Genomic DNA, 72,089 nt, shown 5'->3' with positions numbered 1-72,089 from the left:
GATTTGGTGCCCTAGTTTTTGCCCATCCCCCCCGTTTAAATTTTGACTGAAAGATCATCAAGTTAAACTTTTTGGTGGGGTTTATAAAGATGCATTTTTTTAAATGTGGCCTCGGGAGTGTTAACGAGCTGTTCTTTGATTTGCCCAGTGACAAATTTTTATCCCCATGAAACTATTTTTAAACTTGGCTAAGATTTTTTCAGTTTAAAAAATTTTGAAATTTTCTTTTGATTAAGAATGGTCATAAATTTGGCTTCTAGGGGTTTTTAAATAGTTTTTCCTTTGGTTTTGATAGTGCCCTTTTTTTGACCCTCAAAACCCCAGTTTAAAATTGGACCTTGAGTCATAAGATTAACATTCTGCATGAGATATAGCCTTAAATGTGCCTCTCCCTTTGTTAAAAAGTTTTCCCTTTGATTTGACTTGGTGCCCTATTTTTTGATAAAAGATAACCCAATATCAAATGTGTCCAAGTTTTTTTGGGGTAAAATTCTGCAAGTTTCAAAAATTTAGGTCAAATTGTGCCCTTTAGAGTGTTAAAAAAGTCAAATTGTTGCGGGACGGCGGACACAGGGGCGATCACAAAAGTCATTGAGCACTTTGTGCTCGGTGAGTAACGTAGAGGTGTCACAGGAGTGGACAAATTATATCTACAATAGGGCCCTTACACAGAACTAACCCAAATTCAAAGCAGCTTTTCTTGACTTGAAAATGCCCTCAAATTAAATTTCTATAGTTTATGATCCTCCAAAAAAGTGTTCTCAAGTTGTTGTATGGAAAAGGTTTAAATGTTCCGGGTTCCTGCCCTTTGGAAATCTAAATCAATTTACAGGTAATATGGTAAAGAAAAAACCTTGTACTAAATTTTGTTTTTCTCCCCCCAAAGCTCCTGAAGTTATTGCCCAAAAAAACGTTTTAAAGACAGTTATTTTTTTTGTTGACTTAACATACAGAAAGGTTGGTATATGGCGACTTTCCATTTTTTTATGGTGGGGAAGACCCCAGTCCCCTCCTTGCATCTTTTAAAAAAAAGGGGTCAGTGTGCCCTTGCCTGTGACCTATGACTCAAATCTTGGGGTCACCTGTGGTATAATCAACCTCCAAACAATTTTTTTCCCTGGCAACATTTCTAAGTTATAACTGAAAAACATTTCACTGTTTTGCCTTATTGTGCTTGACTATGACCCAAAAATTAAAAACTTGCCGTATTTCATAAATGTGACACCTGGGTCCCAAACTTTATATCCTAGGCTCAAGGTTAAAGTTATCATTCGGAAAGGCCCAACTGTTAAGGTCACTGTGCCCCTGCCTTTGATCTATTGACCTCAATTAAAAAAAAACCTGTATTTTATCATGTTCACCTGTGTTACAAAAGTATGATCCCGGCCAAAGCGTTTGCAAGTTTCTTGACCTTTGACCTACTGACACCAAAGTGACTTGAACGTAACTATGTACAAAAAAATATTTAAAGCGGAAAGTTTTATGAGTTTCCCCTGGAAAAGCCTGAAAACCTACTGAGAAAGAAACTTTACTACGGGGGGTAAAAAAGAACATTCTTTTTTAAAATTTCCAGAAAAATATGGAACTAGATACCCAGGGCAATTGTCAAGCCCGCCAGCTGTCAAAGGATGGGGTTGTGAGACACCCCTTGTTCTTGAGGCAAACTTTATCCAAAAAAAAGAGATTGCAAAAATTTAAATATGTTTTTTTTGTAAAACAAAGGAACTTTTAAATTTAAAAAAAATTTAAAAAAAAAAAATTTAAAAAAAAAAAATAAAAAAAAAAAAAAATTAATCCCAAAAAAACCCGCCAGCGGATAGGTCAAAATAACCTAAAAATTGGATGTTCTGCTGTTGTCTACAAAAAAGTGTTTTGATTTTTCCCTCCGCCGTAATAAAAAAGTTAAAATTTTAAGCTTTTATGTAACAACAAAGGGAAAGAAATTTAGGTCTTTTGCATAATTCCGTCGTGATGTGATCTTGTGCCAAAGTTACATAAAACCTTAGCATCAAAAGAAATGCCCCAGACAAAGTCTTTTTTGATTGATTTTTGACCCTAGTGTGACCTTCCCCTTAGCCCTTGGGACCTGGTTTTCCCTATGGACACTCCGTCACATGGTGGTGAACATTTGTCCCAATTTAAATTTCAAAGTCCCCATGCTGAAGAGAAATGCTCCAGACAAAGTTGTTTTTCTTGAATCCTTTGCTCTAATGTGCCCTTGCCTTGGGCCCCTGGGGGACCTGGTTCTTGCGCTTTTAACTCCCCATGATGGTAAACAATGTTTGCCAAGTTACATCAAAATCCCCCCCCATGATGAAGAAGAAATGCTCGGAAGTTTTTTGAATTTGACTTTGATGTTGTGGATCTTGCCCTTTGAGATGGGAAAACTGGGGCTTGCGATGCATTGTTCATGAGGTTATTTTCATACTATTAAAAAGATTGTCCATGATGTCCAAATTATGGTCGGACAAAAAAAATTGGGGGACGGACGCAGCACGACTTTTGCCAAATAGACATTTGGAAACTTGTCTTCGTTTCCGAAAGCGGGCTCGACAATAAAAAAACCCAAATGTGAAAATACATTATCTCTTAAAGTAACAAAGTTTTGTAAACCTGCTCTTTCAAAATAAATTTAGTTTCTAAAAAAATCCTAAATTCCTATCCTTAAAAGTTTTTTTTTTAAGTTCCTTGTTCTTCTGTTTTTTATTTTTTGGTGTTTTTTCTTGCTTTTAAAGTATACGGGATTTGTTGACTTCCCATTTTGTAGCTGCCTGCCTCGAAGTGAACTGTAAAACAAAAAAAATCAAAATATTGTAAATTGATAAAAAGAGCCCCTAACCAACTTTCATAAAGACCCCCTTGAAAAATGTGACTATAGAGTGGCCCAAAAGTTTATCAATGCACGGCGGAGACGGCGCCGCGTATCACAAAAGCTCCCTTGCCCTTTTGGGGACAGGGGGGCTAAAAATCAATATTGAAAACCACTTCCTTGGTCACAAATTAACCATTTGTGATGTGATTTTTGGGAAGGGGCCCTTTTTTTTGGGTTGTTGGGAAAAAAGAAATTTTTTTTGGGTTGGAAGGGGCCCCAAATACGGGCCCTTGATTAAGGTTAAAAGCCCTGCGGCTACAATTTCTGAAAGAAATCATTTCAAGTTTTTCTTTCCGGTCAGTTCTATAGGGAAATTTAAATTTTTGGGTTTTTTTAAAAAGGGGACCACCCAAAGATCATTTGTGAAGTTTGGTGTAATCTGCCCAGAGGTTCTGAAAAAGTTTTTTCAATTGTTGGACATGACGACTAAACTATGTTGTCACCTGTGACAGGTGATTGAGCTAATAATTGTTTTTTGTTTTCATGTATTAAATTTTATGGTTTTGTCCAGAAATGCTTTATCATCAAAAAAATAAAATGGGTCTTTACTAAGGTCAAAAAGAAATTTTTTTCCCGGTAACATGCAAAAATAAATTAGGGTAGGTAGGTCGGAAAACTTTTTTTTGGGTTTTTTGAATTATTTTTGGGGACCTTTTGGAAAATTTTTTTGTTTTCAAAAAATGAATACAATTTTGGGGGGTTAGCCTTAGGATCGTAAGTTGATTTTTCATCATGTCCTGTTTTTAAAACTTAAAAGTGAGTTTTGAACTTTTTTCAAAAAATTTTAAAAAATGTTCTCAAGACAAAGGCCGACGGACCCACCGTCCTTTAGGGCCCGGGCCCAAAAAATTTTTGGGGGTCGGTACAGGAAACGACAATTTTTTTTAGCCTAATGTTCCCTTTGGGATTTGATTTAGCCGATAATCGCAAAAATTTTTCAACAAATCTAAATTTTTTACAGTATATATACTTTTTGAATGATTGAAAAATGTTCCCCCGCTGCCCCAATATATATAAAGAAACAGAATGATAGAAAAACCCTTTTGAGCCGCAAACAAGTGGTTTCAGTTGCAAAAAAGCACTTTGGAGCAGTACAACAATACTCGTATAATAGCCAAGGTCCTGAAAAAAGTGAAAAGGGAGCAAATTAAGAAGAATGGAAACCCGCTGTTTTTAAATTTCAAAGGTTTTAAAGCTAATTCCTTTTTGCAGTTTTTCAAAATTTTATGCCAATAAATGACCCCAATTATTTCATTGGCTGGCGGGGGAAAAAAAATTTTTTTAAATAAAACTTTTTTTAAGAAAAAAAACGTGCAAATTTGTCAAAAAAATAATGAAACGAAAATAAAAGCGGTTTAAAAATTTCGTTTTGAAAAAAAAAAAGTCCTTAGGAGGGTTTTTTTACACGATGACCGCCAGAAAGCCAAATTACTTTTTCCCCGTGATTCCGGTACCTTTTGACTTTGGGGGTCTAGCTTTGCTTTGCTCGGTATCATTAAAAAAAAAAAAGACGGTAAAGCAGCTAGAAAAATCTGTTCTGCCTTCCTCATTTTTTTATGAACACAGCAGTGACAAAAGCTTATTGGGCTGATGGTCATGTTCATAAACGTATAACTTTAAACGTATTTGGTATGTGTGCAGTGTACAAAATTAGATTTCAACTAACCCTTTGGCAACCCGTAGAAAATTTTCCCGCCTGACACCCTTTCACTGCCGAATTAAGCTGAATTTTGAACTTTAAAACAACTGGTCTGCTCTTCCCCCAAAATATTCTCTATTTTGGGGACTGTCGATGGGGGGTTCCTTTGGGGAAAGGAAATGAATGCTTTGGGGCCAAAAAATAAAATTTGGGGCTTCAGTTTAAATTTTTTGGGCCCAAAATAAAAATTGTAGCATGTAGCTTTTTTTTTGTTTCTTGTTGAAATCTATTGCAAAATTTGACTTTCAATTTGAATTGAATATCCTAAAAAATCATGTTTTGAACTCAAAATTGTTTGCACGGTTTTCCCTTTGGGTCAATTTTGTTCATTATAACTCAAAATAAACCCTTTAAAAAAATCGGAAGCTCATGATGGGTACTTAACTACTGATGAAAACGGCAAGGCAAATTTTGTACTAAAAATTTTAAATAGGATTTAACTGTATACATGTACGAATTTTTGTGCCTGCATTCTGATTTAATTATAGATTGACCTTACTTTTTTTATAAATCGTAATCCCTTCAAAAAAATTTTTAACCAAAAAAAATGTTGTGTTTTCTGTTATCCCCAAAAGAAAGCGAATCACAAACATTAAAAAAAAACGAAAAAATTTTGATAAATGTTTGTATTTGCAAAATAAATTGTGTGAAAATTTGATCTTAACTTGCATTTCCCTGAAATTGACTTGCATTTAGCGGCCAAATTTGACCCTGTGATTTGTGAAAAATAATTACATCTTTGCATGTTATGGTTTGACTAAAATTTAAACTTTGATTATGGAAAGTTGAATTCTTTCCCCCATAATTCTGACCAAATTATCGAGCATGCTTCAGAACTCCAGATTAGGGCTGTATTTTGTAATTAACAAAATTGTTAGGGTCAGATAGACTTTATTTTAAAATGTGGTGTATCAATAAGAAAAATTTTTTTAAAAAGTGGTTTTTAGTGGACAGTAAAAAGTATTACATATATTAAAGAAAAGACCCAGGGAAATTTCATTCTGCGCCAAGTTTTGCTTATCAAAAGCTATCCGACTGTGACAATTTGCAGGTGTCAAAGGTATGGGAAAAAACGAAACAAACGCCATAGCTAATGTAAAACATTTAAAACATAATTTTTTTTTGGGTTCAAAAATTAGCGTCTAAAAATTGAAAAGGGGAAATATTTTACCAAAAATTAAGGCACCAAGTTTTTTTATTTCAATTTGTGTCTTTGAACAGATGAACCAAGTTTGAAGAAAAAATCTTTACTTTTTCAAAAAAAGTTAGTTTTTGGGTTTTTTCCCCCTTAAATCTACCCCTGTAAAAGGAGGTAATCCCAATGCAAAAAAAGTATGTTTTTTTCCCAAAGTTTAATTTAAAATTCCCAAATGATTATAAATTTTTTGGGGTTTTGTGTTTTTAAAATAGTTTTTCGTTTGTATGTATTTTGGTAAAAAAATTTTAAATTTTGTTGAAATTACTGAAATGTAATTTTTTAATATTTCACAAAAAAACAATTTTTTATGTTTTGGTAAATTTTCAAATTTTCCCAATTAAGCAATTTTCGGGCTTTTCCCCAAATTTCCCTTTGGGTTTTGGGGGTTCCCAAAATTTATGAAAAAAAGGCCCTGGTTTTTTTGTCGGCCCCTGGGCAAAGTTTTAAGCTGTTTAAAAATTTTATTTTTTTTTTATAAGCCGATCCCCTTCCCAATATTTAGGCCCCACAGTTTCGGGAGAATATAAATCAACTTAAACACTGTGTCAGTGTTCGAAAATTGCGGTAGTCGGACAGCTGTGGCTACCCAAAATTTTAACTCGGGCTACCGATTTTTTCCCAGGTCAATCCCCAACCAGGTAATAAAATTTTTATAAATTTATTTTAAAATCATTTCTAATTTAAAAAAATCGTAAAATGGTGATTTATATGTCTCATTTAAAAACACTAAAAAGGATCACGATGTCCGACTGAGGAATGCTTATTTAATTGTTGTGGTTTTTTTTTCACTCTCCCTGTTGACAATAAAAAAGAAGTGTCAAAAATGTAACCACACGCTAAATTGGTGAATACAAACACCTTACAAGTCCTGCAGTGGGGAGACTTAAATTATGCTACAGTGTGTGGGTAAATGTGTATTCAGCACTCGTATTTATCTTGCAAATTGTCCAAATCTGAGTGCATAATTTGAAGTGCCCATCCAAAAAACGGGCGTTATGTTAAAATGTTTTATGGTGCAAAAATTTAAATTTTTTATTTTAAAGGGGTTTTAAAGTTCGGGGTGGAAATTGTGTCGGGTGTCAAAATTGACTAAGAGTTGAATTGTTATATTTTTTTGACTTGTCGATATCCGCTCCTCTAGGTAGACAAGTAAAATATAAAATGAAAATCGGTCTACTCGAGGGGTTCTTTTTAGGGGCTATTGTCGGGCTTGGAAAAAATTTCCCATCGTAGCCAAAAAGGGCTACGGATTTAAAAAATTGAAATTTTGCAAGCTGGTTAAAACTGTGAGCCTTAAAAATAAAAATGTAAAAGGCCATTTCAAAAAGATGATTTAAATAAAAAGTAAAAAATAAGGAATTTCTTTCTTTTAGGGTGGGGTGTTTTTTTAATTTTTTTTTACAAGGAAGTTGTTATCACGTTTCTAAAATTGTCAAAGGCCCAACCATGCCTCTGTACTGGAGTGCCGTCCTTTAAAAATAAATAATTCCATTTAAACAGTCATGCCTGCCAAGTAAAAACACGGTTTTTAATTTTAAAAATTCAATTGGGTTGTAACAGAGAAGTTTAAAAAAAACTAAAAACGGAAAGGAATTAAAAACGTCTGAAAGCGACACAAAGGTGAAATTTTTTTCTCATTCCCCGGGAAAGAAATCGTTGGAGAATGTCTTTGTTTCCTCAAAATTTTAAAATGTCGGCGCAGGTTTAAGTGTATCATTCCTCTAAAAAAAAAATGTTCAAAATGTCGCCCTTTTAAAATGTCTCAGTTGGAATTTAAGCATGTTTGTACACAAAATTTTATCAGTGTAGTCACGTTCCCGGGATTGCTTTGGCAACAAAATTTTCAGTTACTTTGAATTTCTTTCGGGGGGAGCATCTTATTGTGCGGATATTGCGTTCGCCTACTGATCTGACGGGGCTTTTTTACATTTAAAGAAAGCTGATATCCCGAAATTTTCGGGGTGTCGCAGCCCCTGGTCTAAACCGGAACTCCATATTTTTTTTTTTGGATAGTATGTGTTGTTTGGATACCCTCGTATGTTACCGTAGTGGGATTCGATCCCGATTTTCGTCGCTTCGCGACGAAAATCGGTAAGATCGATTCCCTATTAAAAGAAATAAATCAAATGTGTATCCGACAAAGTACAGCTAAACCTCTTCTATCATAAAGCAAACTAAGGCTGCTGATACTAGTGATAGTTTTCTACATACGGCAGTCTACTGACTAAATGAGCCGTGCCATGAGAAATCCAACATAGTGGGTTTGCGACCAGCATGGATCCAGAACAGCCTGCGCATCCGCGCAGTCTGGTCAGGATCCATGCTGTTCGATTTCAAAGACTATTGTTATTAGAGAAACCATTAGCGACCAGCATGGATCCTGACCAGACTGTGCGGATGCGCAGGCTGATCTGGATCCATGCTGGTCGCAAACCCACTATGTTGGTTTTCTCATGGCATGGCTCAAATGAGTGCAGTTGTAGATTATAGTTCTAAAATGGCACAAACTCAAAACATTCTTTGTATTTCATTTACTAAAAGAAAGCTTTTCACTAAATTTTGAAGAATGACATAAATCTGGAGGCATCCAGCTTGAAAACATATTAAATTTCTTGCAAATTTACCAGCACGCATATCATTCTTGTAATGTAAAAGCTTAGCCACTTTACTGATAATAAAGAGTTTGTCATAAAATTTAGGCTTTTGTACTTTTTAGATTTTATTTTCTGTAATAGTGACAAATGCCAGTCTATTTTAAATACTTATTATAATATTATCATAATATTGGGAATAGGATATAGACTGGCTACATTCACAATTGAAAAAAAAAACATAGTGTAGGAGCTAGTCTATCAGAAACTGTATGATTTGTTGAAGTTTATAACACTACACGTTAAATAGGTTTTCTTCAGAATTATGAAATGTGACTGTAATGTTTAAGAAATGAAATGATTTTTCTTTTGGTGTTTTTTAAATATAATTTACAAATACAAGGGTGTCTGATGAAGAAAAGAAGTTGATGGGTGCCACAATTAGAAATGCCATTAATGGAGGAGATCAGCTGGCACTGCCAGCCCCTCAGACAAGACTACCATTAATGCCAGGGCCATCTCAGTATGGGAATACACTTGAGTTGCCAGGCCCTCAAGCACAACTATCACATGCAGCAACAGGTCTATTTAGAGATATGATGCCATTGCAAGCCCCCCATGCACGCCTAGCACCAACAACACCATATCACGGTGAATATTTTACTATGGACTGATCTGTATAGTTTTTTTTACCTTATTAGAATATTAATCCTCTGCTTAAATATTCAAACTTAACATCTGAAATACATGTACTCCGGTACAATGAGTGTACTTTAAAAAACAAATGACCAATTTTCAGTACTGTATTGTCATTTTTCTTCATTTAAACTACCACTTATAAATATAATACATTTTTTACTATTATAGTTTTCATTTAATAGGAGCCCATCAAATCCAACATCCACTAGTGGCAACGGCACTTGAGGGAGTAAGGAATACAGCGACACCATCACCTTATGTGGCCAGACCATCACTTTATGCACCTACCCAAGGACCATCAAATAGTAATGTATTTTTAGTAATTAAAAATTCAAATACGTAATATTTAAATATAAATATAAATAAAAATTTAGCAGAAAAATACCTTGGTGCTATGTTTTAGGGTTACCGGACGTACTGTAGCTAATTATAGATTAATCACCTAAACCTGTGAAGGCTTTTTTTTCATCTTGATTTTTTTTTGATAATTTATTTTTTCATTTAAGTTTAAAAATGATTTTTAAGCATAAGCGTTCTATAATCTATTTAACAAATAATCAAGGGCTTCGAGTGGTTTATCATCTGATTTACCACGGTTCAGTGTTCAGATGCGTTGTAAATGAACCACGAGGACGTTAGCACGAGCGGTTCAATACTGAAGCATAGGTCTGAACGATGAACCGTGGTAAATTAGATGATAAATCACAAGAAGGCCTCGACTATTTTCATTCTGACATGCTCATTGATGTATTTTAATAAATATTAAGATGGATTTCATTTACGCGAGGAGTAATGTCTCGCACGTCAGGGAACAATTTGATGAGATCATTCACTCTTACCGGTCCATGCGTCAACCATTGTTTATTGCAGAATATACAGAGCTTGACTTTCTTTTTGTTTAACTACAAATCAAACCGAGCCATGTTAGAATGTTTTATAAAATTATAAAAAAGCAGCTTACAAGTCAAGTTTATTCAATCTAATAAATAAATTATTCCCTCTAATTTACAGACACAGGAGCTTCTAGATCAAATGAAGATTTACCTATGAACCAGTCAAGAGCCATCAGCACCATCCAGTCAAAATGTGAGTGAAAACTTTTAACACGAATTGAGAATGTTTCAATGTCTTCAATGAATATTATTATAATATTGATAAATTTACACGAAATTTACAGTAAATTACACTATTTTTAGATGACGACACTACCTGTAAACACTAGTTTTAAGGTAGCAGACTTAGGATTATTGGCAATTGTTTTTTCCGTATATATATCAAAATCATTTCAGCTTCCTGAATCGTCAACAGAGGCAATGGCAAAGGAAATTGAAAATTGTTAAGCTGTGACTGTTGATCAAACAGTAATATATGAAAATTTAGAATGACCCAAAGCTATTTACAAAGATTTTGCACAATTTTCATAACACAAAACAATTTCTAAGAAGCTGTACTTATATATGATTTTTTTCAGAGATATATCACGGTGCTGGCCATTGAATAAAAAAAAATACCAGTACAGTATTACAATATTCTAAAATTAATTTTTGATGTACTGTAGATGTATTTAACTTGCTGCATATTTTTATCAGCAAATAACTTTTCAAATTACAGCAAACCAGGACGATTCAGATTTGCCTTCAGATATTGTCGACATGCTGTTTGACAACTTCGACAATCTGCCATCATCTGGCCAAGTCAACACAACATCAAACTTGACGTCCATGACTAGAAACCATGCACCAAGTTTTAACAACTGTGTTTTCAATGGACTCACCATCAACTTCAATTTAAATTGAAAAACAAATGAAGGATGCCATCAGGCACAAGTTTGCTAATTAACTTTAGTATAAAACATGAAAAAAACATACATACACTTCTACAATAGGTTATTGCCATGATAATCTGTGTGGTCCAGAACTGTTCTGAAGTTGTTCCTTTTGTGTTGTCGTTTTTCGTTTCTTTACCAGTTTACATATTGAAAAAATTTGTTGTTTTTCTCGTCCACCATAGGCCCAGTTATGATGGACTATTCGTTCGCTTGAAATGTTCTCATAAGTTAATATTTTGATATCACAATAGAATGTTTTGTCACAGATAAATGTAGGCTAGCCTGCATATAGGATATGCAGTTATTGTTGCTACACGTGACCTGTTCCATGTTTGTCAGTTTACACGACTCTATTTTCCTCTTAGGTAGCCGATAGTAAACTTTGTCATTGACTTCTTCGTTTCTTTTCGTTAGTTTAATCCACAATGATACAAACTAAGCACAAATTAACTGATCCTATTCTTTAAAATGTGAACTTTTTCCAAGTTTAATGAAAGTTCTTTAGTTCTAGTACATCCAGACATTTTAGATACTGTAATAAAATCATATTTTTTTAAAACAGGTTCACTAATATAACTAATATATATTATTAGTTATAAAGGTTTTTGACGGGATATACGGTGGGCATATAGCCTGACTGTGATTCATATAACCCGAGGCTATATGCCCACCGTATATCCCGTCAAAAACCTTTATAACTAATAATATATATTAGTTATATTTGTGAACCTGTTTTAAAAAAATATGATTTTATTACAGTATCTAAAATGTCTGGATGGCGAGGCTATATGCCCACCGTATATCCCGTCAAAAACCTTTATAACGAATTTGTAATACTGCAAATCCACGTATTTTCTATTATTAACTCAAAAAAGGTTATTTCGATTTTTTTTTTTAAATCACATTCCCCATTTGGTGCCTCAACGTGCACCTTGTGTTTCGCCATTTTCCGTAACAAGTACGGAAACGTACGAAGTTCCGACGTGTAGATTACATTTCGGTCACGAAAGAACTTTCATTAAACTTGGAAAAAGTTCACATTTTAAAGAATAGGATCAGTTAATTTGTGCTTAGTTTGTATCATTGTGGATTAAACTAACGAAAAGAAACGAAGAAGTCAATGACAAAGTTTAGATATGGCACAAAATGTGCACCTCTGCACAAGTGTGTCCATTTGTAACCTACTATATACATTTGGTTACTGGGGTTACTTACTATATTGCTTTGGTTACTCTTCTAAATGTGTGGCAATACACATAACCAATGACTTTTGTGGGATTTTGTTGAGAAAAAATCATGTCTCTTTTCTGGTTACCGGGTTACCCTTCTTTTCTTTGGTTACTCCTGGTTACTTTTGGTTACTAGAGTATATACTTATGAAACATGTATTGAAAATAATTTCAGAAAAATACATGTCTCTTTTTCTGGTTACTGGGTTACCCTTCTTTTCTTTGGTTACTTCTGGTTACTTGCGGTTACCAAAGCATTATACTTATGAAACATGTATTGAAAATAATTTCAGAAAAAAACGTGTCTCTTTTTCTGGTTACTGGGTTACCCTTCTTTTCTTTGGTTACTTCTGGTTACTTTTGGTTACTAGAGCATATACCTATGAAACATGTATTGAAAATAATTTCAGAAAAAACATGTCTTTTTTTCTGGTTACTGGGTTACCTTCTTTTCTTTGGTTACTCCTGGTTATTTTTGGGTTTACTAGAGTATATACTTATGAAACATGAATTGAAATAATTTCAGAAAAATACATGTCTCTTTTTCTGGTTACTGGGTTACCCTTCTTTTCTTTGGTTACTTCTGGTTACTTGCGGTTACTAGGGCATTATACTTATGAAACATGTATTGAAAATAATTTCAGAAAAAAACATGTCTCTTTTTCTGGTTACTGGGTTACCCTTCTTTTCTTTGGTTACTCCTGGTTACTTGCGGTTACCAAAGCATTATACTTATGAAACATGTATTGAAAATAATTTCAGAAAAAAACATGTCTCTTTTTCTGGTTACTGGGTTACCCTTCTTTTCTTTGGTTACTCCTGGTTACTTAATTTAATTTTGGTTACCAAAGCATTATACTTATGAAACATGTATTGAAAATAATTTCAGAAAAAAACATGTCTCTTTTTCTGGTTACTGGGTTACCCTTCTTTTCTTTGGTTACTCCTGGTTACTTTTGGTTACTAGAGTATATACTTATGAAACATGTATTGAAAATAATTTCAGAAAAATACATGTCTCTTTTTCTGGTTACTGGGTTACCCTTCTTTTCTTTGGTTACTTGCGGTTACCAAAGCATTATACTTATGAAACATGTATTGAAAATAATTTCAGAAAAAAACGTGTCTCTTTTTCTGGTTACTGGGTTACCCTTCTTTTCTTTGGTTACTTCTGGTTACTTTTGGTTACTAGAGCATATACCTATGAAACATGTATTGAAAATAATTTCAGAAAAAAACATGTCTTTTTTTCTGGTTACTGGGTTACCCTTCTTTTCTTTGGTTACTCCTGGTTACTTTTGGTTACTAGAGTATATACTTATGAAACATGAATTGAAAATAATTTCAGAAAAATACATGTCTCTTTTTCTGGTTACTAGGTTACCCTTCTTTTCTTTGGTTACTTCTGGTTACTTGCGGTTACTAGGGCATTATACTTATGAAACATGTATTGAAAATAATTTCAGAAAAAAACATGTCTCTTTTTCTGGTTACTGGGTTACCCTTCTTTTCTTTGGTTACTCCTGGTTACTTTTGGTTACCAAACCATTATACTTATGAAACATGTATTGAAAATAATTTCAGAAAAAAACATGTCTCTTTTTCTGGTTACTGGGTTACCCTTCTTTTCTTTGGTTACTCCTGGTTACTTAATTTAATTTTGGTTACCAAAGCATTATACTTATGAAACATGTATTGAAAATAATTTCAGAAAAAAACATGTCTCTTTTTCTGGTTACTGGGTTACCCTTCTTTTCTTTGGTTACTCCTGGTTACTTTTGGTTACTAGAGTATATACTTATGAAACATGTATTGAAAATAATTTCAGAAAAAAAAACATGTCTCTTTTTCTGGTTACTGGGTTACCCTTCTTTTCTTTGGTTACTCCTGGTTACTTTTGGTTACCAAAGCATTATACTGATGAAACATGTATTGAAAATAATTTGAGAAAAAAAAACATGTCTCTTTTTCTGGTTACTGGGTTACCCTTCTTTTCTTTGGTTACTCCTGGTTACTTTTGGTTACCAAAGCATTATACTTATGAAACATGTATTGAAAATAATTTCAGAAAAAAACATGTCTCTTTTTCTGGTAACTGGGTTACCCTTCTTTCCTTTGGTTACTTTTGGTTACTTGCGGTTATCAAAGCATTAGACTTATGAAACATGTATTGAAAATAATTTCAGAAAAAAACATGTCTCTTTTTCTGGTTACTGGGTTACCCTTCTTTTCTTTGGTTACTCCTGGTTACTTTTGGTTACCAAAGCATTATACTTATGAAACATGTATTGAAAATAATTTCTGAAAAAAACGTGTCTCTTTTTCTGGTTACTGGGTTACCCTTCTTTTCTTTGGTTACTCCTGGTTACTTTTGGTTACCAAAGCATTATACCTATGAAACATGTATTGAAAATAATTTCAGAAAAAAACGTGTCTCTTTTTCTGGTTACTGGGTTACCCTTCTTTTCTTTGGTTACTTTTGGTTACTTTTGGTTACTAGAGTATATACTTATGAAACATGTATTGAAAATAATTTCTGAAAAAAACGTGTCTCTTTTTCTGGTTACTGGGTTACCCTTCTTTTCTTTGGTTACTCCTGGTTACTTTTGGTTACCAAAGCATTATACCTATGAAACATGTATTAAAAATAATTTCAGAAAAAAACGTGTCTCTTTTTCTGGTTACTGGGTTACCCTTCTTTTCTTTGGTTACTTTTGGTTACTTGCGGTTACTAGGGCATTATACTTATGAAACATGTATTGAAAATAATTTCAGAAAAAAAACATGTCTCTTTTTCTGGTTACTGGGTTACCCTTCTTTTCTTTGGTTACTCCTGGTTACTTTTGGTTACTAGAGTATATACTTAGGGAAACATGTATTGAAAATAATTTTCAGAAAAAAACATGTCTCATTTTCTGGTTACTGGGTTACCCTTCTTTTCTTTGGTTACTCCTGGTTACTTTTGGTTACCGAAGCATTATACTTGTGAAACATGTATTGAAAATAATTTCAGAAAAAAACATGTCTCTTTTTCTTGTTACTGGGTTACCCTTCTTTTCTTTGGTTACTCCTGGTTACTTTTGGTTACCAATGCATTAGACTTATGAAACATGCATTGAAAATAATTTCAGAAAAAAACATCTCTTTTTCTGGTTACTGGGTTACCCTTCTTTTCTTTGGTTACTTTTGGTTACTTGCGGTTACTAGAGCATAAACCTATGTACTGAAAGTAATTTCAGAAAAAAAACATGTCTCTTTTTCTAGTTACTGGGTTACATTTTCTTTTCTTTGGTAACTCTGGTTACTTGCATTTACTCCAGGTTATGTTCAGTTACTAGAGCAAATACTCTATATTTTGATGAAAATGAACAGTATTTATTATGGTGAATGTGTTACACTTCTGTATTACTTTGGTAAGCATGTGTACTTGGTAAATTACTTGTATTACATTCATTTACATTTATTATTACAAGAAAAAAATGGTCATCATTTCTGTTTATAAATTCTTTAGCATACTCACTATAACTTGTGATAATCCAACCCTATATATATTTTTGTATAAGATTATAAGTGTTTTGCAAAAGACAAGAACATGTCTGCATCCTAATCTAGTTATATTTAAGGAAACAGTGCAGTGGTCATCTGAACTTAGATTAAAGTAATATGGGGAAATCATACTCAGTGGTTCTTTATATTGGATGTACAAAATGAGGAGGATACTGGTGTTTTTAAGAAATGAAACATCTTTCATTTTTGGTGTCCATGGGAAATGAACGGCAGAATAGAATCGGCAAACCGTGAATCACGCTAATAATTTTTGTATAATGTGTCAATCCTATTCTGTTGTTCATTTTGCATGGGCATCCAAAAAACTTTCATTTCATTTATTGACATTTCATTTCCTCTCCATTTGTAAACAAGATTATATTTTAAATTTTGTTGCTAGAAAAGCTGCCAGGGCGTAGACGGGTTTATACGCAAATATGCGTAAACGTATAAATAAAATAGCCCCAAAATGCAATAAATATTGATGCCTATACTGGATTAGGCACAAAAAACTAGAAACGCTGCAAATCAAAAAGTTAAAGAATGAGTTTTTATTAAAAAAAAACCTCTTGTTACTTCTTGTATTAACCTGAATAAAATGTTTTCTATTATTCACTTGGTATAAACTATACAGTACAGTGAGAAACAATTATTGCATGACAGTTTTTGTTTTATCATTGTTTTCAATAAGTATCTGAATGATGATTTACAACCGGGAAACTTCAAAGATGTCTTTGACGGCACGTCAGACAAGTAAACGTCAAGTAATAAGCTTCAGATGTTAAAACTGTTACAAGGAGTGTACAGGTTTCCTTCTAGGTATACATGCAGTAAAGCTATGATTTAAGGGTCTGACCAAATATTGTGAATTTCATCAGGAAATATATCATACTTTTAATGTAGACCTACACCATGTTTTATTTCAGAAATATTTCAAAGTTAACTTAATATGTGTAACAAAAACCTTGAAACTTGTTCAAAATTATTTAGTTAAAATTTTGTCTCAAAGTGCTCCAGAATGCACCTAATTTGATCCAGAATTCATAAAGTTTTTGGGGGAGCAAGCCCGGACTCCCCACCTCCTAGAAATATACAGAATTCTCATGTGCGAAAGGTGATTTTCAGGCCAGCTACGCCTCTGGCTGCGAACATTCTTCCTGAATATACAACATCATCAAAACACGGGCCCAAATTTAAATAAGTATCATTGACGTAACTTTCCTTCTCAGGGTGATAGGAATTAGGGGAAGGGTTGGGGGGGGGCATAAACCCCCATCCCCACCCCCAATAATTTGACCGATTAAGGTAATTATCATATGGAAATTTCTGAGTCAGTTTTAGCTGTGCTGTGCCCTGCAGTTCTGTAATTATTGTTTTTGATGGGCTAAGCACGCACAACAAAATGCTTCCTACCTGCCTACTGCCAATAAAAAAGAATAGGGCAATTGAAAATATACTGAAAGTAAAATGAACTTGTGTAAGAAGCAAAACCAGGTCACAGAATTAAGTGGTCTTTTACCATTTTTTAATTGTATTCAATACATGACACCAAATTATTCTCTTCATTTTGTTTCATTAAGTATTTTGGTTGTATGTAAACAATTCAAACATTGTACCTTTCAAAAACGTATATGCATTTATGTATCTTGGTATTTTCCCCCTCTCCTACATTCTATTCAAAATGTCTGAATAACCAAGCACACAAAACCAATCAGATTATAGTATTACTGACAATTTTTAAGTGACAAAAACAAATGAAATAATCTTTATTTCAGTTTATTACGTTAGAATTTTATAAATTACGTTATATATTACAAACAACATAGAAAACAATAGCTGTCGTAGGACAGCAACGCTTGATTATTCAATAGCTTTTTCAATTATATAAATACAAATATCGAAAATGGGGGCTAATTTGTAAAGTTGCAAAAGAGGAACCTGTAAATGCATATTTGTACATGAAAATGAATAACTGTGTCAATTTTCAATCCATTTTCATTAGTGGTTACTGAGATACCAGTTTACATACAAAATCTTAACTAGAATTTGCTAAGTCAAGAAAGGGACATAATTTTGTAAAAATGCAAACCTGTGCACTGCATGTCAAATCATTGCAGTGCACAAGTGTGTGAAGTTTCAATGCATTCCCATTACCAAGTACTAAGGTACCAGCTTAACCAAAAACTGCTAGGCATAATTTGTTATGGAACAGTGAACAAGTGCCATTACCTTTCATGGGTACTAAGATACCACCTGTAACATACAAAAGCTTAACCAAAAACTGTCAAGTCAAAAAAGGTGCATACAATCTTTTAAGTTGTTCAGTTGTACATCCTGCTATTAAGTTAGGCAGTGCATCAAAATAAGTAAAAAAATGTATAAATTTCTTTTAAAGAAATTGTTGGCTTTTTAGCCAAAGGTGTTTATTGGCCTCAATGATTATACCTCAATATACACAAAAAATTTAAATATATGTATTAAAATGTAAAGGATATATATATACATATATACAGCAATGAGAAATTACAAATAAAAATTAAAGTGGTTTTACATAAGGCTTGAAAAAATTCTTTGTTTCCGGCAAAATGCTCAAGGGTAGGTAGGTTGGAAAATTTTTTGGGGGAATTTTTTTTTCTGAAGTTGAACCGAGACATTTTATTATTGTGTCAAGCTGAACACATATATGGGGGTTATGCCTTTAGAGCATTAGGAAGTTGATTTCTAACATCACTGACCATTTTAACAGCATAAAAAGTGCAGTTTGGCAACTTGTCAAAAAGTTGAAAAAAATATTCTCCAAGGCCAACATTTAGGGTCGGGCCTAAAAATTTAAGGTAGGTCGGGATACCAGAAACAAACAATTTTTTATGCCTAATAATAGGTAGACTGTATTCTGAAAGTGTTTCTTATGTTTTACTCATTATGAAGCTCTTCCCTAACTGTTCAGGAGTACCTTACTGTAAATAATGAAACACAGTCATTGTTATCAAATGTAATTACAACATTTTAAAGGTATAAGTAATTGGCTTTCTGCAATTTCCATGTAATCATGTATTTGGGAGCAATTTAACATTCTCTGGATTGAACTATCACAATCATTGCTTTCTATGAAAAATTAATAAATACTTAACGTAACTAATAACTTAGCATGTTATTTCATGATTTCTAAACACTACCGCAAACTAACTATAAGATGTTTTATTTATTGTGGTAAACAAAGTAAATGGGTATTACTCCCCACTTGGTATTCAAACAACAGCATGTTTATGTTATTGTTTAATTGTCATGGTCCTCATGCTCCAAAAAATTGTCAGTAATATTATACAAAAATGTTTAGGTATTGAAATGTTTAAATGATGAAAAATCATAATTAGTAATTGGGTGGGGTTTATAACTTCAGATATATATAAACTGTTTTTTGTTTGGCCTTCTCATTTACAATTATCACCTAAATTGAGTGAAAATATTGATGGTAAAATTTTAAAGGAGTTAGTTTAAAATTTCTTTCATGTCAAGAAAGTTCAGTATAGCCTCTTTCAAAATGTTGACAGTATAAAAAGATATACAATATTGTATTGAATTTATTAAGCTGTGGAAATGTTTGAATCATAAACTATCATTGGGGAATTCCTAAAATCATTGAAACACTGTCAATAAAAGAGTTGTCCATTTTGCTTTCAGATATTTTGAAAAGGTCATTTTTTTGTATACCAAATATTTCAATTTTTATTCATATATAGAAGATTAATCAGCAATATATTCAGTAAACTGGTGCAAAATTTGCAATGATCAGAGAACCTAACACTGAACTATTTATAACAGTATCAACAACATTCCCAAGTCGTTTCGTTCCTTTGAATTTTCATGTACTGTGTCCTTCCTATCTCCATGCATGTTGCATGATACCACTGTTCACATATCTCGCACTCAACCCACCGCATGCCACTTCTCCCTCGCTTAAAGCACTTTTTACATAATTCGTCGGCCGACACTTCAGTGGGCAGCAATAACATGTCTAATTTTCCCTTTTCCCTTAACCAGCTGCACTGGGGCTTTATTTGAGTGAGTGCTGACTGTCTGTAATGGAGTTGCAGCTGGTGGTGTATGTCTTTGATCAGTCAGTTAGTGGATACAGGTGCTTCTTGAGTTTCAGATGTAGATCTAGGTGTATGTGAGGTTGTCTTGATTTCAGGAGTTGTTGGTGTAGATGTTGTTGCAGATGTGGTAGGTGGTGAATCTTGAGGTTCAGAGGTAGATCTAGGTGTATGTGAGGTTGTCTTGACTTCAGGAGTTGTTCTTGTAGATGTTGTTGCAGATGTGGTAGGTGGTGAATCTTGAGGTTCAGAGGTAGATCTAGGTGTATGTGAGGTTGTCAGGATTTCAGGAGTTGTTCTTGTAGATGTTGTTGCAGATGCGGTAGGAGTTGAAGGTGCTGTAGTTTCAGTGGGTCCCAGGCATTTCTCTACCTCTGAAATAACAAAAGATCATTTTTGTCATTGTAAACCTATGTTAAAGAGAATGATTTTGCTGTCAACTTGCTAGACATTACAGATCATCATTAAATAACCATTTTTTCATACAGTTATTTTTTTATTCAATGAAAATTTACCAATTAAACATGGTGTATACATTTCATAACTAACATACTTCTCATTGCAATACACTAAAACTGGCAAAAAGCAATGCCCTTTAAACTGTAAATGTGCATGAAGTGTCTCATTAAAGTCAAACTCAGCAACCACCTATTTTTAGCAGCCATTTGCCTTAATCGGCCATTCTGCTTACTTTCACTGTTATTAAAAGAGATAATGACCTAAGGCCTGCAGTATTGTCTTTAAAACTTAGTAAAGTATGAGTTCTTTAAGGTAATGAATTTTGATTATTACCTCTGACAAGGTCTGGATGAAGGTTCCTGGTAGGGATATGTACCATTTTTCTGGTCCTTCCAATAATCTTTGTTGGCTTGTTTCGGACTGCCCATAGTTGCCGATGGTATCGATCTCCCTTATTATAGACTGATCCACTGCCAGAACAGATCCACCTTTGATGATTGTAGCTGTGTTTGTGGTGATTTTCTATTTAGAGAAATAACAACCATTATTATCATAAAATTCCTTCAATATTCAACTTTAGTCTATATGCTGTGAAATCGCATGAGAAAATTAAAGTTTTGTTTATTCCTTTTTTTTTCAGTAAACTTCAGATTTATCTCAGTAACACTAAACTTCAGATTCATCTATATGTAACATGTTTAACAAGTAATCCTTCATAGTGGCATAGTTTCCAGATATTGCTGGAAAGTTATAATTCAGGTTTGCTTCCCAAACCAGCATCTTTTCTTTTGTTGATTTGACACTTTGAGATAGCTATTATTAGAAACCAAAAATTGAACTCTAATTTTCATAATATAAACTTCAGCTTTAAAGAGAAGTCATTTTAGTCAAAATTAAGAGATCAGTGCATTTAACCTTTAGCCTGCTGGCGGCAACTGAATCTGCCTTTGCAACCAGTGCAGGCTGATCATGGTCTGCACTGTTCGCTATTCAGAAATTTAGCAGGCGAACAAACTATTTTACTTTCACTAAACATTTTAACATTTAAATTTCTGTTGGATAAATATATGAATAATTTTTATTCATATGTTTAGGCAAATTTGTATTGATTACATACCTCTACATAAATCACAGACTGCACATCATTGTTTGTTGGGGCTTGTACATTTGGCTCTCTCGGTAGTGTGGCACTAGACAACTGGCGTTTGTAATATGGAATCATCATTTCATGAACGTACTCATTCACCAACTTCAAATAACCATACCGCCCAGCAAGGTTTAAGATCTAGAATAAAGGGTACTTGTAATATGTCATCAAAGAAAAAATAAATAATATTGTCTGTCTTTACTCATTAGAACTTTTTGAAGAAGAGTCAGTATTTATCTTCATTGGAAATGAATACTTGGATTTACTAATAATAATTGGAAGTTTTGCTAGCGGAAAGATGTCTGTAAATAACCATAAACAAGAGGGTCATGATGAACCTGGATCGCTCACCTGAGTAATATGAGCTACATGTTTCAAATGTAAAACTGATGATTTTTAGAAATTGTTTGGAAGATTTTCCAATGTACAATCAAGTAATCCCTGGGGCAGGGCCAATTTTACCCCGGGTTAATGATTTGAACAAAGTTTGTAGAAGTCTACTAGGCAATGTTTCATATCAAATATCTAAGATCTCATCCTTCTGGTTTATTTATAGCAAATTTATGAAGATTTCCTTATGTACTATCAAGTAACCCCTGGGGCTGGGTCAATTTGACCCTGGAGGGTCAAGATGTGAACAAATTTTGTAGAGGTCCACTAGGCAATGCTACATGTCAAATATCTAAACTCTAGGCCTTCTGGTTCATTTTTAGAAAATTTTGAAGATTTTTCTATGTATAATCAAGTAACCCCATGGAGCGGGGTCAATTTGAACCCGGGGGTCATGATTTTAAGAAATTTTGTAGAAGTCTACTAGGCAATGCTACATGTCAAATATCTAAGACCTAGGCCTTCTGGTTTTACGGCAACCTTTGTTTTTGTGTCATATCTTTATTTTTATTACTTATATATCTTACTGTATAGTTTACATAAACATTGTCTAGCATAAAAAGAAAGTATGTGCAGGGCTGGGCCCATTATAACAAAGGTCAAGGTCACCAAGATACTTAGGTTATTTTTAAGTTTAAAGTTTTTCGACAACTTTTGTTTTTCTGTCATATCTTTGTTACTATTGCTTATATCTTACTGTAAGTTTGTATAAACATTGTCCAGCATACAAACAAAATATGTGCAGGAGCAGGTCAGAAAATTGCTATACTTGGAATTAATTTCAAGTTAAAGTTTTTGGAAGCTTTGATTATTGACATATCTTTGGTTCTTTAAAAGATACTGACCTGAAATTAAAACTATTTCTTTATAACATATGTGTTACAATTCCCATCACTCTAATTGCTTTTTTGAAAGAATTATGCCCTATTCATACTTCAATTTTTTGAGCAATCTTCGTTTTCTTGATGTTACTTTAGTACAATATAAGATAAAGACTTGAAACTAAAAATGTATCTTTATCATCATCATCTGCAGGAGTGGTGTTAATCCCCATAACTCTGATTTTTCTTGCATATACCAGACGGGGATTTCTCGTATATTTACCAGTGCTGGAAAAATGCTGTAAATGACGTATAACGAACTACATATATGTAGAAGATTTATGTAGTAATTTATGTTTTATTTTAAAAATGGAATAAAAATTCAATACCTTGACATTTCCTATTGGTTCCTGATAGTATATTTCTCGGTTCAAATCACGTTATTTTATCAAAAATTCATAACGTTACGCTGTAACTGATAAAACAAAAGCGGAACTAAACATTGTTGTTTGTTTCGAAGCGTCATGATGTCTTTCCTGTATACGGACGTTGGTTCCCCGTGCTTTGTTTAAATACACTGCCATAAGAAATAGTTCTAAAACAAAAGCCGTTCGATTGATTTTACTTTTTATTAATATTTCTTGAAATCGGTATGCAAAAAAAAGATTCTTTCACTAGTTATAGGTGCAGATGGAAATATCCGGCTCTCGGGTAACTGTTTAGGCGGTAACTCGGCTGGGAACATCGTTACCGCCTAAACAGTTACCCTCGAGGCCGGATATTCCCACCTGCACCTAGAACCAGTGAAAGAATCTTATAGTATTTATGACCAAATTATGACCCTTTAATATTTAATTTTTTTGTGGATATAACTTTGATACTATATAAGGTTATGACTTGAAACTCAAAATATATATTTTACCATCATCATCTGCATGTGTATGGTAACAATCCCAATAACTCTAGTTTGTGTTATTGACAGAATTATGTCCCTTGGTGTATCTTCCTTTTAAAGTAGAGGTCTCTTATTGAGACTTATATCCATTTTACTGTCAAACTGCCGAATAGTGGAGCACGCTGTCTTACGGACAGCTCTTGTTTAATACCAAGTTGATCATAACTGGAGATTGCTTGTCATGAAAAATGCTAGAAGTGCACAAAATGTTCTCACGTCCAGGCTAACAATATATTAAATTTAGTATAGGAATTTATTTGGTATCAGAACTAAACATAACTTTTACAGTATGGGTGAGTGTATGAAATCAAGGCTAAGTTCAATAACCAGTCAGTTCGGATCAGTATCTTTAGAGTTATGGCCCTTGAACTGGTCAAATTTGTCCAGGTTGACAGTATCCCCTTGATAACTATTGCAATTTTTGTATAAGAGCTAAACATAACTTGTAAGTTATCATCTGTAAGTTATAACAAATGTGTAACTGTTTAAAATCTAGGCAAATTTCAATTACATGCCAGTTCTTGCCTGAGTATCTCCAGAGTTATGGCTCTTAAATTGGTCAAGTTTGCAAAAACTGACATTTCCTGCTCCAAACATTTTTCTGACTATTTTTTTTAGAAACCTTATTTTTATTTGAAACAAATATTAGCCTATGCAGCAACGACTAAGAGTATCATGACTTATAGGCAAACTCAAGTATAGGTCAAGGCATCACTTAGGTCATATATACCTTATATAAGGTCATATAAGATCTTTAGCAATAAGTTTAACATACACTTTACAGCAACAAGACACAGATAAATGTGAAATAAAGATTTTTTTTACAATTACATCCCTTTTTGTTTCTATAAATAGCTTTTATTGTATTTTTTTTTTATTTCTGGCCGAAGGGAACAATCAATACCAGTTTTCTGTGGTACATCATGCATGTCACATTCAATTTTTAGCTCAGCTTAGCTCGGCTATTCAAAGAATAGTCTAGCTATTCTGCTCACCCTGGCGTTGGCGTCACACCTTGGTTAAGTTTTTGCATACAAAGACACACATCTATCATTCAAAGGCATATAGCTTTGAAACTTATTTTTCTTTTTCTAGGTCAATTACCAGCCTCACTGGGTAAAGTCCCATAACTCTGACATGTATTTTTGAGCAAGTTATGCCCCCTTTTGGACTTACAAAATTCTGCTTAAAGTTAAAATTACATGCAAGTTAATATCCCCAAAATTAGTCCCCCCTAGAAATATTCTGGACACCATAACTAAAATCTTCACGTCTGAACACCCCAAGTTTACTCTACTTTAATATTCTTCATAAAACATTAATTCTATCAATTTTAAATTCTGTATTGTTTTTGACCACTTAAATTAATATCTACACATCTATTTAAGTAAATATTTTAGGTTGTCTTTTTATACTTTTCTTTTATCTGTTTCTGATAAATTTGGCACAAGTTTTTTTGTTGTTTTTTTTCAATATGTCATTTTTTTCTTATTATTTTCTACAAAAGTTTTATCTTTTCATAAAAATTTCACCAACAATTCATTACTCATGTGTCTATCATATTGTACCTAATTTTGAAGTTAAAAAAGTTTCAGCTACAAAAAATGTGCAAAAATATTAATTTTCCTACCAGAATATGAATTTTTCATAAAATATATTTAACTTTTATTTTGTTTGTGTTTGACCATTCAAATCAATGTCTGTACACCCATGTAAAAGAATATAATCATAGAGCATATTTAATTGTAATCTATGTTTTGAATGCTAACATTTTGCCAAAATTCTATATAGCGTTACTTTCTTGAAAGCAAAGAGCTATAAAAATAAATGTATTTTATACTTCTTTGTTGAAAGTTGACTTGTTATCTAAAAGTCATAAGGAACAAAATTAATACTTTATTTTGATTGGCTGATAACCAATCAGTCATAAAGCACCAAGCACCAAATTTAAGTCTGCCCCAAGGCAGTGCAACAGCTGCTGCAGATCAAAGATCCATAAATCTCAATGTTCTGATTGATAAGGGCAATATGACATAAGATTATGTAATTACTTAGGATCTACTCATTAGTTAGTATACAAAAGCACATGTTCAAAAGAAATTTCTTATTTGATTTTAAGGCTATCAGTCTTTGAAGAATTTAATTAATGAATATACATTCGCAACGACTTTTCAGGCAATATAACTAACTTATATATAAAAAATTTACATATATTTTTTTAATTTAACAGAATTAAATAATGAAACAGCCTGTCAGTTAGAATTTGATGATTTAAGATAAAGTAGCACAGAATCAGACAGCAAACTAAGATATATTTATTTAATTTCTTATAGTCTTATAACTGAAAGTATCACCAATACGGCATAATTATAATTTGTAGATTATCAAGTCGTATAATAATGATGTCTTCTATTCCACAAAAATGCTTTGGCAAAATAATACAGAGTAAGAGCAGACCTAATATATACAGCTTGTTATAAAAATAAAAACAGGATGTCATTGATGACATTAGTACATATAGGAGTCTAGGTCAGATGTGAAGCACCGTAGGTTCACACATTAGGGCATTCATCTACTAAACTAATACTAAAACTAGCACTTGTTTTCATATTTTTGTAAATATCGTATTATTAACAAATTGATTGTGTTCATAATTCTTCTTTACGTAATTTAAACATATCAACTTTTCTGGATTTGTAGTGATTAAAGTCAGTTCCATAATTTGCCTAAAGTGTTTGTAAAATCATACTTACATTTACATCAACTTGTTGTTAATAACATGCCAAAATTTCAGAACACACAAAGATGTATTAAATTGGATTCCTTTAACTATGAAATCTTGCAAAAATCCTCATAAAAGTGTTTTTCAAAGAAAATGGATGAATACAATCAATAAGAATAGATGTGTAGATTTTGATAATTTACTAGAAACAGGTTAAACGTTATATGATATTAATTAAATTAAATAATAATGTCAACTCATTGTCTGATTTTGTCAAAAATTTGAAACCATATTGTGTTCTCAATTACAAAAAAAACACTATCTGTAATTTTTAAGGTATTATCAAAATTATAAATGGCAGGTTAGCTTGTTTTTCAGTATAGTAGTAGTTACTTTAAACCTAAAAATAATCTAAAACATTATAATATTTATAATAGATTCAATTAAATGTTGTCATGAAATCCATTAATACGCACTCTAAATGTATCATAATTAAATGTCTAGAAAGATGCCAGACCAATATAATAATCAGGAAATGTGTAATAGTGATGCTCCTCACCCTTAAAAAATACACATTAAAGATACTTTAATTAATACAAATTCATCATTATCTACCCAATAGAGTATCCTGTTATACTTTTAATATTCCTATTTGAATAATCAGATGATGACCGAATGGTTATCACAAATTAATTAATGGTAACATGTACATACCTTGAAAGATGTTGACTGTATATTTCTAACTCATGCCAGTAAAACTCACACTTGTTACCCAGTTCTTAAAATATAAGTTTAAAACAAGCAAAAGAAAAACAGTTCTGACTGAAACAGTAAATTATCATTTAATGATAAGATGCAGTTATCTCACATAAATTTTGATGCTGTAGTCTATTTTGATTGGCTGTTAGCTAGGACCAATCAGTCATAAAGCACCAAAGTCCGCCCTTAGGCAGTGCAGCTGCAGATCAAAGATCCATAAATCACAATGTTCTGACTGATAAGGGCAATATGACATAAGATTATGTAATTACTTAAGTAATTAATTAGGATCTACTAATTAGTTAGTATACAAAAGCACAGGTTCAAAAGAAATTTCTATTTGGAGAAAATTACAAGTCTTTGAAGAATTCCTATATATAAATTCACTCAGGCAATGTCAATTGATTCTTAGTTTTCAGTCATGATATTAGGGAAGCAAGAAAAGTATAACAGAAAGCCACTCACCTTACTAAGACTCTTTTAAACTAGTGAAATATGCACCAAAGAAAACGTCCAAGCAGTGTAAATGCGGCAAAAATACAACGACGGTTGGGGGGCGGGGGGGGGTGTAAAAGTCAAGACATTCAGTGGAGTCTTTAGCAATAATAATTATTAATTAATTAATACCTTTAACAACTAAATTAAATTTTCAGTGACAACACCTCAACTTCCTCGAAAACTTCATCCGCATGTTTATGCAACAACATCTTGAATAAGAATGCCGCGCGAGTAAAGCATAAAATAAGAATGCCATGTGATCAAGCATAAAATAGTTGTATAAACTCATTCCTCCTAAATGAAAAAAGGACAAAATCATTCTTCAATACTGCAGAAACCAAATACTGCAGTAACCAAAGTCATAGAGTAAGTTAGTTCTATAAATAAACGCCGGACTTCAATATTTTACGATTTTGACATTTCACATAGTCCGACGTTTTATCGAAAGTGTGAAATTCAAGGTAGAGGCTTCCGCAAAAAATTTTGCGGAAGGTTATTCAAGTATATGGTAAAAGATATAGAACAAAATTTTGTATCAATGAATAATATGTCAAGAAACAACCTTTACCTATCAACTTATTATGTTAACTTCCTGCTGACCGTGAAAATTAATCTACACTTTCTCCATTATTTACACATCCAGTCACTTCCGAAGGAAACACAAAACGAAATTAAGGTTGCAGTAAAACTATAATGGAATTTAAACGAAATATTACTTACCTTTCGGATTTTACACAAAATGCGGCTCAGTAAATTCCGGTGGAGATGTAGTCAGGAAAGAACAATGTGGAGCCACTCACGAGTGCAGGTAAGTATACACAGTTCATTAACATCATGTTATGTAATTCCCTTACATTACAATAGTAAAATATTACTCGCAAATTGGTTAAAACTTTCTTCACATGCGTAGCAGACAGGACTCACTTGTCTCGGGGTAAAATGTCTCCATCTGGATTAGCATAAAGCTATCGGTAAGTATTTACATTAAAAAAACAGCATGTATTGTACATTAACATGTATGCGGTACGGCCTGTTCACACGCGCATTACTTAGCCAAGATTTAATGCATATACACAACGCTGTACTTTGGTGTGATGGTTAATCCTTCATTATCTTCATATGAAGTAATTGGCTTACTCTACTAAACCGATTTGGTTAAAACTTTGTACACATGCATAGCAGGTATGACTGACTCAACCTGGAGTAAAAGTATCTGTATGTGCAGCTAGACTGGCATTATCGGTGAGTATTTACACTGGAGAACATGCACCATGTATAGTACATTAAGATGCCGGCTTTGTAAGCTGTACGGCCTGTCCACACGCGCATTACTTGGCCGACATCCAACGGATACACAACGCTGTAGTCTGGTATGGTGATTCCTTATGGTACCAGTGCAGTTAAGTTTCTACCATGGCCCATGTAGTCAAAGTTCTCTTTGTACTTTGTTTTAAAAACCGGTTAATAGGTACTTGGAGTTTACTTGTTGTACTTGATGGCCAATAACAACTTCAAGCCTTCCGTGCAGGGTTGTCTGGTCAACAGCGATTTGAGGAAGTGATTTCCAAAGAATGAAAGTAGCGGGATAGAGTGAAAGTAGCGGGATAGAAGCTACGCTGGTAGGTCAGATATGCGAGGTTGGCTTTGGCAACGACGTTGGTTGTGCCCTCTGGTGGATCTAGCACTGAAATTTTCTTTTGAATGTTTTCTGCATAATGTTTTTTTCCAGGTTGAATTAAGCTTTAAACTAAACTCTGCATGTTTCTAGTACTGGAAATGAAATCTCATTACTTAACTGTCTGTTTATTTAGTCCAAACAGAATTAACAGTCGCTAAACAAGTTCACAAAGAATGTTCCTGTATAGTTTATATGCTGAAAAGGTGCACTATATAAAATTTGAATGATGTATACGCCGCTTTTCATTGAATTAAACGCTAGTGTACCATTGAAAGTTCCATGTACATCGCCGTATGAATACATCTGCGAATATTTCTATATTATTTGTACTTGTACCATGTGTAAATGTTGAGGTTTGCTGAACCGTCAAGCCGGAATTTCCACTATCGTCCATGAAGATGCTCAATCAAACCGAGCCTGCAACATTTTCCTTTTTGTCATATTCAGCGACCTGTGGAGTTCCATTTTTTTTCTCGATTTTTAATATATTTGTATGTTTCATAAGTTGTAAAAATATCATTCATTCAAAACTACACGTTTTTGTCTGTCCAGCCGTTTTGATAGTTGCCTCATTTTTGCAGCAAATTTTTGTGCGTTTTTTGGAGTTTGTGAAAATTTAAACTTAGGAAACGACTTATGGTTTCTTGACCCATTCCCTTCAAAGAGACGTTTTCCACGTAAGAAATGCACAAGACATTTTATATTTGGATCCCGATTGACAGATCTTCGCCTGTGTCTATATATTTCATTTTCAGCAATCCTTGAATCAAACATTTCGTCAAGTGCCTCTCCAAAAGGGCCAATAATTTGGCTACATCTTTGAATCGTGAGACCTGTATACCTTCCTTTTGCTGCCTCAAGAAGATCTTTAAATAGGCGATTGAACACTTCATTCATGAAGTCCATTGGAAGGTTTCTTCCAGTACCACCACCATAATTGACTGTCCTGTTATGAAGTAAGTCCTGCTGAAGTCTTTCTGGCAGCCAACCGCCAACAGATGCAAGTAAACGATGTGCCAATATCACATACTTTGGGTGTTTTTGGGCAAAGAAATGGACGAGGTCCAACTTCCAAAAAGAAAGCATTGCTTGCCCGTCTGCCTCTCTAACTGCATCTCTCCTGCATAACAAATTCATGCCACACCATGTCATAGCTCTACTATAACTTGCTATGCTGTCGTTGACATTGTCTTTACCATGAGCAGTTAATTGTCGGTATGTTTGAAGGCACCTGTCTGAACAAAACCATTCTCCTTTTGGTGGGCGTTTGGGATTTATGCCTAGACAAGACATATGGTACCACTCAAAGCTATGGCATTGTCCCTCCAAACTACAACCTATCATTGGAACGGTGTCACCCAAATCTGTTCTACATGTACAAAACTGATAAGGTTGCTCTTTGCATTTTACTGAACAAAACCAAGGTTCAGATGGAGGGTTTTCTTTCTCGAGCCCAACACAGATGTAATGGAAAATTTCACCGTTAATGCAACTTGATCGGGATTCACATCGTATGGTTTCATCATCTATGTCCTGGCCGCAGCAAACCATATTTGTATCTTCTACGTCTTTTGAGTGAAGATCATCGGTTTCTAATTTGTGCCATATTAACTCCACAATGTTTTTACATAATCCATCAAGATATTTCTTCTTCTCTTCCTGTGACATCTCTGTTACTTTTATATGTAAATTTGGTTGGTCATCTACTTTCTTCAGCGACATCAGCTGCATGGCAATCATACAGACAAAGCCTTCGGTAGTTGTACACATTAATTCCCACGCGTGGTTGAAATTATCTGATATGTCAGACTTGACTTGCCGGTAGTTGAGTAAATGTTTGATTTGGCAGAGGGTGCCTTGTTCTGAAGCACTGGAGCCTTTAAAAAATATATCATAATAGTCTTGTAGAAGTATCATTTCCTTATGAAACTCTTGAACACCAGGCTGCAGTCCTTCTAGCCTTTCATTTGGAGTGAGTCCATTTGATCTTGCTTTGTGGGCGTCGTTTCCTCTTTCACATGACAGACCATCACCATATACAATTGATGTTAACAATTCTTTACCCATTGTTGGAACATACTTTTGTAACTTTTCGTAAATACCAATTGCCCCCTTTGTAGACGAAGGATCTTCCTTAAATACTCCCAAGTTAATAAGAATACTGCGGCGGGAAGATTCTGCAGTGTGACGATGCAAAATATGAGGAACTGTTAGGTCATGGAAATTGTCGGAAAAAAATGGCATATGATGACACAAAATTCTTCCAACAATAATTTCCATTCTGTGACGTAAACATTCAAAGTCTCTGTCACTTGGAATAAATGTTTGTGGAGGTAAATCCTCTGCTAATTTACATTCCTTGTTGTCAAACTAGGTTGTACAAACCCTATTTATTGCTATGTAACCTAGAGCCATATTTATATATTTATTCCTACACTCTGATGTTGGATGGCGGCTTATTACTTTTTTTCCTACATTATCCCAGCAGAATGTCATTCCAGTATGCGTTACATCATTTATAGTGTCTTCAAGATATGCCTGAAATAAAAAAACAACATTTCCTTGCTAAAGTTAAATGTATTCCTTACGAAAATGTTGCATCTACTAGAGGCATAAGTTTATTATGTGGCATGCTTATTATTACTCCCTAACAACTGACGGAGACATATTGTTTTGGCCCTGTCCGTTTGTCAGGCCTTTCGTCCATTCGTAATAATTCACTTCAAATAACTTGACAACAATTAAACATATAATGTTCAAACTTCATACGGTGGCAGGGATTTACAGTACACAACCCCTACTGCTTTTGGGATTACTATATAAAAGGTCAAGGTAAACTGGGCTTGAATATGGGAATAAATTTCAGATCAATGACTTGACAACGACAATATCCATATTGTTAAACTTGATACGATTATTTGACATGCAGGGTAAATGGCCACTATTGACTTTGGGGCCATTGCATGAAAAGTAAAAGGTAACAAGGGTCTGAGCATGGAAATAACGTTTTACAATCACTAACTTGAGAAAAACTTTACTTAGAATAAAGAAAATTTACAAATTAAATGCACATGCAAAGTACATGACCAATATTGATTTTGAGGTCAACATATTTAATGTCAAGGTAACAGGGCCCACAACATGGAAATCCATTTTCATTCAGTAACTTGAAAACCATTTTACTTTAAACATTTATACTTTATAGGGTGATACGGCTTAATGAGTACATGACCTCTTTTATTGTTGGGGTTAATATTTCAATGGAATAGGTCAAAGGGACATGAACACGGAAAATAATTTCTGATCAATAATTTGAAAAATACTAAACTTTACCCAATTTTTAACTTTATAACATGACTGGACGTGTAGAGTATATACTCTTTATTCACTGTTGGGTCATTTGATTAACGGTGAAGGTCACAACAGAGAGGATATTGAAAACGGTTTCTAATTAATAAATTTAACAATTTTACCCAGATTCTTCAAGAATCGCGTAATGATAGGACTTACATAGTACATAACCATTATCATTTTGGGGGATCAATCTAAGAATGATAAAGATCACAGAGACCTGAACATGGTAAAAGCTTTCTCATCAATAACTTGATAATCTCTTGATGCACAATGCTGAAACTTCATAGGATGATTGAACATGCAATGTAAATGAGCTCTATTGATTTTGGCTCATAATGTTGAAACTTCCGGGGTTTAATAGACATGCCAAGTAGATGATCTCTATTGCAGCCAAACCTCACTGTCTCTGATATTCGCTCCAGTTCCCTATTTATTTCCTCCTTATTGCTTCTATGCATTGGGGGATATGCGTTTTTGTATAAAAGCATCTATTATTGTTTTTATTTCCTTACCACCATGTCGCTCTTTGGTTCTACAAATATAACTTTTTATGTAAAAGTATTTTGTAACATGTTCAGTAAAAAGAAAAGGTGTACAAATTTGTAAAGCAGACTCAGGTTTTCTGTATTTTTCATATATACTAAGTTTATGCCAAAAAAGAAAAGAAAAGACATATATACTTTTTTGTCAAAACGCTTTTAACTTAAGCATAGATTTGTTACCTTTTCAATGAAGTCTTCGGAGATATGCTCCTCATGTGATGACTCAATTACAACATCTTCGTTGTCATCAGCAGCATCAGTTTGCGGTTCTTCAACATCTCCATCATCAGGATCGAAATCATCGGCATCATCAGGACCATCATCCTCACTGACGCTTGAGTAATTAATGTCTACATTTTCACTGTCTTCTTCTTCAGTAGAATCAAGGCTATGTTTGGAAGGACCTATATTGCCAATAAAACTTATGTCCATGTCACTGAACAATACGGTGTCTTCTTGGTCAGAGGGACAGTTCACTTCTTCTTCTATGTTTTTTGAAAGTTCTGCAAGGTCTGACGAAATGTCTGTCATACATTCTTGCCTTTGATCGGTGTTTGTTTTGTTAGTGCTTGCAAAAACGTGTTCCAGATTCTGCTTTGCAACAATAGCTGCTTCATCAAAATCAACCCTGATATTGTCTATAGCAGATAAAATGGTGTCATACCCAACAGTAATGCCTGTTTTGGAAAGTTGCTTGATAGTCTCTCGTTTGAGGCGTCCGCGCCATAGTTGAACACCAAGTACTGTAGGTATGAAGCTTGCTTTCTTCGGTGCACGAGCATGAAGGAGTATTGAAAGTGCCATCCCAACTTAAGGTTTCAGATTTACTGACTTACCCCTTATCATTGTGTCTTCGTTGTAACGTGTTGTTACACAAGCGCGCAACACGTTAAACACCATAGGACAATCGTGCTTCAGCTGAGTTAAGGTTTTATCCCAAGAAAAGTTATGAATGCTGGGAATATCAAAACCTGCCATTAGTGGAAATTTATTTCCAGTCGTCATCAACGCTCTTATTTCTTTCCTAACTGTTTTTGATATGAAACACAAGAATTGCCTGTGTGACGCTTGTGAGGCATTAAAAATACCCTTAATAGCCCTCCTATATTGTCTCGCTCGTATGGCAGTCACAATTGAATCCCACTTCGTAGGAGTTGCAGACTGTCTTGAAGATCGCTTTATTCCTGATTTTCCCTGAAATTTAATATAGAAACAATCAGAATCTGTATGCATATTCAGTGAAACCTGTGTATAAATACCACCCTTGAGAGAACCAAAATGAGATCTTTATAGGGAGTTAACTTTTATTCACATGTCAAAGTACACTGTAAATGTTAAAAAAACGCATGTCTCCCTCAAAGTGCAAAGTCCTATAGGCAAGAAGTCAGTAGGGGTCAGGAGCGAAAGTCAAAGAGACACTGATTGTTGGCTGCAATAGGGATCATCTATTTGGTAGTCATCCTGCTAAATTTCAACACTCTTGGCCTAGTGGTTTTCAAGTCACTGTTCAGGCTCCTGTGACCTTGACCTTTCATCAAGTGACCTAAAAATAATTAGGGGTCATCTACTCTGCATGTCCACTCATCCTATTAAGTTTCAACATTCTAGGTCAAGTGGTTCTCAAGTTATTTTCAAAAATGTTTTTTACATGACCAGACCCGTGTGACCTTGACCTTTAATAGACTGACCCCCAAAATCAGTAGGGTCATGTGCTTTGCATGTTCAATCATCCTATGAAGTTTCAACATTCTGGGTCAAGTGGTTCTCAAGTTATTGATCGGAACGGGTTATAAATGTTCAGGCCCCTGTGACCTTGACCTTTAACAGAGTGACCACAAAATCGTTAGGGGTCATCTACAATCATCCTACTAAGTTTCAACATTCTGGGTCAAGTGGTTCTCAAATTACTGACCGGAAACGGTTTTCAATGTTCAGACCCCTGTGACCTTGACCGGACGGAGTGACCCCAAAATCGATAGGGGTCATTTACTCTGCATGACCAATCATCGTATGAAGTTTCAATATTCTGGGTCAAGTGGTTCTTTAGTTATTGATCAGAACTGGTTTTCAATGTTCAGGCCCCTGTGACCTTGACCTTTGACGGAGTGACCCCAAAATCGTTAGGGGTCATCTACTCTGCATGACCAAACATCCTATTAAGTTTCAACATTCTGGATCAAATGGTTCTCAAGTTACTGACCGGAAATGGTTTTCAATGTTCAGGCCCCTGTGACCTTGACCTTTAATGGAGTGACCCCAAAATCGATAGGGGTCATCTATTTTGCATGTACAATCATCCTATGAAGTTTCAACATTCTGGGTCAAGTGGTTCTCTAGTTATTGATCGGAAATGGTTTTCCATGTTTAGGCCCCTGTGACCTTGACCTTTGATGGAGTGACCCCAAAATCAATAAGGGTCGTCTACTCTTTATGACCAATCATCCTATGAAGTATCAAAATTCTGGGTCAAGTGGTTCTCTAGTTATTGATCGGAACTGGTTTTCAATGTTCAGGCCCCTGTGACCTTGACCTTTGAATGAGTGACCCCAAAATCAATAGGGGTCATCTACTCTTCATGATCAATCATTATATGAAGTTTCAACATTCTGGGTCAAGTGGTTCTCTAGTTATTGATTGGAAATGGTTTTCGATGTTCAGGCCCCTGTGACCTTGACCTTTGGCAGAGTGACCCCAAAATCAGTAGGGGTCATCTACTCTTCATGACCAATCATCCTATGAAGTTTCAACATTCTGGATCAAGTGATTCTCTAGTTATTGATCGGAAATTGTTTTCAATGTTCAGACCCCTGTGACCTTGAACTTTGACGGAGTGACCCCAAAAACAATAGGGGTCGTCTACTCCAGCAGCCCTACAACCCTGTGAAGTTTGAAGGTTCTAGGTTAAATGGTTCTCCAGTTATTGCTCGGAAATGAAGTGTGACGTACGGACGGACGGACGGACGGACGGACAGGGCAAAAACAATATGTCTCCTGGGGGAGACATAATTAAAGAGTACGTAATAAATGTATGATACTTTGATCCTGACTAAAGAATTTATTTTGAATGGGATATGCTTACTGTAATAAGCTTAGCTTTTAAAATTAAATGCAGTTAATTGAAATGTGAACTTGAAGTTTAACTGGCATGAAATATTGTCTTTGAGTAGTTTGGGACCAGGTGCTCGTGTTTCACATGTACAATTGAACTACAGGCTAGCCTACATTTATCTGTGACAAAACATTCTATTGTGATATCAAAATATTAACTTATGAGAACATTTCAAGCGAACGAATAGTCCATCAATGTGTAAACTGGTAAAGAAACGAAAAACGACAACACAAAAGGAACAACTTCAGAACAGTTCTGGACCACACAGATTATCATGGCAATAAACTATTGTAGAAGTGTATGTATGTTTTTTTCATGTTTTATACTAAAGTTAATTAGCAAACTTGTGCCTGATGGCATCCTTCATTTGTTTTTCAATTTAAATTGAAGTTGATGGTGAGTCCATTGAAAACACAGTTGTTAAAACTTGGTGCATGGTTTCTAGTCATGGACGTCAAGTTTGATGTTGTGTTGACTTGGCCAGATGATGGCAGATTGTCGAAGTTGTCAAACAGCATGTCGACAATATCTGCAGGCAAATCTGAATCGTCCTGGTTTGCTGTAATTTGAAAAGTTATTTGCTGATAAAAATATGCAGCAAGTTAAATACATCTACAGTAGTAGTACAGTACATCAAAAATTAATTTTAGAATATTGTAATACTGTACTGGTATTTTTTTTTATTCAATGGCCAGCACCGTGATATATCTCTGAAAAAAATCATATATAAGTACAGCTTCTTAGAAATTGTTTTGTGTTATGAAAATTGTGCAAAATCTTTGTAAATAGCTTTGGGTCATTCTAAATTTTCATATATTACTGTTTGATCAACAGTCACAGCTTAACAATTTTCAATTTCCTTTGCCATTGCCTCTGTTGACGATTCAGGAAGCTGAAATGATTTTGATATATATACGGAAAAAACAATTGCCAATAATCCTAAGTCTGCTACCTTAAAACTAAGTGTTTACAGTAGTGTCGTCATCTAAAAATAGTGTAATTTACTGTAAATTTCGTGTAAATTTATCAATATTATAATAATATTCATTGAAGACATTGAAACATTCTCAATTCGTGTTAAAAGTTTTCACTCACATTTTGACTGGATGGTGCTGATGGCTCTTGACTGGTTCATAGGTAAATCTTCATTTGATCTAGAAGCTCCTGTGTCTGTAATTAGAGGGAATAATTTATTTATTACATTGAATAAAACTTGACTTGTAAGCTGCTTTTTTATAATTTTATAAAACATTCTAACATGGCTCGGTTTGATTTGTAGTTAAACAAAAAAGAAAGTCAAGCTCTGTATATTCTGCAATAAACAATGGTTGACGCATGGACCGGTAAGAGTGAATGATCTCATCAATTGTTCCCTGACGTGCGAGACATTACTCCTCGCGTAAATGAAATCCATCTTAATATTTATTAAAATACATCAATGAGCATGTCAGAATGAAAATAGTCGAGGCCTTCTTGTGATTTATCATCTAATTTACCACGGTTCATCGTTCAGACCTATGCTTCAGTATTGAACCGCTCGTGCTAACGTCCTCGTGGTTCATTTACAACGCATCTGAACACTGAACCGTGGTAAATCAGATGATAAACCACTCGAAGCCCTTGATTATTTGTTAAATAGATTATAGAACGCTTATGCTTAAAAATCATTTTTAACTTAAATGAAAAAATAAATTATCAAAAAAAAAATCAAGATGAAAAAAAAGCCTTCACAGGTTTAGGTGATTAATCTATAATTAGCTACAGGACGTCCGGTAACCCTAAAACATAGCACCAAGGTATTTTTCTGCTAAATATTTTTATTTATATTTATATTTAAATATTACGTATTTGAATTTTTAATTACTAAAAATACATTACTATTTGATGGTCCTTGGGTAGGTGCATAAAGTGATGGTCTGGCCACATAAGGTGATGGTGTCGCGTATTCCTTACTCCCTCAAGTGCCGTTGCCACTAGTGGATTTTGGGATTTGATGGGCTCCTATTAAATGAAACTATAAATAGTAAAAAATGTATTATATTTATAAGTGGTAGTTTAAATGAAGAAAAATGACAATACAGTACTGAAATTGGTCCATTTGTTTTTTAAAGTACACTCATTGTACCGGAGTACATGTATTTCAGATGTTAAGTTTGAATATTTAAGCAGAGGATTAATATTCTAATAAGGTAAAAAAAACTATACAGATCAGTCCATAGTAAAATATTCACCGTGATATGGTGTTGTTGGTGCTAGGCGTGCATGAGGGGCTTGCAATGGCATCATATCTCTAAATAGACCTGTTGCTGCATGTGATAGTTGTGCTTGAGGGCCTGGCAACTCAAGGTATTCCATACTGAGATGGCCCTGGCATTAATGGTAGTCTTGTCTGAGGGGCTGGCAGTGCCAGCTGATCTCCTCCATTAATGGCATTTCTAATTGTGGCACCCATCAACTTCTTTTCTTCATCAGACACCCTTGTATTTGTAAATTATATTTAAAAAAACACCAAAAGAAAAATCATTTCATTTCTTAAACATTACAGTCACATTTCATGATTCTGAAGAAAACCTATTTAACGTGTAGTGTTATAAACTTCAACAAATCATACAGTTTCTGATAGACTAGCTCCTACACTATGTTTGTTTTTTCAATTGTGAATGTAGCCAGTCTATATCCTATTCCCAATATTATGATAATATTATAATAAGTATTTAAAATAGACTGGCATTTGTCACTATTACAGAAAATAAAATCTAAAAAGTACAAAAGCCTAAATTTTATGACAAACTCTTTATTATCAGTAAAGTGGCTAAGCTTTTACATTACAAGAATGATATGCGTGCTGGTAAATTTGCAAAAAATTTTAAAATATGTTTTCAAGCTGGATGCCTCCAGATTTATGTCATTCTTCAAAATTTAGTGAAAAGCTTTCTTTTAGTAAATGAAATACAAAGAATGTTTTGAGTTTGTGCCATTTTAGAACTATAATCTACAACTGCACTCATTTGAGCCGTGCCATGAGAAAACCAACATAGTGGGTTTGCGACCAGCATGGATCCAGATCAGCCTGCGCATCCGCGCAATCTGGTCAGGATCCATGCTGGTCGCTAATGGTTTCTCTAATAACAATAGTCTTTGAAATCGAACAGCATGGATCCTGACCAGACTGCGCGGATGCGCAGGCTGTTCTGGATCCATGCTGGTCGCAAACCCACTATGTTGGTTTTCTCATGACACGGCTCATTTAGTCAGTAGACTGCCGTATGTAGAAAACTATCACTAGTATCAGCAGCCTTAGTTTGCTTTATGATAGAAGAGGTTTAGCTGTACTTTGTCGGATACACATTTGATTTATTTCTTTTAATATTAAATCAAATGCTTTCTGAAATTTATATTTTGATCTGGAGGCATGTCTCTTTAACAGGAAAAATGTACATTTTTTAAATGTTACTTTTATTATTATTCTCTGTAATTGCAGGAATACCTTTGGTAGATAGCCAGTGATGAGGAAGCCTTATGACCAGTCACCGCCATAATCTGTGGTGCAGAATAACCCTTTCCTAGGATTGTAGCACCAGTCACACGTACAGAGTGGTTGGTGTATAGTGCAGATAGTGGAACAGCTTTGCTAAGCTTCTGCATGAATTCACTTAAGACATTTCGGCCAATTGGACGATTCTGGTACCAGACATCATCAGATTCCAAGAATACTTCTCTAGGGTACTGCCACAGCCTATCAGTATTGGGATTCAATTTACCGACATATTTCAGGAAATTGTTCACTGGACAGTTGTCAGTATTTACATTGTCTGCCGGCATGTGCCCTGTTACAAGGGTCTTATCATTCTCTTTGTGATTCTTGGTGGATTCATCCTCTGCCTTATATATATACCTTTCACCATTTGGATACTGGCCAAGCTTGAAAGTTGACTTTGTCATTTTTTCCATATTTTCATTTGCCCTCCGGCAGAAATACAACCTGATGTTCATTTGGCACCGGTTTAATAAACCTTGCGGAGTGGTAGGTGACAGGTGGACACTCATATATAACCGTGTTAAATCGACATTTGATATCAGCGCGTAGTGGTCGGTAGAACCTTTTCCGTGAACTTTAAGTTCACGGAGTGCAGTTTTTTTACGACTCATTGGCTTTATTGAATTCATTTCCGGTGATGATATCTATATCTCTTGACACTGGGGTGCTTTAAGATACCTGTTTAGGCTGTGCCTTATGTTTTCCAAGGTACTTGTCTTGTACAATTCACCTTTTTTTGTTCTGGCATCTAAGTAAAATGTTGACAGAACATCAGCTAGTTCTTCTGTAGAATAGCTCTCAAAATTTACATTCATATCTTTTTCTTTAAGGTAAATCCTTAATGTTTCTGCAGCCATTTTGTTTTATTTTTTAAAGTATTATCTGGAGTATATTTCACTCTCTTTTCTTGAACATCTTCTTTCGAGTGAGCACCAAAGCGTTTCATATTGAACTAAATTAAAGTGATTTTGATACTAAATGGTATGAGTTACAATAATATATTTATTTGCTTCAAAAAGAATGATATTTGGTTATACTCTCTGTAAATAAGAAATGAAGCAGTATATATATTTTTTTAAAGTAGAAGTTTATTGAGCCGTGCCATGAGAAAACCAACATAGTGGGTTTGCGACTAGCATGGATTCAGACCAGCCTGCGCATCTGGCCAGGAGCCATGCTATTCGCTTTCAAAGCCTATTGGAATTGGAGAAACTGTTAGCGAACAGCATGGATCCTGACCAGACTGCGCGGATGCGCAAGATGGTATGGATCAAATTACTGGTCGCAAACCTACTATGTTGGTTTTCTCATGGCGTGGCTCATTTATTATATCATATAATTATGTTGTTATAATATTCATAAACTGTTGGTTATTTTTATTGTAATAAAAGAAATAGTAATGTTTTAAGCGACATATTCAGTTACTTGAGAAACATTGTCGTCAAACTTTCGACAGTCAAAATTAATTTTTTTTTTGTTATTTCAATTTTAACTTGATTTTCTAATTATTATCCCTCAGTTAACTGTTTACTACTAATTTTAAAATTAATATAATGTGGACATGTCCCTTTACCTTTACCATGCTGGACACAATATATATAAATGTGTTTGCAGCAAGTGTAGGTCATGACCAGCATGTACGTTTGTGAAGGCTGATCATGATCTGCACTCTTCTGTTTGTATCTTAAGACTTTTGGTAAGCACCCCTTTAAATACAATAGTTAATGGTACTGTCCAAATTGAAAGATAGAGAAATGCATTCTAGAAATTCAGCAGGGTAAAGGTTAGAGGCATTTATTCACATTTAAATAATTTATAGCTAGAATAGCGTTAGCGCACATTCTTTTCGTGTTATAAATTCTTCAGAATCCCTCGGGTATTGTTGGTACTCTTGCCCTAATGGGCTTGGGTACTAACTAATTCCTCGGAATTCTGCAGATGTAATAACTTTAAAAAAAAACATGTGTTATCCCTATGTAGAGTTTGATCTAGATATTTGGTTCATGTGTGAGTGTTAATCCCTTTATTATTTTATTAAGTTGTGAATTATGTATTGTAAACAACTTTAAATGTCAATGCACTGCAGTGCAGGGTCCCCAGTGCAGGTCTGTTACCTAGGAAAATATTAGGCAACTTAGGCAATTGATACCCTCCCCCCCCCCCCCCCCCCCCCCCCCACACACCCCCCACACATTTTGATAATGTTTTGTTTAGATCTTTTTTATAATCTAAAGTGTAAATTGGCTTTTTATGCATTTGGTTTTGATTATTTTTAATGACATATGTAAAAAAGAAATAAATTTGTCAAATCATACCATTTAGATTCTATGTTATTTATTGACTCATTTTGTTTATTTACTTATGCAAATAAGCCTGCATTCGTCTGCAATGACCAGTTGCGAAAACGCTTGTATGGTCAAAATCAATCAATAAATGTATCCTGATTAATGTGCGAGAGATATGTCTCGTACTGCCTTGTTTCTCCACAATGAATAAAAACAACAATAGTCATTAGAAATAAACTTTATTTGAAAAATAAAATACATTCAATCGTATGTTTAAAACAATTGTTAATTAGTCTATCAGTGATTCAATTTTCGGATCGAGAGACGTCCGCCATTTTGTTTCTAATGTAAACTGAAAAATGGCCTTGCGCAACGGCCAATCAAAATCGATATTCTCTTTCCGTATACACCGTCAGTGAAGAGGGGCTCGCTGAAGGGGAAATTCGCTCACGGTATATACGGTTTTATATAACGAGCATGTTAACCAATGAAAATTCGAGAAATTTATTTGCAGTATTATAATGTTATATATATATTTGATAACTAAAATATAGTTTTGAAAATCTATTGTATCTTAACCATTCCAACAGATTCTGTGTTAAAGAGATTTGAACATTTTTGTGCCCCCCCCCCCCATGACTGGTGGGGGCATATAGATTTGGTCTTGTCCGTGCATCCGTGCGTCCGTCCGTCTGTCCGTGCGTCCGTCCGTCCGTCCGTCCGTCCGAAGTTCGTGACACGCCTAGCTCAAAAAGTATTTGATATAAATTCATGAAACCTTGCATGAGTCTTTATCATGATATGAACTTGCGCACCTCCTATTTTTCGTCTGGCTCCGCCCCCTATTTTTAGAGTTATGGCCCCTGAAATAGTCAAAAATGCACATTTTCACCTTGTGACACGCCTAGCTCAAAAAGTATTTCATATAAATTGATGAAACCTTGCATGAGTCTTTATCATGATATGAAATTGCGCACCTCCTATTTTTCATCTGACTCCGCCCCCTATTTTTAGAGTTATGGGCCCCTGAAATAGTCAAAAATGCATATTTTCACCTTGTGACACGCCTAGCTCAAAAAGTATTTGATATAGATTCATGAAACCTTGCATGTTTATTAATCATGGTATGAACTTGCGCACCTCCTATTTTTCATTTGGGTCCGCCCCCTATTTTCAGAGTTATGGCCCCTGAAATAGTCAAAAATGCATATTTTCACGTTGTGACACGCCTAGCTCAAAAAGTATTTCATATAAATTGATGAAACCTTGCATGATTCTTTATCATGATATGAACTTGCGCACCTCCTATTTTTCATTTTGCTCCGCCCCCTATTTTTTGAGTTATGGCCCCTGAAATAGTCAAAAATGCACATTTTCACCTTGTGACGCGCCTAGCTCAAAAAGTATTTGATATAGATTCATGAAACCTTGCATGTGTATTAATCATGATAAGAACTTGCGCACCTCCTATTTTTCTTTGGGTCCGCCTCCTTTTTTTTGAGTTATGACCCCTGAAATAGTCAAAAATGCACATTTTCACCTTGTGACACCCCTAGCTAAAAAAGTATTTCATATAAATTGATGAAACCTTGCATGAGTCTATATCAAGATATGAACTTGCGTACCTCCTATTTTTCGTCTGGCTATGCCCCCTATTTTTAGAGTTATGGCCCCTGAAATAGTCAAAAATGCACATTTTCACCTTGTGACATGCCTAGCTCAAAAAGTATTTAATATAAATGGTTGAAAACTTGCATAAGTCTTTATCATGATATAAACTTGCACACCTCTAATTTTTTGGCTGGTTCCACCCCTATTTTTAAAGTTATGGCCCCTGAAATAGTAAAAAAATGCACTTTTTCACCTAATTATGTGCCTAGCTCAAAAAGTATTAGATGTAAATTCAGGAAACCTTGCAGGAGTCTTTATCATGATGTGGCCTTGCACTCTTGGCATTCTTCTTGAGAATCTTACTCTTATTACAGAGTTATGGCCCTTGAAACAGCCAGAATAGTGGATTTTTTGTTTGTGATGCTCATAGCTCAAAAAGTATAGGGCCTAGAATAATGAACCCTTTTCATAAAATGTTTGTTAAGGCTATACCCCATTAAGACTGCAAACATTTGAATTATTGCCCCTTATTTGTGACTAATGTACCAGTGGGGGGCACACCCTGTGTCCTACAGACACACTCTAGTTTGTATTTGTTACAAATTAAATTTGTATACTGTTAACTAGGCTTCATTGTGTTGTGTCTTAATCTATTGCCTGTTGGCAGCAAGTGATCTTACCTTTGCAACCAGTGCAGACCAAGATGATTGCTGCACTGGTCGCTATTCAGTCAGTAAATTTACAGTGAATGCCCCTTCAAATGATAAATGGTACTGCCCAGATCAACTGGTAACCAGTTCGTTGTTGAATTCTTTGACTTCACTGGGCCATTTTTTGTCTGAACAATGTGTTGTCAACGTTCTTGTAGATGTTAAAAAAGAGCGTATCCTTTAGAAACTTTGAAAATATGAACGAATCAGAATTTTCCAGTGACCCCAGTGCAATAAACGTTGATTCACAGACAGAATATCAACAGGTTTGTGAATGAGTTTGAAACGGAAATGGAGATGTCCTGAATAAGCACGCTACTCTAAAAGAGAAAATATAATTTAGAGAGCACCAAACCATGGTTCAATGTCTAAAATAATAACCTATATATAGAAAACCTGCGCGTACATGGAGGCGTTACGGTAAAACAGACCAGTTTTAGCCGTATAAAGCAGTAAGAAACGAATACAATGTTGAAATCAAATGTCAAAAGAGAAACACTCGGTGAAAAGAGAGAACGCTTAAGGTGACTCAAAGACTGTATGGATTCGTATCTGAACAAATTGGTACCGAATCTGAAAACCCACTGCCTCTGAGAGTCTAACCCGCCCGCTTAGCTCAGTAGGGAGAGCGTTGGTCTGCGGATCGCGAGTTCGATCCCCGGGCGAGATGTATGTTCTCCGTGACGATTTGATGAAAAACATTGTGTCTGAATTCATTCGTCCCCCACCTCTGATAATTCATGTGAGGAAGTTGGCAGTTACTTGCGGGAACAGGTTTGTACTGGTACGGATTCCAAGAGCACTGGTTAGGTTAACTGCCCTTCGTTACATGACTGAAATACTGTTGAAAAACGGCGTTAAACCAAAGTCTAATAATTCATTGGCCCAAACTTTGCTGACTTTTTCATTGCAAAAATCTCAAAAATACATCAATCCCTAAGTGAATACTAAACGTTTGAACCTCTAGTACGAGATACACAAAATTTAGACAAATTTAATGAACCTGGCCCGAGATGAAGTGAAAGAAAAAGCAACAACAAAAACAACTCATCAGTGAATTGAATACTATGTCTTCAGAGCTAGATATTTTGCGAACACGTATATTGTAATCACATGTAGACGAACTTCTCCCTAATACACGTATCATTGGTGAAACTCTCATATTTCCAAGCTGTTGTTAGACATTTGCTTAAAACAGCAGGTCTTGAACTAAAGCTTTGCAACTATCGTCCTGCAAGAAAATTATCATTTCTGTCAAAACTTAGAGAAAGCTGTTCTTTACAGATTAACAGAAGAACATATACTTTATTCATTTCAGATTTAATAAACATGTAAATCAAAACAATCTTTTGCCTAGGCTGTAATCAGACTAACACATTTTATACAGAAACAAATCATATTCAGCTTCCAATAAAATATAAACATACATACTAACAAAGTATATCAATCACTTTAAAATGGTGTTTTTCAGCTTTTAGTAGTCAGTTTATTGTTTTGTTCGGTCGCAACAGGAAGAGGGGGAATACAGTCGTTTATAGGGTGTGACTCGGCTACAGAGGCCCCCAGATGGATGTCTCCCTCACATGACGTCTCAAGCAGGGCACAAACCCACGGAGATGAGGGCCATTGTTTTGATGTAGGTGAACTTAGCCACTCAGGCATGGAAACTGAACTGTATTACTGTCATTAAGAAATCAGTAAGTGTCCCGTGGTCAAAGTCAGTGGATGGAACAGCTTAAAGCTACATGTACAACGGTAGGAAGGAAATACACAAGATTAATATTTGACACTGATCAATGAAAACTCCATGAAATAAAATCCGACGATATATAAACACTTAAAAATGGCTATGAAAGTATTGACTTTTAGCTCGACTATACGAAGTATAAGGAGAGCTATCCTACTCGACCCGGCGTTGGCGTCGGCGTCGGCGTCTTTCCGCGTCCCCACCTTGGTTAATGTTTTTTTTTACACTTTCTCTTTTTTCAACTTATCTCTGTAATTACTTGATGGATTTGATTCAAACTTGAAATACTTATTCCTCATCATCATCCACATCATCTGACATAAGGCCATAACTCTGGCACCAATATTTCATGAATTATCCCCCTTTTCACTTAGATTTTCAGGTTAAAGTTTTGATGCACTTTCACTCTATCTCTGTTATTACTGAATGGATTTGATTCAAACTTAAAATAGTTGTTCAACATCATCACCCACATCATATGACACAAGGTGCATAACTCTGGCACCATTTTTTCATGAATTATTCCCCCTTTTTACTTAGAATTTCAGGTAAAAGTTTTGGTGCACTTTCACTCTACCTCTGTTATAACTGAATGGATTTGATTCAAACTTAAAATAGTTGTTCAGCATCATCACCCACATCATATGACACAAGATGCCTAACTCTGGCACAATTTTTCATAAATTATTCCCCCTTTTTACTTAGAATTTCAGGTTAAAATTTTATGCACTTTCACTCTATCTCTGTTATTACCGAATGGATCTGATTCAAACTTAAACAATTGTTCAACATCATTACACTTATCATGTGACACAAGGTGCATAACTCTGGGACCAATTTTTCATGAATTATTTCCCCTTTTTACTTAGAATTTTAGGTTAAAGTTTTGATGCACTTTCACTCTGTCTCTGTTATTACTGAATGGATTTGATTCAAACTTAAAATAGTTGTTCAACATCATCACCCACACCATATGACGCAAGGTGCATAACTCTGGCACCAATTTTTCATTAACTATTCCCCCTTTTTACTTAGAATTTTAGGTTAAAGTTTTGATGCACTTTCACTCTGTCTCTGTTATTACTGAATGGATTTGATTCTAACTTAAAATAGTTGTTCAACATCATCACCCACACCATATGACACAAGGTGCATAACTCTGGCACCAATATTTAATGAATTATGCCCCTTTTTGCTTAGGATATACTTATATAGTATTTTGATACATTTTATCTTTACCTCTCTTATTACTTTAAGTCGATATTTTTGACATAGACTCAGGTTATTATGCAATATCTTCATCCACAAATGGAGTCATTAAACACTCCAGTGACAGCTCTAGTTTCCTCAGATGTGCCCAGTTTCACTATCCAGCATCGAAATAGTGCGCGCTGTCTCCTGTGACAGCTCTTGTTTGTTAATGTTACTTATATTGTACGTGGGCAATTATATTCTATCAATTTAATTGTTTTTACTTCATTTACTGAAAACAAAGACGCTTTTTCCCTTTACAGGCAGCATGCTGTCTCTGTCCCTTTATGTGCATCAGGCATTCACTATCCCGTTACATGCATCAGCCTATAGCTGTCCCATTATATGCATCATGATATCACTGTCCCATTATGTGCATCATGATATCGCTGTCCCGTTACGTGCATCAGGCTATCGCTGCCCCTTACTTGCATAAGGTTATCGCTGTCCCGTTACGTGCATCATTATATCGCTTTCCCATTTCGTGCATCATGATATCGTTGTCCCTTTACGTGCATCATGATATCGCTGTCCCGTTACGTGAATTATGATTTCGTTGTCCTGTTACGTGAATCATGTTATCGCTGTCCCGTTACGTGCATCATGATATCGCTGTCCCATTATGTGCATCATGATATCGCTGTCCCGTTACGTGAATAATGATATCTAATCGCTGTCCCGTTACATGCATTAGGCTATCGCTGTCCCGTTATGTGCATCAAGATATCGCTGTCCCGTTACGTGAATAATGATATCTAATCGCTGTCCCGTTACATGCATTAGGCTATCGCTGTCCCGTTACATGCATTAGGCTATCGCTGTCCCGTTATGTGCATCATGATATCACTGTCCCGTTACGTGCTTCATGATATCGTTGTCCCATTACGTGCTTCATGATATCGTTGTCCCGTTACGTGAATAATGATATCTAATCGCTGTCCTGTTACTTGCATCAGGCTATCGCTGTTCTGTTACGTGCATCATGATATCGTTGTCCGGTTACGTGAATTATGATTTCGGTGTCCCGTTAAGTGCATCATGATATCGCTGTCTTGTCATGTGCATCATAATATCGCTGTCCTATTATTTGCATCATGATATCGCTGTCCCGTTACATGCATCATGCTATCGCCGTCCTGTTACTTGCATCATGATATCGCTGTCCCGTTGCGTGCATCATGATATCGCTGTCCCGTTACTTGCATCAGACTATCGCTGTCCCGTTACGTGCATCATGATATCGCTGTACCGTTACGTGCATCATGCTATCGCTGTTCCGTTACGTGCATCATGATATCGCTGTCCCGTTACGTGCATCATGATATCGCTGTACCGTTACTTGCATCATGCTATCGCTGTACCGTTACGTGCATCATGATATCGCTGTCCCGTTACTTGCATCAGACTATCCTGTCCCGTTACGTGCATCATGCCATCGCTGTCTCGTTACGTGAATTATGATTTCGCTGTCCTGTTACGTGAATCATGTTATCGCTGTCGCGTTACGTGCATCATGATATCGCTGTCCCGTTACTTGCATCGGACTATCGCTGTACCGTTATATGCATCATGATATCGCTGTCCAGTTACTTGCATCAGGCTATCGCTGTCCCGTTACGTGCATCATGATATCGATGTCCGGTTACGTGAATCATGTTATCGCTGTCCTGATACGTGCATCATGATATCGCTGTCTTGTCATGTGCATCATAATATCGCTGTCTTTTATTTGCATCATGATATCGCTGTCCCGTTACATGCATCAAGCTATCGCCGTCCCGTTACTTGCATCATGCTATCGCTGTCCCGTTACGTGCATCATGATATCGCTGTCCCGTTACTTGCATCGGACTATCGCTGTACCGTTACGTGCATATTGATATCGCTGTCCCGTCACTTGCATCATGCTTTCGCTGTCCCGTTACGTGCAACATGATATCGCTGTCTCGTTACTTGCATCGGACTATCGCTGTCCCGTTACGTGCATCATGCTATCGATGTCCCGTTACGTACATTATGCTATCACTGTCCTGTTACATGCATCATTCTATCGCTGTCCCGTTACGTGCATTATGCTATCACTGTCCTGTTACATGCATCATGCTATCGCTGTCCCGTTACGTGCATCAGGCTATCGCTGTCCCGTTACGTGCATCATTCTATTGCTGTCCCGTTACGTGCGTCATTCTATCGCTGTCCCGTTACGTACATCATTCTATCGCTGTCCCGTTACGTGCATTATGCTATCGCTGTCTCGTTACATGCATCATGCTATCGCTGTCCCGTTACGTGCATCAGACTATCGCTGTCGCGTTACGTGCATCAGACTATCGCTGTCCCGTTACGTGCATCATGCTATCGCCTTCCCATTACGTGCATCATGATATCGCTGTCCCGTTAATTGCTACAGACTATCGCTGTCCCGTTACGTACATCATGCTATCGCCGTCCCGTTACGTGCATCATGCTATCGCTGTCCCGTTACGTGCATAAGAATACCGCTGTCCCATTACGTGCATCATGATATCGCTGCATGTCTCGTTACGTGAATTATGATTTCGCTGTCCTGTTACGTGAATCATGTTATCGCTGTCGCGTTACGTGTATCATGATATCGCTGTCCCGTTACTTGCATCGGACTATCGCTGTACCGTTATATGCATCATGATGTCGCTGTCCCGTTACTTGCATCGGACTATCGCTGTCCCGTTACGTGAATAATGATATCTAATCGCTGTTCCGTTACTTGCATCAGGCTATCGCTGTACCGTTACGTGCTTCGTGTTATCGCTGTCCCGTTATGTGCATCATGATATAGCTGTCCCGTTACGTGAATAATGATATCTAATCGCTGTTCCGTTACTTGCATCAGGCTTTCGCTGTCCCGTTACGTGCTTCATGATATCGTTGTCACGTTACGTGAATAATGATATCTAATCGCTCTCCCGTTACTTGCATCAGGCTATCGCTGTCCCGTTACGTGCATCATAATATCGATGTCCGGTTACGTGAATCATGTTATCGCTGTCCTGATACGTGCATCATGATATCGCTGTCTTGTCATGTGCATCATAATATCGCTGTCTTTTATTTGCATCATGATATCGCTGTCCCGTTACATGCATCAAGCTATCGCAGTCCCGTTACTTGCATCATGCTATCGCTGTCCCGTTACGTGCAACATGATATCGCTGTCTCGTTACTTGCATCGGACTATCGCTGTCCTGTTACGTGCATCATGCTATCGATGTCCCGTTACGTGCATTATGCTATCACTGTCCTGTTACATGCATCATGCTATCGCTGTCCCGTTACGTGCAACAGGCTATCGCTGTCCCGTTACGTGCATTATTCTATTGCTGTCCCGTTACGTGCGTCATTCTATCGCTGTCCCGTTACGTACATCATTCTATCGCTGTCCCGTTACGTGCATTATGCTATCGCTGTCTCGTTACATGCATCATGCTATCGCTGTCCCGTTACGTGCATCAGACTATCGCTGTCGCGTTACGTGCATCATGCTATCGCCTTCCCATTACGTGCATCATGATATCGCTGTCCCGTTACTTGCTACAGACTATCGCTGTCCCGTTACGTGCATCATGCTATCGCCGTCCCATTACGTGCATCATGCAATCGCTGTCCCGTTACGTGCATAAGACTATCGCTGTCCCGTTACGTGCATCATGCTATCGCCGTCCTGTTACGTGCATCATGATATCGCTGTCCCGTTAATTGCTTCAGGCTATCGCTGTCCTGTTACGTGCATCATGCTATCGCTGTCCCGTTACGTGCATCATGATATCGCTGTCCCGTTACTTGCTTCAGGATATCGCTGTCCCGTTACTTGCTTCAGGCTATCGCTGTCCCGTTATGTGAATCACGATGTCGATGTCCCGTTACGTGCGTCATGCTATCGCCGTCCCGTTACGTGCATCATGATATCGCTGTCCTGTTACTTGCTTCAGGCTATCGCTGTCCCGTTTCTTGCATCAAGCTATCGCTGTCTTTATTGTGCCTCATGATATCGCTGTCCCGTTACTTGCTTCAGGCTATTGCTGTCCCGTTACGTGCATCATGATATCGCTTTCCCGTTACGTGTATCAGGCTATCGCTGTCCCGTTACCTGCATCAGACTGTTGCTGACCCGTTACGTGCATCATGATATTACTGTCCAGTTACGTGCATCAGGCTATCGCTGTCCCATTACGTGAATCAGGCTATCGCTGTCCCGTTACCTGCATCAGGCTATCGCTGTCTCGTTACTTGCTTCCGGCTATTGCTGTCCCGTTACGTGCATCTTGATATCACTTTCCCGTTACGTGTATCAGGCTATCGCTGTCCCGTTACCTGCATCAGGCTATCGCTGTCTCGTTACTTGCTTCCGGCTATTGCTGTCCCGTTACGTGCATCTTGATATCACTTTCCCGTTACGTGTATCAGGCTATCGCTGTCTCGTTACCTGCATCAGACTGTTGCTGTCCCGTTACATGCATCATGATATCACTGTCCAGTTACGTGCATCAGGCTATCGCTGTCCCATTACGTGAATCAGGCTATCGCTGTCCCGTTACCTGCATCAGGCTATCGCTGTCCCGTTACGTGAATCAGGCTATCGCTGTCCCGTTACGTGCATCAGGCTATCGCTGTACCGTTACGTGCATCAGACTGTTACTGTCCCGTTACGTGCATCATGATATCGCTGTCCCGTTACGTGCATCAGGCTATTGCTGTCCCGTTACGTGCATCATGATATCACTGTCCCGTTACGTGCATCAGGCTATCGATGTCCCGTTACATGCATCAAGCTATCGATGTCCTGTAACATGCACCAGGCTATCGCTGTCCCGTTATGTGCATCATGATATCGCTGTCCCGTTAATTGCTTCAAGCTATCGCTGTGCCGTTACGTGCATCATGTTATCACTGTCCCGTTACGTGCATCAGGCTGTCCCGTTACGTGCATCATGATATCACTGTCCCGTTACTTGCATCAGACTATCGCTGTCCCGTTACGTGCCTCATGATATCACTGTCCCGTTACTTGCATCAGACTATCGCTGTCAGGTTACGTGCATCATGATATCACTGTCCCGTTACGTGCATCAGGCTATCGCTGTCCCGTTACGTGAATCAGGCTATTGCTGTCCCGTTACGTGCATCAGGCTATCGCTGTCCTGTTACGTGAATCAGGCTATTGCTGTCCCGTTACGTGCATCATGATATCCCTGTCCCGTTACGTGCATCAGGCTATCGCTGTCCCGTTACGTGCTTCAAGCTATCGCTGTCCTGTAACATGCACCAGGCTATCGCTGTCCCGTTATGTGCATCATGATATCGCTGCCCCAGACATTGCTTCAAGCTGTCGCTGTCCCGTTACGTGCATCATGATATCGCTGTCCCGTTACGTGCATCAGACTATCGCTGTCCCGTTACTTGCATCAGACTATCGCTGTCCCGTTACGTGCATTATGCTATCACTGTCCCGTTACTTGCATCAGACTATCGCTGTCCCGTTACGTGCATCATGATATCGCTGTCCCGTTACATGCATCATGATATCACTGTCCCGTTTCGTGCATTATGCTATCACTGTCCCGTTACTTGCATCAGACTATCGCTGTCCCGTTACGTGAATCAGGCTATTGCTGTCCCGTTACGTGCATCATGATATCACTGTCCCGTTACGTGCATCAGCCTATCGCTGTCCCGTTACGTGCTTCAAGCTATCGCTGTCCTGTAACATGCACCAGGCTATCGCTGTCCCGTTATGTGCATCATGATATCGCTGTCCCGTTAATTGCTTCAAGCTATCGCTGTCCTGTAACATGCACCAGGCTATCGCTGTCCCGTTATGTGCATCATGATATCGCTGTCCCGTTACGTGCTTCAAGCTATCGCTGTCCTGTAACATGCACCAGGCTATCGCTGTCCCGTTACGTGCATCATGATATCGATGTCCCGTTACGTGCATCAGGCTATCGCTGTCCCGTTACTTGCATCAGACTTTCTCTTTCCTGCTACATGTATAATGATATTGCTGTCCCGTTATTTGCATCAGGCTATCGCTGTCCCGTTACGTGCTTCATGCTCTATAGCTGTGCCGTAAGGTTCATTATACTATCGCTGTCCCATCAGGTGAATCAGGCCATCGCTGTGCCGTCATGTGTATAATGGTATCGCTGTCCAATTAAAGCCCCGCTCCACAGCTATTCAAAGTCTGTTGTGTGTAAGCAACCCATGATTACAATAGGTAACACTTAACGACCACGCGCCACACTCTAGCATGCAAAACCACAGGTATTTCGTATAGAATTTATATAAAACAGACTTTTGACAGGCTTCACTGTTCATAGTCAGGATTAAGCGAATCATGTTTTTGCTGTGTCGTTAGGTGCTTCATACTCACCGTGTCCAACGTATACGTCGCATTTACGGCGGGTACGCTACATACACGGTATATTGTACGCTCCATTACCGGCATTTCCTGTTGATTTTGTCAACATTCTGTATGGTGAGGTAAGAAAAACTACTTATTTTCATCGAAGTTCAACGTGTTTAAAGAAGCAATATATTCAGTACGAGCTGCAGATCATTCACGCTCCCCTTGGTAATGTGATTTTGGCCAGGCATTCTCTAGTTTCTTCAAACATTCGAGTAAACTGATGCGTGAATTCGGTTTCGGACTCGGTCGGACGTTCACTTTCAGGTCCTTTTTCTGTCTCTTAAAATCATTCTGTTGACTTTTAACCTGTTTGACGCGAGAATAGTATATCAAGTTACAAATAAACATATATATCATGGCGTAAGTTCATGTTTTAGGAGAGCTTGATGCCAAAATTAGCGATGTATGCTGACAACATCAACAAGAAATGCCGGTAATGGTGTATGTAGCGTACCCACCGTAAATTGGACACGGTGATACTCTCACTGACAAATTCATATCAAAAACTATATATAGATCTATCTGAACTATGTATTTTTGTTCGTTGATTATTATTCAGATATTTTCTGACTTTCAATTTAAAAACGTCATCTTAGAAAAGAACTTGCGCAATAAACGTCAAGAAAAAGTTAACTAAGTTATCAAATCAATGAACAGAAGCTGTATATCTCCCTTGTTAATTCACAATAGTAATTTAATATTGTTTATGAAGACAAACACTTTCTCTAAAATATTGATATTTCTTTTGATGTAAATATTTGTCAACGACTGACCGGTGAATAAAATTATGTTTTCAACACATTTTTCACTAATTTTCACACAGTTAAATTAAGAAGATGGCAGTCTGTGGCGAATTGTCCTAAAATATAAGTTGTGATTTGTTTTTCTATATTTTTTTTTTTTTGAAAGTTTAATCACCCAGTCTCTCAAATTCCATTGCTAACATTTTTCATCATCATTTTTTTTGCGTGCATCTTGATTTCATAATGGCCGCCTCAAAGTGTGCTATTTTCCATTTTCTTACCAATTAAAGTTCTTTGAAATGTACTGTATCCACTTTGTATGTTACAAAAATGCTAGAGTGTATTAAACAAGTTCAAATAGAACATTTTATTCAATCTTAAATCTTTAAAATGGAGTTATTTGTGCTTAAAGGGAGATATTATTCAGTTATCATTGAAATTAAGTCAAGCTAAATTTTTTTGTCTTATTGTCAGTATGTATTTTTTAGGTTTAATGAAAAGGGAGATAATTACAAAATGTGAGAGTTATATCCAAATATTGTGGAATGAAAAACCACATTGTATCCTTTTCCTCATTTCGGAGCGAAATAAATCAGCTGCAGTTGTGTTATAATATACAATTTTATTATTAAAAAATAAATAAATAAATAAAATAAAATAAAAAATAACTTGAATAAAATAAGTAGAACATACGCGGAAATAATTTTGAGATACATTGTTGTTGTCATTATCAAATGTTCATTTTGTGGTGTTATACTGATATCAAAAGGGAAAAATTTCAGAGCAACGCATACCTGAGTGGCTAACTGGCCTTCCTTTATCATTCAAAGCTGGACGTAGACTTTCAAATCATTTTGCAATCACCTTTGTGGGGTTGAAACCCTTCAAGTGACGTAAGGCGAGTTAGCAATACAACTGGCTTACCTAAAATTGCTGGTTCCATCTGGCATCTACTCATGCCTATAATGGCTTCCTTTACCATTAAAAGCTTAAAATCGCCATATTCCAAAATTGTTTTGGTGTGACATAAGCCCTTGCAAAACGAAAGTTCATGGCCCAGTTCTTGAAGACAAATTTATGCTGTACATAAATGTTTAAAATTTTACATCACATTGACACAGTACTGGTCATACCGCAACTGTTGATGAAGACTCATGTGCCATTCTGTGCTTTATTTCGGACATATGTGGGCAGCTGATAGAACCGCTGACCTTCCGTAAGCAGGCTGGATGACTCAAGGGATGATCAAAGCAGGACTCGAACCCTCAAAGACTATGGTCAAGTGACTTGATACCAACATCCTCCACCACTTGGCTAAGGAGATACCTTGCTAATTGTGCTAGATGACCAGTTACATTGTCAAAAACAAAAGCATTATTCAATAGAACTTTTACATTTCTAAGCAATGTAATGTGATATTCATTGAGTTTGTAATCCAAAATTAAAAAATAAGGTTCTACAAAAGTAGAAAGATCCTTGCATTAATTTATTTAATGCTAATAATTCATTATCATGTAATGATTATTATTATTATCTTTCTTCTTTTTTCTTCTTTGTCTTTTTATTTGTATTATTATTGTTATCATTGGAATACGTTAGGATAAGTTTAAGGAATGTTAAATTTAACGAATACGTTCGTTCATTTTATTTGCCAATAACGCTACAGCCCTTGGAAGGGTTGAATTGCTAGACTATAGCCCAACCCATTTGCTTTCGTTACCCATTATGTTTATACGCTGCATACTATCATGTGTTCAGAAGCAATAAAACATGATTAAATCAAATGTGCTACAAATTTAAGGCAACACGGGACATACTGGAATGTCCTAAATCAGCCACCGTACTTTCGTCAAAGACAATTCTTTGCTTGGCGCGGCTCATTTGATATAAATTCAGATATGAGAATGCATAGAGTTGAAAAAGTGGGAGATTTTTATTTACTCCATTTTACTTTCTTTTCTGAATTAACTCATTAATACAGCTTTACAATCAGACAGCATTATCAAATAGTTTTAAACGGTTTATAAGATAAACAGCATTTGATATAGTCCAACTCGTGACGTAACATTTTATCTAACATTTTCAGTACAGTTCCGTGGATCGAGAGAGGACATAACCAACGACGATCCGGTAGAACTCGTGACGTAATTATCAACGTTTCATTTCATTTCAGTCTGATATAATGCCCAACTCAGTCACATCTGAAAAGCGGCATAATCATTAGTTATTTACATTTAAATCAACACAAATTTTAACCTTTAGGGTAGAAGAAATAAAAAAGAATGCAGAGTTGAAAATGCACGGGTCACTCGGAGTTTGATATAAATGTCCTGCGTAAAACACACATACTAAAAAGCTATTAAAGGGCAAGGAATGCCTGACAATAAATAACTTTTATGTTAAAGCCACCCTCAATCCTTTCATAACGCTGAGAAACGTCTAATGCCAGATTTGAAATATCAAATTTAACGCATTTCAATGTTTCGACAGAGACGAACCAGGAAACCATGGTAGAACTCTGACATTCTATAAAGGCTAAATATTATAATTATAGCTTTGTGAAAACAAGTTATAACCTTTACTATGCTAAATATAAATGAAACTGAAACTGATTAATATCAATCCGACATTACTACCTGTGAATATCAGATCATGTACTATGGCCCTCTCATTTTTGTATTTTGCCTATAATGAAAATGTACATGTTGTTGGACTTTTTTTCAGACACCAGTCATCTATATTCTTTATTAAAGTTTTTTTTTTGTTGTGGACCTACTTTGCAATGACGATGATGATAATGATGATGATGTAACTATGCTTGTGTTGAACTGGTGTCCCTAACACGTGTAACAGTGTATGCACGGGTCACTCGCAGTTCAAGTGTAAAATTACATTTACTTGAGTACCTAGACTAGCTCCTAGACTATGACATATCTTTTTTACATTTTTATGATTAAATGTAGTGAACTGAGCCAGTCTATATTCTATGTCCAATATCAACATCATTCCTCTGTGAAAATCTCTAAAATAGACTGGCTTTTGTCTCTATGAAATTAAATTCATCAAAAAAGGAAAAATGTAGAAATATATTATTATCAGTCTAGTGGCTAGTCTATTGAGTACCATTCAAGACGTATCAAGTTTGTTTCAAATTGAGTGTGACTACTTACAAAGGATGTATTTTTCTTCACCTCTTTTCAATGTTGAGAAGTTACCACTTACTTGTGGAGAAATCTATTTTTCAAAATCAAATTGAACAATGCTTTTAAATGTTTGAAAACAAATGATAGATAAAGAGATAACAAACAAGATTGATCGTACTTTGACTTATGATGACTATACAGTGATATTACAGATGTATATAATTTATAATACTGATAAAATCATGATTATTTAGTCTCACCGCTCTACTTTTAGTATACAAGTGTCGCATCATGATAAACAAGTATCTGTACACAACGCTCACATCTTTATAGCAAATGCAATTTGAAATTTAATGTATTTTACCTCTTATCCGAATTTTCTTTTCTAACTTTCAGTCAACAAGTATCTGTACACAACGCTCACATCTTTATAGCAAATGCAATTTGAAATTTAATGTATTTTACCTCTTATCCGAATTTTCTTTTCTAACTTTCAGTCAACAAGTATCTGTACACAACGCTCACATCTTTATAGCAAATGCAATTTGAAATTTAATGTATTTTACCTCTTATCCGAATTTTCTTTTCTAACTTTCAGTCAACAATAATGAAATGTTTTCACTTTCATACAGAAATAATGTAATGTTTTCACTTTCAGACAGACATAGTGTAATGTTTTCACTTTCAGACAGAAATAATGTAATGTTTTCACTTTCAGACAGACATAGTGTAATGTTCTCACTTCAAGACAGAAATAGTGTAATGTTTTCACTTTCAGACAGAAATAATGTAATGTTTTCACTTTCAGACAAAAATATTTTTTTTTGGTTGGATTTAACGTCGCACCGACACATGATAGGTCATATGGCGACTTTCCAGCTTTAATGGTGGAGGAAGACCCCAGGTGCCCCTCCGTGCATTATTTCATCACGAGCGGGCACCTGGGTAGAACCACCGACCTTCCGTAAGCCAGCTGGATGGCTTCCTCACATGAAGAATTCAACGCCCCGAGTGAGGCTCGAACCCACATCGATGTGGGGCAAGACAAAAATAATGTGAAGTGTTCACTTTCAGTTATAAATAAGGTAATATTTTCACTTTCAGTCAGAAATATTGCAACATTTCCACTTTCAGTCAGAAAGAATTTAATGTTTTCACTTTCAGACAGAAATAATATAAAGTTTTCGCTTTCAGTCATAACTAATGCAATGTTTTCTCTTTCACTCATAAATAATGCAGTATTTTCATTTTCAGCCAGAAATAATGTAATATTTTCACTTTCAGTCAGAAATTATGTAATATTTTCACTTTCAGACAGAGATGATGCACAGTTTTCACTTTCAGTTATAAATAATGTAATGTCTTCACTTTCAGACAGAAATAATGTAAAGTTTGCGCTTTCAGTCATACTGAAATAATGTAATCTTTTCACTTTCAGTCAGAAACAAATAAATATTTTCACTTTCATTAAGAAATAATGTAATGTTTTCACTTTCAGACAGAAATACTAGTATGGGAATTCACTTTCAGTCATAAATGATGCATTATTTTCTCTTTCAGTCAGAAATAGTTCAAAATTTTCACTTTCAGTCAGAAATAATGCAACCTTTTTACTTTCAGTCAGAAATAATGTAGCATTTTCACGTTCAGTTCTCAATATTTCCAGGTATGATAATGCTGAGCTAGTTGCAATTATTTCCTTGTCCTAAAGTCGAAAAACCTGCCATGTTGATTTACTCTAAACACATTATACTGTCTTACGTAGTTACGTTTATCTTCGGCTATTTCATCTGATAAACTACCCGTTATACATATAGATTGTTGAAGAGTAAGGAGACTATCGACGAATGTACGCCATGTTTCCAGACTCATGTTCTCTTGTTCTAGGTGAATGAGTTCAAGGTTTCTCAGCTCAGGTGTAACAGTGAGAGCATTGGTCTCAATATCTACCCTCTTTAATTTGAGTTTCCGTAGCTGATGTAAGGTATGTACCACAGTGTCCACGTGTTTGTTGTACGTAAAGTTACTTGACATATGGGCTCCAAATTGAAGTTCAGTCAGACTGCTGGCATGTAACAGAAGATCAATATCTAATGTACTAGACGAACTCAAAAGTAATATTTCAAGATGTCTAGTGTTAATGTTAGAAATTGTCACTGGGTCACAGCCTTCTAGCTCAAGTACCTGAAGCTGATTATGTTTAGAAAGATCAATCGTATGACCTTCACAATCAGACTGGGTGCAAGGTACATGTTTCAATGAAAGACGTCTTAAAGGAGCTTCTTGTATAAATGAGGATAACGATATGATCTCATTATGCGGTACACGACGGACCCAAAACTCAGCTTGAAGATATAACACTTTCTCCGGTGTTATTCTTTGTAGAAAGGACATGTTCTCTCTATCGTAGTCTATGAAAACATAACAAAGACTGTACATCAGTTGATCATCTGAATCTCCCTCGGATAGACAATCCATCATAAGACGCTGAATCTGTATAAGTTCCTCGCTTGGATGTATCAGCCGGCTCACTGAAAACGTTTTTATAGGTGTTATCATACGTTTATCCCCAGATACAGTATCTGAAATCATTTTTGACAGTTCTGATATTAAGTATGGAGATAATCCACATATCATTTTAAGAACGTTTGATAACTGTAGTATGTCGGCTGCTGATTTACAATTTCGAAATATGTCTTTCAAAATATTCTTTTGATGTATTGAGCGCTGATCTTTATCATATTGGCTAGACACATGTACTGCGGCGAAAAACTCAAGATAGGATATGTGAATGAATGCTAACCTGGTGTTCTCTTTTGTCGGATCAAAGCAATTCTCTTCTATCAGAATACCTAACTTAATGAGTGTAGTTATACAATTATTTGACACACCTCTTTTTCGAAGATGATAACGGCCAAATGTGTTTGACCCCGTTTCTGAAGTTAAGGCTTCAAATGCAACTCTAGCTAATGGAAGAAGATATCTTTTGTTTTCCTCACATCTGTCAAGTCTATGCAACATTCCAGGGAGCTGCTCATCTTTATCCTCATTTGTATCGCCAATCTGACTTTCTTCCACGTCTTCTTCCTCTTCTTTGTTCTGTGTCCAGCCTAGCATGATATTAATTATATGACTGTATGTATCGCTGATAGACTTTCCAATTTCATTATTGTTACAATACAGCCATACCAATTGTTGCAACAGCAGGGGGGTTTTCTCCAGATGTTTAAGTTTCGCCAATTTGATTTTCTTCATGAATGCCCTTGAAGATATATCTTTATTGTAAGACTTTGACAGGTACTTTTTAATGAAACATTGAACCGATCTCATATCTATTCCTAATAATTCAACTTTTTGATCACATTCCTTAGACTTCATCTTGAGAATTCCTTTAGCTGACGGTCGAGAAAATGTAATGACCGTTGCATGTTTTGCTCTGTCTCTTTTTGGCAAACCATAACTTACATGTGATAAACGACATTTATCTTTAGGAAGAGTCCATTCATCCAATCCGTCTGCAACGATAAGACAACGTTCCGATTCCCGCTCAAGTATTCCGTCTATCACTTCAGTTGACGCCAGACCGGCGTCTGTAACAATCGCTTTGATCATTTCAGTTATATCGCTGAGTCCTAACATTTTCCGCAAAGGTATGAAGAAAAGAAAATCAAAATTTCTAATCTCATTGATATTACCATCGACTACATTTGAAGACTGATCAGCAATGTATAGAGAGTCATGATCTGATTCATATTTTGACGCAAACACAGACGGCCATTCGAAGTCAAGTGCATCTAACGCAGACAACCATAAATATTCAGACGACAATTCGTTGCCACGTGTATCGGACTCTTCTATATCTTCGTAAGTAGCTCCGGAATCAGGCTCCGTACAATTACCACTCTTACTGCCAGCAACGATATTGACGGAATTATCTGTAAAAGCAGTGCACCAGTTCTGAATCATCATTTTACAGAAAGAACTTTTTCCAGATCCAACATCACCCACTATATAAATTGCTTTATGTTTTTGTCCATTTGTTTGAAATATTTCACGATATCCATGTATATCTCTTTTTTCAGACGTGTGCGTTTGAACTTTTCTCTCTTCCCCATCATTTGACTTTGCCTGTACTTCGACTGCCATTTTTGGTGAAACATAAACTTCGTTTATGCTGATGTCATTCTCTCGGGATTTCAGAGGTGAAATAGATGTGTTTACATAATGCTGCTGATATAATTTCACCGAGCCGCTCTGAAGCACTGGAAAAGAAACACGACAATATCCATAATTTCATAATATGTTATAAAACTACACATTTTTACAGATTCAGATTGTAATAGCGTATATATAGAATAGTAATAGAGTTCAGTAAATATCTAACTGGAGATTCAGGAACACTAATGAGTGTACACGTAGCGTCCTTTTGTTTAAGTATGCCAGCTTTATTTCTCACGTTTTAATAAGAGAAAATGTCGGTGAGATGATGACATTAGTACGTTTTAAAAACTACTGCAAGCGTTTAAATATTTCAAAAATGAAACAAGAGCTGTCTAATGACAGTGCGCTTGACTATCTGAAACCCTTCCACCTAATACTAGCTCAGTGTCATATAGAAGTTTTATCAAGTTTACCAACAGCACAGACTGCACACATACATGTGTAAATATCAGGATAACCGTTGTTATAAACTGGAGATACAAGTGTACACAAATTTTGACTTTTAACCATATGTTTTAACTTTACTTTTGATATAGGAACGCTTGCTGTGCTTGTCTTATGCATTCAGTTATTATGTTCAACTATCCTATGAAGTATCATAGCAGAATTCGCTCAACAGCTATGGTCATATGGCAACTTCCAGCTTTCATGGAGTAGGAAAATCCCGGGTGACGCTAATAAATGAAAATGTTTCACACCACAATTAAATATTTTAAACCGATCACGGTTCCTGTTATTATTCTTTGAATCTGATTCAACTATTTGCCTGGCATCTCGAACGTTCTTTTTTTCCGAGTTAAATAGAATCTTATTATGTTTCCATCAAAACTGCTACAAATAATACTTTCAACTCGTCTTAAAAATCAGAACAGTGAACAAGATTAAGGAAGACGCAGAGAAAAATTATTAACTCAATATATAAAAATGTTACAGATCAAAGACAAAGACTCGGTTCCCGTTATTTTTTTCCTGAATGTGATTTAACGCTTTCTCTGTTTTTCTGTTTTCAGTTCAACAAAATCTTTTGAATGTTTCCATCAAAATCTCTACAAAAATATTTACAACTTCTTTTAGGCTAGCTGTAATCTTCAAATATCATAATAAGTAGAGTTAGTATTCAATATTTAGGCGTCAATGAATTGTTAGCTGCCGAATGTTTATTTTCAAATCGTTGTGTTCATGCTATATTATTAAGAGTGTATTAAAAATGTATCTTACAATTTGTCAGCAGCTATTTATTAGAATATAAGTGTTGGAAAATTAATTGTTTGCTCTTATTTTTGTGATCAGTACGGTAGATGGCAGCCCTTTTCCCCATTCTACACAAATCTCTCGATGTTTGGACTACAAGTAATAAAACTTTTTGTTTACTCAGGACGAGGTTTTTCCCATGCTCTTTCTCTATAATACCCGACGGTCATCATTTCCCTGGCTTTTAATTGCCATGTTTTGTCCTTGTTTTGCTAAGATAAGATGGGAAACGAAACAAATGCTGGAATATTTATCTACTATAATAGGATCTCTGCCCGATATCTACCTGGGGACCGTGAGTTTCGGCATTATTATGTTATTGCAGTCAGAAACAAACATTAATGTCTATCATACTGATTGAAAAATCGTTAAAATTTTGTATTGTTTTGACGTTGAAAATAGCGTCGTGCCAAAGTAAGTATATCCCGATGGTTGACTAAATGTATGTCACGGAACTACTTGTTTGTATATAAGACGTTACTTTTTTTTGGTCCGTCATAAGGATGAATATCAAAATTGTTAACATTGGATCGGTTGTCGCACAATCGATCCAAAAAGTAAGTTTGAACTGGATACAAATAAGTTTTGCTGGCGAACAGGTGAATCGGGCGTAGATAAATATTATAAGATACCTGGTGGTCATTAAAAATCATTCTCATTATTTTAAATAATATTGTACTTTTAAAGTTTGTTTGAATTGGTAACAAGCAAGTTTGCCGGCCCAGAGACAAAACATTTACCGCGAGTAGTATATAACGAGGCGTTTCACAGAGTTGGGGCATTGGGGCATTGGTGCACTTGGGGCAATGGGCAATGCGGGGGGCAGTTTTATCTCGACTTAATCCTAAGCCGACTTAAGCCTAATGCCGGTTTAATCCCCTTCTGGTAACGGTGTGTAGAGTGTGGTCCGAATGTGTCAAGATCTATATAGCAATATATATAGGAATATGGTGTATTCAGTATATATTGTCTTAACTACAACCCTAAGGTGCTGCGGCCCTTTATTCTATTATAATAAATGCGAGTGAAAATGAACTCACCTTATCAATAAATGACTGAAAAGAACTTACCTCCGACCCGTCTGCGATTTCTTTTTGTTGTCCTGTCTAAGAATTTATAAAAATCTTATCACAAAGTTACAAAGTCTGGTTACGCATCTGACATAACAAACCAAAAATCAGTCAAAAATGAAATAATAAAAACTCAATGTGTATCCTTAGAAGACCGAAAACATTTTGTTATAGCGATAAAGGAGGAAACACAAACTAAAATAACTAATATTTTCCACTATGTATCTACATATCAAATCTTTGGCTGCTTCATCAAAAAGTAAACGTTTGCCGGACCATGTACATATTTTTCATTTCGCTCCAATACTTATAATGATATTTAGACACTCGACGACCAAAAGTTATCGCATGAAAACAAAGAATAACACGAACGTTGGGGCCGAATATTTGTATATCGAACGCACAGAACGTATAATAATGCACATTTGACAGGTTAAATATAAAATATCACATTGTTAAATATCTTAATTTTAATTTTACAACAGAAATAGCTTGTTGCTGAATGTGTTGTTTAATTAAACAGAATCATTATGTCTATAGGATTCCCAATATCTCAGATCCCGTTAAAATAAAAGAAAACGATCAATAGACAAACGATAAAAGGTTTGTTTTCATTTTCAGTTTGAGAAATACAAGGTTTTTGTTTTATTTGCTGTCATTTCAAGATATACTTCTTGCCACCTCAACGCGCAGTCGTTGACATTCGGGAGTAAGTAAAAATACCCACCGTTGTAGTACCGAAAACGTAATCTCTATTGGTAGAGAAACATTAGTGGAATTCGATTATAGGATGTTCACTAACCTCTTTTGTAACATTAATCGTAAGAATTACTCCGACATAGTATGCGAATAAGTGCAATGTATGGGTAAATTGTTTTGTATGGCAAACTTCTGAGTTTACGTATAATCTTAACAAACTGTCATGAGATTCCGTACTTAGTCAGGTCCCGCGAAGTCTATGAAATAGGTTTGATTATTAGTTACGACGTTTAGCATTATCTTATTTAGTTCCCATTATGTTAAGTGCTGATAAGAACCTTAACGCCGACTTCTTTTCTTTTGGGGTTTTCCCTGTCTTAGAACTGATATAAATCTAAACAAAATTTCAAAGTCATTACGCAAATATAGTACATACAATAGCATCAAAAATAAATAATTAACAACGTATCTGTATCATTAGATGTCGAAAACATTTTATATAAGTACGTTTGTGTCAAGGTATTTACGTACGATCTATGTTCATGTTTAGAAAGCTTACCTAAAACCATAACAAACCTCACCCGGTGGTTTGTAACAAATATCTATATTGTTCCGTCCCCTTAATTACATAGTTACATAATTGCTTAAAGGGGAGTTTAACAACATCTTTATGATTTAACGTTTCCTAAGATCTCAGATATCGTTACAATAGTAACGGAAACCAATATGGAGAGTCAAACAATTAATGGTTTGGTTTTTTATTATTTCAATTTTACTTATACACTGATTTTTGTGGTTATTTGCTTTATATTCTATGTTACTTAATTTGCGCTTCAATGCGCACTTCTCGTTGAACATTGGGATTATAGGAAAATGTGCCAACGAGTAAGCGATAACTAATCTCTATTGTAGTAAACACTAAATGGTATTCTGTATATAAGGATGATACTCACGACCTCGGTGTAACGGTTAATCGAAAGAATAACTCAATCCCGATCTTATGAAGAAAATAGTGTAAAGACTAGTAAAAAACATTACAAAGTTTGTGTTGATCTGTAGAACGAAATGATGTATTAGTCATTTATAATAAAACAAATACGAAAAGGTTTAATATCTAAAAGCGTTGAAGGGGTCCTAAATTAAACTGAATAATGGTATAACCTTTAAAAAACAATAGCGCTAAACTACTGAAGTCTGTTTATAAGGTACGTTAAATTAATGTTCCTTAAAATTGAAAACTAAAACGTTGCTGGTTGGTAATCCAAGCCGATGAAAAGCAACTAGGTTTTTCTTCAAACTGCAAGAGCTTGAAAACCTAGACGACTTCGATTTGGCTTTGTTCTAACAGAGTCTTTCTTAAGGCTTCATATAGTGAACAATCTAGAATAACATGTCTGTCACTCTAAATTCTGATCAAAAAGGACACAAGCGGAGGTTATACTGGTAGATCGCTTCAGAGCTTCCGGCTCAAGGCCTGATGGTGCCACACCACATCTATATTACAAAAGGTTGAACGATGTTTAATGGCAAATAAGCATGGGACAATATTTCTCTACACCATACTCTTCGTAAAAGGTACTTTTGGTTCCAGCTTATTACTCCCCTACCGAGTGACCAGTAACGATATGATGTTCAAACAACCCTTCATTTTTAAATTGGTCCGAACAAACACTGTTCAACGGACTAAGCAAGTAACCACTTTATAACATAGGCCGCGGTCAATATAAGTAATACATATCGAGACCAATAGCTTTCTATTTGTTTTCTATCACTAAAGTACCAATTTTTTTATAGGGTAAATCCGGTAGTTTTGGGTGAGTCAGGAGTAGTTTTTGTATCCGATTAGTTAATATATTTCATCACAAGTAATTACAACGAATGAAATATTATGTACATATATGTTCGTATTTCTTTATTTTGACTAACATTTTTATATGTTTTGAATATGGGTCATAATTTTACAAAAATATAATAACCCATAGGAGTATCTCCTATAAATAAAAAAAGGGAAGAAAAAACATTGATATTCCTAATGAAAGACTTGTCAAATATAGCTGTCAAAAAGGATATGTAAAAGTCTCCGCTGTCCTAACCTGTCAAATTTCAATTAATTTAGTATAGAATATCGTTATTAGCGTGGTTGCAATATGTCACTAAAGATCTGAAAATGTTAGACGTTATATACTCAAGCGCTAAACGTTACTGAAGTAATTTAAAGGTGAAACAGGTTAATTAATTAGTCATTTATAAAGTGAGAAGTTTGTATAAAGCGTTGAAAGGTACTTTATTATTTCAGTCGGAGAACCACAATCCTCGTTATTTAAGGGTAGATCATTATAAGCAACGCGGTGCCCTTCTAAACGCGTATTAAACAGGTTAATGAAATAGTCTTTATAATGTCGAAAAGTGATGGAAATTTTGGCACTAAGGAAGAACCTTGAGGGAAAAGGCTATTGTTAGTCGTTGTTTTGAAAATAGTGTTTCTCATTTATTCTGACCACATCCGTCTTTTGGTTTTAATTATGTGGTTTGAAGAAGGGTCATATGAAGACAAAAATAAATATTGCCTCCCAGGAGTGAGTCGCCTATAAAAAATAAAACAACATACAAACAAAAAGACTTTGGGTCTGAAGATAGACTAGTCAAATATAGCTCTACAAAAATGAATGTAAAATACTCCCAGTCTGTCTATTCAAATTCAATGTTTTAGGGTATATAAAAATACGGTGAAAGCGTGGTTGCGATTAGGCACACTACAAGGCTAAAAATTGTATGCGGTAACATATCAAAGCGCTAAACGTAACTGCTGAACCAATGGCAAAGTAATACCGTAGGAGTGTACCTTTCAATAAATGCGTGTTTCGTACTCTATCAAGGGTAGTATATAAATACTAGTTAGCCTCTTAATTTTAATAGTCGTACGTAATTATAATGACGAAGCTAATGTTTGTGTTCGACAACAACAAAGTGTGTGTAGACCTCGAGTTCTCTTTACAATTAATGTATGCTAGGGTACTCGTAGATACGCTAGAATCTGTCCGCATTTTCATGCACACTTGGCTCGGTGTAGCAAAGTGTGGCTGTCTCAATGGATCATAACTTGGTTGTGAATAATTCACCGACGTGCATGCCATTGTACGCTTATATCGATAACTAAAATTTGTACTCAGAAGAGTAGTAAGTAAGCTGTTTTAACGGTATTATGGCGAGTATCCCCCCCAAAGACGGTATTGACTTCGAAAAGCTGTGGTTTTGACTGGGGGGCCGGAAATGAAAGGTTTGGACCTTGTATGCACAGCATATAGACATGTTCCGGTTACAAGTGAAAGGTAAAGACTTCGAGAATCGCGCATGGAAAACCAATCCCGCCTGGAGGAGAAACGTTTTGAGGGCAGCCAGAAGCATTCTAACCAGCTCGCATGCTAAAAATAAACGAACAATACGTAAATTAACTAACATGTTGACATTTTCTTTCCTCACTAGGCGAATATGACGGAGGAACTGCTTCAGTTAAAAGTAGAAAAATTGATCAAAAAACCCATCTACGAAGTTTAAAAACGAAGATTGTCATTTATAGAACCATGTACTTGTACTTGAAAATGAAAACTTTGTTTGCCCTGGAATAACGAAGTGAAAGGGATTTGGACATGTATGCACAGCATTTAGATACAATGGTCATGTTACAAAGTGAAATGTAAAGACTATGAGAATCTCGCATGATAAACAATATTCCCGCCTGGAAGGAGAAGCTTTTGAGGTAGCCAAAGCGTTCTAACTAGCAGCACGCAATGCTTAATAAATTGACGAATACGTAAATAACACTAACACGTGGACTTTTTTTTTTCTCACTGGCAAAAATGACGGAGAAACTTCAGTGTAAAAGTAAGAATAAGAGTGATCACTCACACGGAGGAAGAAGTGATCTATCAAGTAAACCGTGGTACCCTAACATTGCTGGACAGACTCCCCAACAAGGAACGTTTATCCAATATGGGCTTTTAACTTCTTGTCATATACATCATTTTCAGTTTCCATATGAAACGCTGTTTACTTGAACCAGGTTGTGACCACTTGTCATTCTATCAAATATATCTGTAACGGAAAGGGAGGAATTATAGCCCTGATTGTTATATTAGAGTAACATTGGCATGTGTAGTTTAAATGATACAGAAAAAAAAATATATAAAATAACAGTATCTGTCGAAATTATCAGATAGATCTATATAAACCGGTCGTTCTATATGTAGCGTTATATTTGGGTCTTAATGTTAAATGTCATTTTCAACATTTTTTTCTTCATGCAAAATTTATATACAGAAATCAAGTAATCAGTTGCAATTTAGGATCGCTAAACAGCGTTCTGTAATAGTTTTAATGAACCGTATGGCTTTAACTGACATGCATGGTTACAAAATGCGCAAGCCTATATTTTATATTGAATACATATCGGTAAGTGTGAATGGTTTTAAGCAAAAGCGTTGAAAATTACGTTTTTTGTTATTTAGTGCTGGCGGAGAAGTATCGTTCTAGTGTATTTAAAATAACATTAAAATACCTTTGTGTTAGATAACCCCATAAATTGTTGATGGTGTTTGACAGATTAACGATGTATGGTGACGTTGTGGGTTACACAAATAAAATAATCCGTATGTCCGTTAATATCGATTTTATTTCTTCACATCGGTTTTAAACAATTTGATAATCATGCTTTTCAATAAGGCTCGAACAGTTCTAAATGTTGAATTGCATTGCAACGAGTGCACAGTTGGTCGTAAGCAGAAATAAATTTTGTGTTAGTATCCTTCTCTAAGTCTGGAACCTATTATATTGAAGTTCTTGACCACCAACTCGTATCACATCAGTTGAGACATAAAGCGGCTATTTCCTCTAGTCTCAGGAATATATGTCCACCAGTCACTTTTCATCACTGATTGCCTTCAATATTCAATTTCCATCTGTATGAAAAAGAATCCCCATAATCCGAATCCCAAAGTGTCTTTGAAAGATATAAAAGTGCTCTTTTTCTTAAGCCACTGTGTGTTTTCTTCCGTGGAAAAGGGTTTGTGGCGTTATTTTGTGCCTAAGAGCCAGTTTATACGGCTCGTAGTCCAATCACGTCTATAGAACGGAATGTAGGGTCTTTCAACACATCCAGAAAATATGTTTTTCCACCATAGATCCAATGTTAACAATCCATCATTATAAAACTGACTCTTCGGCCTGTTTTCTATACAATTGCGTGTAGGTTGATGAACACAAATCAGCAAAAACAGCTAGTTTCTGTTGTTAATGAAATTAAGATACTTCCTTTTTACGAAACCGAGAATATCACATAGTAGGTAGTGAATTGGCTCAATGCAGGTACATTACACAGTGCGCGTCAAAGATCAGTTAATAAAGATACATAATCTAAAAGCTACATAGCCAGCGAAGGACTGTATGGTTTGCTCAACGGGCAACGTGGACCTTGTTTTCCATATTTCTAGAAGTAAGTTTAGTAACAAAAATTTGTCAAATTTATTAACGTTAATATGGTTAGATAAGCTTTTGTTAGCTATTTCTATATCAGAACGGCGGTTAATACAGGGCTTTCCTGATCTGAGATTGCTGTGCAAGACTGTGTGGTCTCTTGAATCATCGAATCCAGATGAGCGCGTACTAGCAATCTTTACAATATTACAATGAATATTTGAAGATATGCAGTGGTTTTCATAGTTTTCATTTTTCATTAGTCTGTTACAAAAACATACTTAACTCCTAGACAAAAAGTGGTGTATCGTTGTACAAAAACTTTCCCGAAGCAACACAATTGCCTATTTCCTTGTCTACACGATTGGCTACTACGAAGTTGCGTCAACTCGCCCGTTCTCTAGTGGAACTGCTTCGGGGCAAGCACCAGCATGCCTAAGCTACGTTTTGTATAACCTAAGTAAGTGTTATTGTAAGAGAACTAATGATTCTTAATGATACTAAGTGAATATAGCCACAAAAAAGAAGTTTGGTGTTAATGGTAGGATGGCTTATGTTGTTGCCTCAGCTAAGTTTGTGTTGTCTTTTGATCGAAACGCCGGGCCAATGGGTTTTGTCCTAATAATAAGCTTTCAAGCGAAAACCGAATAGTGTAAGAGGGATGTTTCAGCTTAGAGCATACTAAGATCCAAATAAAAATGGTATAAAGACATGGATAACAAATGAAGCGTGGGGCTTATTTAAGGCATTTAAATATTTCTGTTTAGCGTCGAAGGTGCACAACAGCTCATTGTTTTATAACACTCATGTGTTTTTGTTTCAGAAAAGACAGACAAACTAATCAAACAGCGTACAACTTGTCATAGAATAGCGGGACCAGACTAGCAAGTACGATTCTCATGCAAATACGCTCGAAAAAACGAGGGATCAACCAGTGAATGTTTTTATTGTTATGTCTTTCTAACTTATTTTTCTAGCTCGTATGTATGCGGTAATTGCTAGCCATACGTGATCACCCTGTGGTTTAAGTTGCGGAAACGGAATTTGTAATCTACTATTTATCCTGACATGTTAAATGTAACGATGAAAAACACTGATATATGCAAATATTCTTGTATTTGGTAAAGATATACGCCATCTGGTGGCGTGTTTCAAGTGACCACTCATCATTGCACAGCACTTCCCGTCAGACTGGAAAGGACCCAGATGACCGCGTTTTGATAATAGAAAGAAGCGTCAATATGATTATCTAACTGTTAGTAAAGTAATAAATTTGATTTTTGTACTTACTTACTTGCGTCGAAAGTTGGAAAACTGGCCTCGTTGCCCGTAAGCTAACAATACCAGTCCTTCCGACTTTGTACGAGTGTATTAATGATGTTTATTAACTGTTATGTGTAGCGCACTTGTAATGTATATGCATTGAGCCATGCACGACCTACTATCGTGTTATTCTCGGGTTTCGTTGAAAGGAAGTAATCTTTAATTTCATTTATAAACAGATTGTGCTTTTTGCTGATGTGTGTTCATCACTCTCGCAATTTTTGTATGAAAACAGGCCGAAGAGGCGTTTTTAAAATGATGGATGTGTTAACATTGGATCTATGTGGAAAAATATTTCGACTGTGTGGAAAGACCATACAAACCGGGGGGGGGGGGTTTATTAAGGTGTAACAGGCTCGTGGATTTGTAAAGCCTCAAACAGTGGCCCATCGG

The 72,089-nt window shown here is 35.8% G+C and overlaps 3 protein-coding genes across 3 annotated transcripts; 1 reads left to right on the top strand and 2 right to left on the bottom strand.

Moving 5' to 3' along the window:
- Window positions 1-8,763: 8,763 nt before the first annotated feature.
- Window positions 8,764-11,212, top strand: LOC128553805 (uncharacterized; the record flags this gene model as incomplete). Its single annotated transcript, XM_053534988.1, has 4 exons — window positions 8,764-9,011; window positions 9,242-9,364; window positions 10,071-10,145; window positions 10,671-11,212. Coding segments are annotated over 4 exons (631 nt in total), but the record flags the coding sequence as incomplete, so codon positions are not given.
- A 6,340-nt stretch (window positions 11,213-17,552) lies between these two features.
- Window positions 17,553-20,659, bottom strand: LOC128553806 (integumentary mucin A.1-like). Its single transcript, XM_053534989.1, has 2 exons — window positions 20,549-20,659; window positions 17,553-20,130 (listed from the first exon to the last, which is right to left on the bottom strand). The coding sequence occupies exons 1-2, from the start codon at window positions 20,592-20,594 to the stop codon at window positions 19,781-19,783; spliced, it is 396 nt and encodes a 131-aa protein (XP_053390964.1). The 5' UTR covers window positions 20,595-20,659; the 3' UTR covers window positions 17,553-19,780.
- Window positions 20,660-38,531: 17,872 nt separating this feature from the next.
- Window positions 38,532-40,357, bottom strand: LOC128553804 (uncharacterized). The gene is made up of 2 exons (XM_053534987.1): window positions 39,678-40,357; window positions 38,532-38,667 (listed from the first exon to the last, which is right to left on the bottom strand). Exons 1-2 carry the CDS (start codon window positions 40,355-40,357, stop codon window positions 38,532-38,534), a joined length of 816 nt encoding a protein of 271 aa, XP_053390962.1.
- Between the last annotated feature and the right edge of the window lie 31,732 nt (window positions 40,358-72,089).

This window comes from Mercenaria mercenaria, unplaced genomic scaffold (genome assembly GCF_021730395.1).
Source record: "Mercenaria mercenaria strain notata unplaced genomic scaffold, MADL_Memer_1 contig_4342, whole genome shotgun sequence".
NCBI classification, from domain to species: domain Eukaryota; kingdom Metazoa; phylum Mollusca; class Bivalvia; order Venerida; family Veneridae; genus Mercenaria; species Mercenaria mercenaria.
Note: the sequence above shows the minus strand (reverse complement) of the source record. Positions and strands in the feature narration are given on the sequence as shown.

Bases quoted from the DNA above. Each gene is read 5' to 3' on its own strand.
- LOC128553806 (XM_053534989.1), bottom strand. From the start codon at position 20,594: ATGGTACATATCCCTACCAGGAACCTTCATCCAGACCTTGTCAGAG. The intron at 20,131-20,548 runs GTAATAATCAAA...TTGTTATTTCAG, and splicing joins TCATCCAGACCTTGTCAGAG to AGGTAGAGAAATGCCTGGGA.
- LOC128553804 (XM_053534987.1), bottom strand. From the start codon at position 40,357: ATGAATTCAATAAAGCCAATGAGTCGTAAAAAAACTGCACTCCGTGAA. The intron at 38,668-39,677 runs GTATTCCTGCAA...TACAAATACAAG, and splicing joins TCACTGGCTATCTACCAAAG to GGTGTCTGATGAAGAAAAGA.